Source organism: Eptesicus fuscus, chromosome 3 (genome assembly GCF_027574615.1).
Source record: "Eptesicus fuscus isolate TK198812 chromosome 3, DD_ASM_mEF_20220401, whole genome shotgun sequence".
Classification (NCBI taxonomy): Eukaryota; Metazoa; Chordata; class Mammalia; order Chiroptera; family Vespertilionidae; genus Eptesicus; species Eptesicus fuscus.
Window position 1 is genome coordinate 41,874,982 of NC_072475.1, and position 72,089 is coordinate 41,947,070.

Genomic DNA, 72,089 nt, shown 5'->3' on the forward strand with positions numbered 1-72,089 from the left:
TGTTCCTTCTTCTCTCTAAAATCAGTCAAAGCATACCTTTGGATATAGGATAAAGAAGAAGAAGAAGAAGAAGAAGAAGAAGAAGAAGAAGAAGAAGAAGAAGAAGAAGAAGAAGAAGAAGAAGAAGAAGAAGAAGAAGAGAAGGAGGAGGAGGAGCTGGTGATTCCTGATTCTGCAGTGGCCAGCAGTCTATTAGGATATTCACACCTTTTTAAAACAGAGCTCTGAGTCTCTGGGAACCTCTTTTCTCCATGGCAATACAACAGCTAGACATTAAGGGGCCAGGGCACTGGACTGTGCTGAAGGTACAATTCTGTCTGGTGATGACAGTTCTAGTCCAAAATGGGCCTCCTATGATCATAAAAAAAATAGAGGCTCTTGATGGGAGAACAGAACACAATTTTTTTTTATATATCTTTCAAAGCAAACAGGCCTTCCCAGACCCACCTCCCCAGACCTGTCAGATGAAACAGCCTCTGAGATGCTCCTGACAAGGAGCCCAAGGCTCCCACGCCTGCGTCAGTCGGGGAGGGGGCGGGGAGAAGCGGGAGAAAATAAAAGGAAAGGAAAAGAAAAGAGAAATACCCTTATTTCCCTGCCTTGATTAGTGAATCCTTTTGCAAACTTGTCAGAACAAAAAAAACGAGCCGGTTTGGGGCACCTTGTTTTTGTGTCTGGTTTCCTGCTCTGAGAGAGCCAGCATGGCAGAAAGGGCACTGACTTTGACACTGAAAGACCTGGGTTTAGACTCCTGGTTTTGCTACTTGCAGTTTGAGTGATCTGGGGCAAGTCACTTCGCCTCCCTGAAACTCGGTTTCCTCGCTTGTAAAACAGTGATAAAGACAAAACAAAACAAAACAGCCACCAGGTCTGTATGATGGTTCAGTGACTTCATCTACAAAAGCGCCCGGCTCAGACCCTGGCCCGGGCAGGTGTGTCCTGAATGTCACATATGGATGGCTCTTCTGCTCTCCTGAGGTAGGTCACGCAAACACTCCTGGCTGCTCTCAAGGGTCCCAAAGCTGTGACTTCCAAGGAGCCCCCAGGGGGAGCCACGGGGATTCCCTGAGGTCTGACTGAAAACGCAAGCCCCGCCTACTGTCTGAGGTGGGCGGGGCCTGGGGGAGGGGTGCGGAGGGTCTTCAGGAGGCGCCGCCCAGCTCCAGGGGTGACTCCGCCTCCCGCAGTCAGACCGACACCGCGCCGGGCACGATCCTCCGGATGTGGGTGTAGGACTTCCTGATGGTGACGCTGCCGTGGTGCGACACCCCCCGGGGCAGGACGCACTCCTCGGTTAGCTTCTGGGCCTCGGGGTCCCAGCACAGCACCGTGGCGATGACCTCGTTCTTCTCGTCGCGCCCCCCTGTGATGTAGAGCCGGTTGTTGCAGGGCGCGATGCCGCAGCTGGCCCGCTCGTGGCTGAGCTGGGTCACCAGGCTCCAGGTGTCCTCCAGGGGGCTGTAGGCGTACAGCGCTCTCATGGCCCCACCTGCAGACCAAGGGAGACACGGTGGGCCTCGCGCCATTGGTTCTGGGTTTCTCCTCCTTCGAACCACAAACACCATCCTTCCGATTAGGTAAGTCTACCATCTTGCCTAGAGAAAGGAGCTGGACGGCTTTCTAAACACTTCCTACGTGCTGGAGACTGACACTTCCCCACCGTCCTTTAAATTCTGCAGCCAGTGCTAATCGGGTCCCCAGGGGCACCTGGCTCCACCGAGCGGCCAAAATGCACCCCGAGACTGCTCCCTGGAAGAAATACCACGTGGTGCGTCAGGCAGACTCTGCTCACAATTCCAGCTCTGCCCCTTTTGATCTGTAACCACGAGCACGTGATAGTAAGTCGTCAGAAGGACCGTGAGCACGAAGTAACTGGCAGAAGGCCTGGTGCGTAGAAGCCGTCGATACGTGACAGTAACCACAGGCGGTGGCCCCTCTTTAAACCGAGCACGGCCTGGGACACCGTTCAAGGTACTCGTCTCCAGATTAGACCTTGAAGCAGTCATGAGCCTGACCATAAACACACATGAAACCTCAACCAAGGAAGAGAGAGGTTTTTCCTTCATCTCTTTCCATATTTACTTGTCTGATTATCTCTTATTTGCTTACGTTATTTATTTTTGGCATCCCCTTTATCAGTAGTTCTCAATCCTTGCTGCACATTAAAGTCACTGTACGTTAAAAACAATTGCAACTGCCCTATCCGGTTTGGCTGAGTGGATAGAGCATCGGCCTGGGAACTGAAAGGTCCCAGGTTTGATTCCGGTCAAGGGCACATGCCTGGGTTGTGGGCTCGATCCCCAGTGGGGGACTTGCAGGAGGCAGCCAATCCACGATTCTCTCTCATTGTGGATGTTTCTCTCTCTCTCTCTCTCTCTCCCTCTTCCTTCCTCTTTGAAATCAATAAAAATATATTTAAAAAAAAAAACAAAACACTTGCAACTGTTGGCCAGCATCCTCTTTCCCATTCTGATTTCATTGGTCCGAAGTGAAGCCCAGCTGCCCATACTTTTGTAATAAGCTCCAAGGTGATTCTAATGAGTAGTCAAGATTGAGATCCATCATCCTTAACATTACATGCCAACTGTGGTCTGGCTGGCCAGGCTTTCCTTCGAGCAAACTGCAACTTTTCAGAACCCCCAAAGCAAGTAGGGAGAGTAAAATTCCAATGAACACAAAAGAAGAAATAATGATAGCGACTACTTATTGGGCAGTTATCATACTGTGCACATTTCAATATCTGCACATGTTCCTGCAGCAACTTCTAACTCCTCCCTGAGTCCCAGGGATGATTTGCTTTGTATGTCTCCTAAATGTGGGCAGTTTTCTGCCTCGAGGACTTCAAGGGAAATCCCACCAAAGCCTGGTCCAATCCCATCTTCTCTTCCTTTTCAACCAGGAATTTGTGAGTTCCCAGGAGGGCTTCGTCTGATCTACCTGCATGGCTTCATGGGTGGGGAACCTTGGATACATAAGAAGCCATTTGCTCACTTACCAACGACATAGATGCGGTCCCGGAAACTCACTGCATTGATGCATTTAGCCTCCACTGGCATGGGCGACTTTAAACTCCACTTATTGGTTGAAGGGTCGTAACACTGAGTCTTGTCCGTGGCCAGTTTTCCATTGGGCCCTCCCCCAATCACATAGAGCTTCTTCTTATGGCTGGTGGCTGCGAAGGAACTGACATGGACGAGGAGGGGCGCGGCCTGTAGAGACGCAGGCCCAGGAGAAGCTGTCAGTCACATTGCCCAGCTATCTGCAGTGGCTCACAGGACACAGGCCCGGAGCCAGGGCACACAAGCCTGGGCATCCTTTGCCTGAAGTCACAAGGCCTGTAGCCTTGACTCCCCTTGAAACACAGAGAGGATCAAAGCACATATATCCCACCCTCCCTCCAGATTCTAGCAGGCGTTGGGTGTTTCCAGCCTGTTTCTCCCAGAGTTCAGTTCTCAGGTGAGGAGGGGTTGTGACAGGCATAAATGTTTCCACTCAAAAGTATTGGAGAGAAATGCTTTTTCAAACGTGCATAGTCCTATTCATTCATGTGTTTATTCACTTAGAATTATTCGTGATATGCCAGGCATTGTCCTTAGTGTTTATAATATCCAGGAAGAAGAAATGGTAAATGGGTTTCAGGTGGCCACAGGTAAACAGACTCTCCCATTCTGGGGCAACATGCAGATTTGGGGATTAAGCCAGACTTGTGCTTCCACGCTGTGAACCCCAGGGCACGAAAGGGGTCCTCCAAGAGCTTCTTGCTCACTGACATGATCCTCTTGGGCCATGGACCAACCCACAAGTGCCAAGTAATGGGGCTTACCAGACTGAGATCTTAGTACACCCCCTCCCCCATTAACATTAAGGGCTCCCCATTTGGCACTCTTCAGGCTGGCAGGTCTGGATGCCAGGAGGACCTGGCTACCTGTGCTGTGCCTACAATGACCACGCTTTACACGCTCCAAAACTGAAACATGCTCTGACGTATGATATGACAAGGAGAGAAAGAAAATATGAAAGTGGGAATAACCTGGAAATACCAGGAAGTGAGATCACTTGACTTTTTTTTTTTTTTTAAATTATTGTGGTAAGAACACTTAACATGAGGTCTACCCTCTCTTAACACATTTTTGAGAGTACAATAAGTATTGTTATCTACAGCACAGTGTCGTACAGCGGATCTCCAGAGCGTATCCTTTGCACCCATTGATTAGCAATGCCTTACCTTGGCCTGAGTGTGATCTATACCTGAGTTTGCATTGTGAAACTTGTTAAACTCTTGCATGCAGGTATATAAAAGATGATTCACTCATAAGCAAATAAACAAGGGCTGATTTCCAAGCACTACCGAATGGCTCTGCATTCAACAAACACTGTGTTAAAGGGACCCTTGGGTGTCCCGTGTGGAGAAGACAAGGATAGGTGGCATCTGAGGACACGGAGACTATGGGCCAAGATATGCACCCCGAGTAGGATCCAGCGCCCCCTCTCCCCCCCCACATCTGGGGTTCTGGCCAGGATAGGGCAGGTGTACACAAAGCTGTGACCTGATCAGCAATGCTAAAGCAATGATTGCTATGATGAGGGAAGCTCTCAGCCACCAAAAATGTTCTCCGTGGGAGCCGAGTGATCAGAAAGCCATATCCCAACATTGCCATAAACCCATTTTTAGGCTTTGAAGTAATAATGCAAACAGAGTCACCCATAGGAATAATCTCCGATACCTCTGACCAGCAGTTGTGGAAGGGGTCGTAGGTCTCCACGTTGTTGATCCTCTGCAAGCCATCAAAACCTCCGATCACATAGACCTTGCCACCCAACACCACCATCTTATGCCTCCAGCGGCCTATGTTCAAATACTCTATTTGGATCCATTTGTTGATTGAAGAATTATATTTCCAAACATCGTGCTGTGTTTCTTTGCCACCTAGAAGAGATGCAGAGCGTTTCAGAAACCACCAGATGTGTCAGAAATACAGCTTCTCCCATAATTTCCCACAGATCCATAAGTGCTGAATCCCCAGGCCAGCCCTCCGAAGAAAAAAAGAAATCCTGAAGGGGTGTGTGGCCTATTTGGGGAGACAGAACCAACACAGAGGAACAAAAAGAGACAGTGTGAGGCTGGGGTGAGTAATTCCAGACGTGTCATGTGGCATCTCTGTGCCGTGAGAGCTCGGGGAAGAGGTGGGCTTCAGGGAGGCAGGATCACGTCCTCCTCCACCCACAGCAGGAGCCAGGACTCCATGTTTGTGAAGCTAAGAAGCAAGCTGTAAGGCAGGACAGATAAGGCTGGACTGTGCAGGGCCTTCCTTGACCAGCAGGCAAATTAAAAAGCAGCTTATGTTCTGTTTGCTTATTTATTTTTTAAAATGCAAACCAATAAATATTTTAAAGTCCCCGGAGTTGCCTAGCTGGTTGGCTCGGTGGTTGACCATCGACCGATGAACCAAGAAGTCACTGGTTGATTCCTGGTCAGGGCACACGCCTGGGTTGCAGTCTCGACCCCTAGTAAGGTGCATGCAGGAGGCAGCCTCCTGGACACACAGTTAAACTGCATTTCCCAGCCCACCTGCAATGTTTCTCTCTCATCCATTGATGTTTCTATCTCTCAATCCCTCTCCCTCCCTCTCTCTCTAAACAAATCAATAAAAACATATTTTTAAAAATTATCTGGGTTTATAACTGTACAAAAAAATATAAGTGGGTTTGTCCTGTTTTTAAACAATTTTCACTATAAAAGAATGAGATGCTCCCAATAGAAAATGTGAGAGTGAGCTGGTAAATAATTTTTTCAAAGCAACTCTCTTATTAAACAGAAAATACATAATTTAATTAGGAAGAGAGAACAAAACAGAGGAGAACTGTCCTTTTTGGTGACTTTAATCAAATATTTTAACAAATTTGTATTTCCAATTCCCCATCAGCACACAGTCCCAACTCAACTACTTAACGAAAAATATGTACTTTTCAGACTTGTTAACCTGCCCTACTGCCCTAGTGCGGCAATGAATGTCACTGATGATGCTCCGTGTCATGGGTAAGTGTTTCTCTAGGATGGAGCCCAAAAGTGGGTTTCCTAGGTCAAGGGTGTACATACCTTGAATTTTTATAGGTGCTGCCAAAGAGCCCTCTAAAGCTGCTGTCCTTTCCCCATGCCCCACCCACAGTGGATGTAAGGAGGGGGTTGGGGGGCTGTTTTGGGGTGTTTTCTTTGTTGTTGTTTTATAGCCCAATGGAGAAAAATAATGCCAGTTTGGTTCTCCCTGGCTATTAGGGAGACTGAGCTTCTTCCTCTTTGGTGAATTTTTAGTTCACTCAGTTTAATCATTTTTCTTTTGGTTGTGTACCTTTTAGAGATCTCTGTTTACTTAAAACTCTGTGATATTGGTTCCATGTAGGTAGTGTCAAAACTTACTAAATAACTATAAACTTTTAAAGAAATGCATGCAAATTTTATTTAAAAAGAAAAAGAACTCTATGAATTTTACTTCATAAAAGAAGACCCGATTAACTGGGCAGGCGTATCGTGTGCATAGATAAGAAGACATCAACCTTCTCCAGATAAATCCACTTATCCAGCGCCTTCAGGAATTTTCAGGGAACTTGAAAAGATCATTCTAAATTTCACTTGGAAGAGTAAATTTGGAAAGATTTCTAAGGAACTTGTGACAAAGAAAAATGAAGAGGGGGCTTTCCACAGCAAACATCAAGCTATACTACACAGCTATTATACAAACAATGTGGTGCTGCATCAGACCACACACACTGATGAATAACAGCCAGAGTACAGAACAGACTAAAAGATGTAGAGATCATTCAATAAATGGTCTTAGAACACTTTTAGAGAAAAATTAAGATAGATCCCTATTCCACATTACCCTTAAAATAAACCTCAAATGTAAATGCCTTAAAAGTAACTAAAGAAAATATAGAAGATGTTAAGGATCTTCAGGTGGGATTTGAAACCCAGAATCATATAAGAAAGTTACTATATAAAATCTAAATCAATGTTAGAAAACAACACAGCCTGGGAGAAAGTACTTGCAATACAAATAGCAAAAGATATATGATAAGAACTCCAAAAACTTAATTTAAAAAAAAAAGACAAACCACCAATAGAAAAACAGTGTGAACAGATAATTTGTAAAATAAATATAGTTACCTATTAAATATACAGAAATATACTCGACCTCATTAATGATCCAAGTGTATAAATTTAAGCATTCTAGACTATTAAAAGTATAATTGACTGATAATAAAAAATAACATAAAATGGATGTTGAAAATGGCCACTGTTATTCATCATTGGTTGAACTGTAAATTGGTACAAACTTTCTGGAGGACAATTTAGCAATATCTACAAGAATTCTAAATTCTCACATCTTATGACCACTTCTAGGAATCTCTCCAAATAGCAGCACAAGTTCATAAACATATGCGCAATATTTTTTTAGTGGAAAAATAAAAGCTGAAAAACAATCATGGTTCATTTATTCAATAAACTGTCCTGCAGCTGGTAAAAGGAATAATGATAATGAAATAACGCTAATGATGGCTAACACTGTTGAGGTCTCACCATGTGCTTGGGATTGTGCTGTGCTTTACATGAATTATATCACTTAAAACATATGATAGATCCATTACACCAACTGCAATGAGGTGGAAAATGTATTGTGAATTGAAGTGAAATTTCTGTTGATTTTATTGTGTACTAGAGGCCCGGTGCATGAAATTTGTGCACAGGGTGGGGGGTCCCCTCAGCCCAGCCTGCACACTCTCCAATCCGGGACCCCTGGGGGATGTCTGACTGCTGGTTTGGTCGTCCCTCATCAGCAGTCAGACATCCCTCTCACAATCCAGGACCGCTGGCTCCTAACTGCTCACCTGCCTGCCTGCCTGCCCGATCGCCCCTAATTGCCCCCCTGCCAGCCTGATCACCCCTAACCGCCTCTGCCTGCCGGCCTGATGACCCCTAACTGCCCCCCCTGCTGACCTGGTCACCCCCAATTGCCCCCCCCCCCCTTGCTGGCCTGGTTGCCCCCAACCGCCCCCCCCTGCTGGCCTGGTTGCTCCACGCAGCCTGCTTGTTCAGTCGTTTGGTCATCCCTCACTAACCCCCCTGCCAGCTTGGTCGCCCCATGCAGCCTGCTGTTCAGTCGTTTGGTCGTCCCTCACTAATCCCCCTGCCGGCCTTGTCACCCCACACAGCCTGCTGTTCAGTCATTTGTCCAGTTGTTTCGGTCATGACGGCCCCTGGCTTTTTATATATTAGGATAACAAGCATGCTTTCATGTATTGCTTGTATCATTTTTTAAAAAGACAATGACACATTTAAGAGAAGAGTAGAATAACATTTAAGAGAAGAGTAGAATAATATTTTTTCAAAAGACAACGACACATTTAGGACAAGTTGTAGAATAACATACAGTGGATGTGGCAAAGACTGACTATAATTACAAACCCTGTCTTTTCCTCCTGGACACACAGTTAAATGGCATTTCCCAGCCCACCTGCAGTGGGTAGGGGGGCAGGGAGGGCATGTGGCTCATTCTTGCCAATAGACTGTGAGTAGAATTGTGAATCCAGACTAAGGCTGTTCTCAACTCGTTCACACTCAACTCATTCATTTTCTCTCTCCTCTCAAAATGAAGACCACATATACAAAACAGCAGCATCACAAGATGGAAGGAGCCTAGGTCCCTGAGTGACTGAGCAGAGCAACCCCATATACTGCTATGGTAATTCACTGAGATTTAGAATTAGATACTGAAACTGGCATTATTTACTCTAAAGCAATATAAAACTATTTTTAATTTAAAATATAGGATTATAATGACACAGAGAAACTGACATATTTTACTTCATCCTCTATATTATTTGAATCTTCTACAACAATTAAAACATATTTCTACAAGATAAAAGAAAGCTATAACCTCATCTATGATATTAATATAGCCCAAGAAGAACTGACCTGACCTTGATTTTGGAGGAAGCCAGCTCTGGGAAGCAGCTTTTCTCCAAATAAGCATAGATTAGAGAGAACCTTCTAGAGAAGAGAAGGGATACTTGTCTCCTCCCTTGGGGCCCCAAGAAGAGCTGGGTCGCTTTTGGGGAAAGCATGGGACTCAGAGAACCTGGGTTGGAATCCTGCCTGACATTTACCAGTGTGTGGCCTTAGGTGCATTCCATAACCTTTCTGAGCTTCCGTTTTCTCCATCTGTAACCTGGAGATTTAAGTCACCTATCTTATAGAGTTGATGTGAGAGGCATATGATTAAATGCTACCAAATTATAAATTCATCTACTATGCTGCAAAGATGGTAGAAAATATGTCTTTCAATAAATATTCTTTGAGCATTTACTATGGTGGCCAGGCACAGTGCTAGGTGTTGGGAATAGTGCTGACTGTCAGATAATTTAAGGATTAATGGTTGATAGGCAGAAATCATTGTAAATAATTGATCAAACTACTTAGAAGTAAGAAATGAAAAAAATACTGGATGCTTTGGGAGTGTCTAAAAGAATGACCTAATAAATTTGAAGGATCAGGTCTTGGAGAAGAGCAGACATTTTTATTCATTACTGTATTCCCAGTGCCAAGCTTATTGTACTATGCCTATAGCAGATACCGAATAAATTCTAGTAGCACTTTTCTGTTTCTCTTCCTGTTCCCCAGATCCTAGCATAATATTGCTCACAGGTTAGTGCTCATCAAGTAAAAATGTGCTTTCCAAGATAAGACCACCTGAGCTTCTGGTTGCCATATCCTGACCCAGTCAGAGCTAGATTGTTGCCATTTACAATAATTCTTCTAGGATGGCTGCCTGCCCTCACTCAGGAAAAATATGTAGTGCCAATGCGGACTTGCTTTGGCATCACGTGGCTCCTGCTTACCTGAGATGTAGACCTCATTTTTTAATGTCACGCATGCAAACTCCACCCACTTCTTATTCTCACTCTCCAGCTCATGCTCCGTCATCGGGAGCTTGGCCACCTCCAGGCGGCTGCGCCTCAGGGGGTCCAGGCAGGTTACCTCCGCCACAAACCGTTCATCCTTCGTGCAGCCACCGATGATCATAAACACCTCAGACTGGAACTCATGCATCCTGGGCTTGGTGCGCTCTGATATTATCTGGAAAACCAATGGGAGTACAGGATGACACAGGGTTTCAGAGCTCAGGTTATGGAGCCAGCAGAGCAGGGCCCAGTTCCCAACTCTGCCATTGTGTGACCAGGTGACATCACCTCCCTGAGCCTCAGTTTTATCATCTGTATATTGGAGATTATAGTGGTAACTACCTCACAGGTTTGCTGTGAGGATTCATTGAGATCATATACATAGTGTGTTTGGCCCAGAGCCTGGTATATAATAAGTACTCAATAAAGGTTATCTGTTATTGCTTTTGCTGCCATTTTAAGGACTCCAAGTCTACCATCAAATGCACTTCTTGCTTCTCCCTTCCTACCTGATATGAAGCCTTGAATCCTAGAATTCCATTTTTGGCCACCTTCCACTCCTGCCTTGTTCCAATATCTTGATGACATCCCAGACTTTTGTTCACTACCACACTTCTTCTGAAAGAGAGGTCCTGACAGTGGGAGCAGGGTATGGCCAAGCAGGTTGAGGGACTGGGTCTCAACCTCAAGCATATGACCCTTCAGAGCCATTAACAAGCAAAGAGAGCCACACCATGGATATTTGAACCCAGCTGAAAGAGCAGACGTCTGGAGTCAAATACACCAGAGTTTGGGTCCACCACCTATGGCCTTGTGACCATGGAGAAGCAAACACAACCTCTGTAAATGCCTATAATCATTTCTATGCCATTAGACCTTGGTATAGATCAAGGTGGAAATTTAGGAGGAAGTGAAACAGAGGGACAACTTTTCTGTCCCAAAAGACCTCTCCCAATGAAGGTACCAGCTACCATTTCTAAGTTAAATACAGATTGACATTTGCTTTTAGGGTTTTAAAATGACCCACTGTCATCACCTTCATGAACTTGGAGGAGGGACAAGATTAAGAAGGAGAGATAGTGATAGGACAAGAAGGGTTAAAGTTTGGGAAAGGAAGGTGAAGTAAGTTCCAGGAGTAGCCTAGACGCTTACACTACTGTCACCAGGAACAAACCCAAGATCATTCAAGCAGTGAGCAGACAGGGAGTTTCAGGAATCAAGTAGCAATGAGACCGCAAGCCGGGGATCACAGTGGTGGGTTGGTTCAGTTACCCAGCCTGCAATGGAAATGAGAAAGTGCTTTGAGCTGGATTAGGGGCAATAAAGGCAGCAAAAACCTAGGACACAGTGAAAAGAGAGATTTTAGCCTAAGACAAAGAAAATGTCTGATTGTGGGAGATAGGGCACCATAAACAAACTGAGTGAGAATAAGAACAGTCTTCATTTGTGGGGCATTTTCCATGTGCCAGACACTGTGCTAAGCACATCTAATTCATTATCTAATTATATCTCAAAACAATTCTAGCAGCTGGTAGGCATTATTATCTCCATGTTACAGGTTGGGTCTGAGCTCTAGAGCAGTTAAGTAGCCCAAGGTCTCACTGTAGGTAAATTGTGCAAAGTTAAAGCCAAGATTCTCCTGACTGCAAGCCCAAATTTCTGCCACTGGAGACTTTTCCAGATATCAGAATTCTCTCTCCTCCTAAATCCAAAGTTTAAGCTCCCACTCCCCACCCCCCAACCCCATTTCAAATACAAAAGGCAGAGCAGATGTTTTATAGCAGCAATTTTGCAGAAGACACAGTAGAGATATTTTATATCAAAAGAATGCCTTCATCACCTGCATTTCAGAGACTAAACAAATGGGAAGCAGAAACAGAAATAGCCAGAATTTTGGAAATACAGTTGATCAAGACTCTGAACTTTAAATGCTTCACTGAATACAGCTGCAGAAACTGACACTTGTCCAAGTGTATGAGGGTTTTGATTCCCAGTGCTGAGCCACCTGCCCAGCACGGGATATGACCCATGTGATTGCCTACACTCCCTCCATCAGTCTACTCACAACCCTTTATTTTCTTACTGTCCTCTATTCTCTGAAAGACAGACATTTAGCAAGGCAGAGATTTTTTTTTTTTTTTGTAGTGACTGGTGCCATTTCTGGCATATTGTTACTGTTGAGGATTTATTTGTAAAAAAAATGAAGGCATAGCATATTAACCCTTTGCACTCGCTTGCTTTGCTTTTCTTTTTTCTCGATTCCTTTATTCTAATGCTAACCGTGTCGAGTCACACTCGACATCCAAGTGCAAAAGGTTAAAATATATGGGATGCTGTTAAAGTAGTACTTGGGGGAAAATTTATAGTACTGATGACAATATTAGGGGGGAAAGGTCTCAAATCAATGACTTCCAAATCTACCAAAGGGACTAAAAAAAGAAGAGAAAATTAAACCCAAAGGAAGCAGAAGACATGAAATAATCAAGGTTAGATTATAAATAAGTTAAATAGAAAACATAAAAGCAATAGAGAAAAATAAAATTAAACCAGAAGCTTGTTCTTTGAGAAAATCAATACAATTGACAAACCTCAAGCCAAACTGATTATAAAAGAAAGAGGAGACACAAATCACCACTATCTGGAATGGGAGATGTGAGTGACATCACTACAGATTCTACAAATAATAAGGGAATATTGTGAACAACATTAAACCAACATATTCAGTAACTTCTATGAAATGGGAAAGTTCTTTGAAAAATACAAACTATTAAAGCTCATTCTAGAAGAAATAGATAACCTGAATAGCCCTACATCTATTAAAGAAATACAATTTATAATTAAAGACCACACACACACACACACACACACACACACACACACACACACAAAACCCCTCCTGGTTCTAATAACATCACTGGAAAAACTACCAAACATTTAAAGTTATATTTGCAGAGTGAGTGAGTGACAAAGAATCTGAGGACAACACAGAACTAGAAAGGACACGTGGGGAAAGGAGGAGGCTCCTGGGGGGCTTCACGCAGATCATTCCTAAGCCACTCTTTACTCAGATATCTACCAATGGCCTAATGAAGAAGGCTTGGTAGCCAAACCCAGAAGTATTGTATAGTGGGATATATGTGTGGGTTTCATGTATATAAACTTAACAGTCCCTATTTCATTACTTCCTGACCGCTGATCCACCTCCACTAAACCTAGTATTGTCTTTATACAGTAATGAATAAAATACTTCTTCAATTGTTAAGGAGAACCAGGTAGATTCAAATGATATGCACATTCACCGTTTTGGTCTCCGTTTATTCATTCAACAAACCTTTATCAATCACTTACTATATACCAGGGAATCTCCTAAAGTCTGGAGATGAAAATTCCAATACAGCATACTGTCTACCATAACAAGCTCCCAACCTGGAGATATTTACAGATGAGGAATTCAATGGTTAACATGGAGCAGTCGGTGTTAGAATACTGCAATGCATCAGGGGCTGAGAATGAGAGAAGCCTCTGGAGAAGATGATGCGTGAACCGAATTTTGAAGCAGGAGCAGAAGCTGACTAGAAGCAGAAGAGGGAAAAGGCATCTGAACAGCACCTGCATCGGCTGGAGGCGGAAAAAGCAGGTCCGCTTTGGGGAACTAGAAGCAGTGTCTTGGGGCTGTAGCAGAAGAAAGGGGCTGGAGATGGCACTAGAGAAGCAGGCAGGGGGTGCAGGGGGCAGGGCCAGGCTCTGGGAGCTCGGGCGGGAAGTGTGGGCTTTATCCCCGAAAGGGGCGAGGAACCAGTGAAGAGGGTAAGCCTAGGAGAGAAAGGATTAGGCTCCCGTTTTAGATCATCCGGCTGATGAATGCACTGGAGAGAGGCCACACTGGAGCAGGAAGGTGCGTTTTGAGGAACTTTCAGAGATTCGGGAAGGAAACAATGAGAGTCTGGACTAAGGGAGCATCAGGTTCCCCAGAGTGGGCAGGGAGAAAGCAGCACCCCGTGGAAGGGCGACTGGACAGGGCACACTCTGTCCATGTGTGTGTCACCCCCACTACCCTCCCACCCTTCCTCAGCTGGGAAGAGAAGGGACGTGCCAGGCTTGGTGCTGGGTGATCTCTGTATCTCACCTAATCCTCTCAGAAGCTGCCCATGAGGCATTACCATCCCCATGTTACACATCAGAGAGCCAGGGCTTCTGGAACTGCCTGACTCAGACTGTCATGGAGCATCTTCTTGCTCTAAGGATCTGCCAGCCGGCCTCCCCTGATCTCTGTGAGGCCCGCTAACTCCTTTACTTAGCTGGTTAGCGGCAGCACCTCTCATCTCACCTCATTGCCGGAAAGGTGGTACATCCTGGCTTCCTGGAGCAGCGGGAAGACCTCCGGGCACTGCCTGATGAGAGGGTCTGCCTCCACCGTCTCCACAAAGTACCACGGGTCCAGAAGCGGCAGGCGCACGTACTCCAGGATGTAGGGGAGCAAGCAGAGCCGCTCCGACTGCTTGTGCCTGACCCAGCTCATCACCGTCTCAAACACCTGCGCCTCCTCCGTCACATAAAGGTCATCACTCTTCAAGATGTGATACAGAGTGTCCACAGGAAGTTCAAGGAACTCCTCGGCGTTCAGAATCTGCACAAAGTTTTGGATGATGTAACTTTGAACCTGCTTCTTTAGACTGTCCAAGGAGTGCGTGTCTGCCAGCCTCAGTATCCCAACACAGTTTTCTGGGTTCAAGGCTTCGGTGAGGAAGCTGGCGCAGGCATCCACCATCCGCAGGAACTAAGAGAACAATAAGGGACTAGCTAAATAGATAAGAATACATTCCTATTTTTTTAAATATATTTTATTGATTTTTTACAGAGAGGAAGTGAGAGGGGTAGAGTTAGAAACATCGATCAGCTGCCTCTTGCACACCCCCTACTGGGGATGTGCCCGCAACCAAGGTACATGCCCTTGACTGGAATCGAACTTGGGACCCTTCAGTCCAAAGGCCCACGCTCTATCCACTGAGCCAAACCAGTCAGGGCAAGAATACATTCCTATTTTTGACAGCTCTATAATAGTCATTAAGAAAACATGTTGTAGAAGAATATTAAATGGCGTAGAACATTTTTATAGTGCTCTAAGTTCTAAAATCTGTTCATGGAATCTGATTGAACCTCTAGTTTTAATCAGCAACTACAGGAAATAGAGTGGAGCCCTGGCCGGTGTGGCCCAGTTGGTTGAGGATCGCCCTGTGCACCTAAAGGTCACTGGTTGGTTTCGGGTTAGGGCACATGCCCATGTTGCAGTTTTGGTCCTGGTCCCGGTGTGTGCAAGAGGCAACTGCTTAATGTTTCTTTCTCTCTATCTCCCTCTCCCTTCCTCTTTCTCTAAAATCAAATGGAAGAATATACCCTGTTCATGAATTCAACATCATTAAAATCAGCATCATTAAAATGTTCATACTACCCAAAGCAATACAATCCCTATTAAAATGCCAACAGCATATTTCACAGACCTAGGACAAACTCTCCAAAAATTTACATGGAATTTAAAAAAAAAAAGACCCCGAATAGCTGCAGCAATCCTGAGAAAGAAGAACAATGTTGGAGGGATCACAATACCAGATATCAAGCTATATTACAAAGCCACTGTTCTCAAAACTGCCATAAGAACACACATATAGACCAATAGAACAGAACAAAGAACCCAGAAATCGACCCACGCCATTATGCTCAATTAATATTTGACAAAGGAGGCAAGAGAATACAATGAGTCAAGACAGTCTCTTCAATAAATGGTGCTGGGAAAATTGGACAGATATATGCAAAAAAATGAAACTAGACCACCATTCACAAAAATAAACTAAAAATGGATAAAGGACTTAAACGTAAGACAGGAAACCATAAAAATCTTAGAAAATCCATAGGCAGCAAAATATCAGACATATGTCATAGCAATATCTTTACTGATACATTTCCTAGGTTAATGGAAACTAAGGGGAAAATAAACAAATGGGACTACATCAAAATAAAAAGCTTCTGCACAGTGAAAGAAACCATCAACAAAACAATAAGAAAGCCCACTGCATGGGAGAACGTATTTGCCAATGTTACATCCAATAAGGGTTTAATCTCCAAAATTGATAAGGAACTCATACAACTTAACAAAAGGAAGATAAACAATCCAATCAAAAAAAATGGGCAAAGGACCTAAATAGACACTTTTGAAAGTGGACATACAGAAGGCCAAGAGGCATATGAAAAAATGCTTAAAGTCGTTAATTATCCAAGAGATGCAAATCAAAACAACAATGCGGTACCATCTCATACCTGTCAGAATGGCTAACATCAACAAATCAACAAACGACAAGTGCTGGCGAGGATGTGGAGAAAAAGGGACCCTCGTGCACTGCTGGTGGGAATGCAGACTGGTGCAGCCACTGTGGAGAACAGTATGGAGTTTCCTCAAAAAATTAAAAATGGAACTCCCATTTGACCCAGTAATCCCACTTCTAGGAATATATCCCAAGAAATCAAAACACCAATCAGAAAGGATATATGCAACCCTATGTTCATAGCAGCACAATTTTCAATAGCAAAGATTTGGAAACAGCCTAAATGCCCACCAGCAGATGAGTGGATTAAAAAACAGTGGTACATCTACACAATGGAATACTACACTGCTGTAAAAAAAGAAAGAACTCTTACCATTTACAACAGCATGGATGGACCTGGAGAGCATTATGCTAAGCAAGCTAAGCCAGTCGGAGAAAGATAAATATCACATGGTCTCACTCATTTGTGGAATATATTGAACGACATAAACTGATGAACAAAAATAGATCCAGAGACATAGAAGCATTGAACAGACCGCCAAACCTCAGAGGGAAGGCAGGGGAGGGTGGAAGTGGGGAGGGTAAGTAATCAACCAAAGAACTTGTATGCATCCAGATAAGCATAACCAATGGACACAGACACTAAGGAGGCGAGGGCATGTGTTGTGGGGTGGGAGTGGCCAGGGAGAGGTCAATGGGAGAAAAAGGAGCCATATATAATACTTTCAACAATAAAGACTTTAAATTTAAAAAAAAAAAAAAAGGAATACTGCCTGGCCGGGGTGGCTCAGTGGTTGAGCATCGACCTATGGACCAGGAGGTTACCATTCGATTCCCAGTAAGGGCTCATGCCTGGGTTGTGGGCTTGATCCTTAGTTGGGGTTGTGCAGGTGACAGCCAATCAGTGATTCTTTCTCTTCATTGATGTTTCTCTCTCTCTCTCTCTCCCTCTCCCTTCCTCTCTGAAATCAATAAAAAATATATTTTTAAAAAAGGAAATACAGCCCTGGCCGGTTTGGCTCGATGGATGGAGTGTCGGCCTGTGGACTGGGGGGTGGGGGGGGGGGGGGGTCCCCAAGATCGATTCCGGTCAAGGGCACATGCCCCGGTAGTGGGCTTGGTCCCCAGTGGGGGGCGTGCAGGAGACAGCCAGTTGATGATTCTCTCTCATCATTGATGTTTCCATCTCTCTCTCCCTCTTCCTTCTTCTCTGAAATCAATAAAAATAAATTAAAAAAAAAAAAAAAGGAAATACAGTTGACCCTTGAACAATGCAGGGAGGTGGGGTGCTGACCTCCCACATAAATGAAAATCCATATACAACTAACATACAGGGGAAAGAGGAACATGTCAGATGACACCATGGGAAGATCAGCAAAATCCAGACCGTGGGAAACTCTACAGTTTCTTCATCAAATATATCACAAGGGGAAAGTGGGGAGGGGAGGAAGAGCCTAAGGATGAAAAGAGATCTAAGAAACACATCAAACTTTGGCAAAGTAGGGACCTTATTTGGACCCTGATTTTAAACAAAATAATCTTAAAAGTCAGAAATTGTGCAGTGACTAATATTTGGTGATATGAAGCAATTATTATAATTTTAAGTGTGATAATGGTATGGCTATGTTTAAAGAAGCATCTTTCCTTTTAGAGACAATTACTGAAATTCTTGCAGATAAAATAAAAAAGCACTTCACAAAAATCACATGTACATTATGATCCTAACTCTGATCAAGAAAAGATGTATAGAATATAGGCCTAGAAATAAAGACTGAAAGATAATATTAACGGTTGTCAATGTCTCTGTGTATCAGATATTATGCTGCAGTAACAAATGACCCCCAAATATCAGGGACTTACAACAATACATGTTATTTCTCATTCATATTACATGTCCTTCACTGGGCTCTTCATTCCAAGACCCAGGACTTTGCAAAAGTCCTTAACTTAAGTATGCCAGTCTTGTGACAGGAGAAAAAGGATGGCTCTTAGCACTTTTGCTCAGAGGTGGTGCATGCCACTCATACCCACTCACACTGAGCTGACCAGGGTAAGTCTTGTGGCAAAATTTGTTGTCAAGGAAACAGTAATCCTCCCACAGAAACTGGTCCCATAGCAATGGACAGCGAATGTGCTATATAAATAATATAGGGCACCCTGCTTGCTAATAAGACTATGATAATTTTTAAATTTTGTTTATTTATATACTTTTTATTTTATTTTTTTAATCCTCGCCCAAAAAGTGAGGATATTTTTTCCATTTATTTTTAGAGTGAAGGGGGACGGGGGAGAGAGAGAGAGAGAGAGAGAGAGAGAGAGAGAGAGAGAGAGAAACATCGATGTGTGAGAGACACATCAATTGGTTGCCTCCCACACTCACCCCGACTCGGGGCAGGGATTGAACCTGCAACCCAGGTACGTGCCCTTAATTAGGAATTGAACCCTCAACCCTCTGGTGTGCAAGCCAGCACTCTAACCACTAAGCAATGCTGGCCAGGGCTATTTATGTACTTTTGAAATCTTCCAACATGAATAAGTAACACCATTGCAATGAAATTTAATTTGTAAAATTGATTGGGTTTTGTGTCTTATTTTTCAATTATCGTCATCCTCATAATATGAGCCCCATGTGTATATATAGCCTTTTACAGCTTACAGAGCACTGTCATATGCGTTGTTATTTTAATATTCATTTTACAAATGAGGTGTCTCAAATGCACCAGTTCATTCCTATTCATTGCTCTCTGTAGCTTACTTTGAACAAGTCCAATCTCCTATCTCCCCTCCTGTCCACTGGGCCCCTTATAAGGTCAAGTTCTCAATGTTCTTGAGTTGATCAAGTAGCAGAAGATTGGAAAAAGGGAGGCACCCAGGGAGGGCTGGTCTGAAGACAGGTGAGAGTATAGACGGGCAGGCCTGCTGAGAAGAAGCTCTAGTGGCAGGACCTGGGGGTGGCAGGGTTGTGGGCCAGAAGGGTGGGGGTGGGCACAGGACTTAGAGTGGGCCATGTTGACTTAGGTTTTGCCCTTCACGCCAGAGCAATCTAAGGATACACATCCCTGGTTGTTTGGATCATTTCCAATTACAAAATATTGTCTTTCCACATCACATCACACTTTCCAATTGTCAGTTTAGAAAGCACTGACTGAGGGTCAATGCAACGTTGAAGAAGGCCTGAATTCTGCTTCAAACCACCCTGTCTGCTGGTCCCAACCACCTGCAGATCTGCTCCTCGCATGAGCAACTGTGGAAACGGTTGAGACTGAGAATTCTAACACCTGTTCAGTTGTTCGCAGATTTTCAGTTCAAAGAGTAAAAATACACAACTGAGACCAAGCCTCACTGAGCCCTCAGAACATGTAACCAGAGCGCTTTGTGGCCCTGCCCACAGAGACGTCGCTGGGGGCTGAAAGGGAACTCACTTATGTGGTAGCCTCCAGAGCAAGACAGCAGGTACGCCATGCCAGAGTTTGCGTGAGAAGAAGATGATGTGAAAACCAAATCGATTTTCTAAATATGTAGACTGTCTCTGAGAGGCCACCTAAGAACCTGGTAACAGCGATTGCCTCTGGGGAGGGGACCTGGTGGCTGGGTTCAGGGTAAAGAGGAAGAATTACTTTTCACTGTTTACCTTTCTGTACCCCCTCGAATTATGTGCCATGAGGAGGAGTTCGCTATTTAAAATAAAGTAACTTTCTCATGAGTAGAGGAAACACTACAAGGGAACACATCCAAATGCTAACCGTGGTTACTGCAAATGCAGCTTTGGGAAGTTACCAATTTGTTTTTTAGACTTTTCTGTATAGACCATGTTTTCTACATTGAGCATGAAGTTGCTTTTAAAATCAGAAATAAATACTGTCTTGCAATCCTCAAGTACACATTGAGATAATAAAATCTAAAAAAAACAACAAAAAAAAACACACACACACAACAAAAAACATAAAGAGAACCTACAATGTGCCAACCCCTTTATAGTAACTAGATCATTCACCCTCACAACAACACTATAAAGTAGATAGTTATTACCATTCCTGTTTTATAGATGAGGAAAACAGACTCAGAGAAGTTAAGTCATTTCCTGAGAGATTTGTAAATAATAACAAGTAGAGCTAAAATTTGAAACTGTCTTACCTGGTTCCAGAAATGCATGTTTTTACATTATTTCAAGCTGCCTCCAGTCAACTAATGTGTGCACAGGACGGCAGCTTTGCAGATGCCAAACATCATCAATTTGCACACCTCTCCGGAGAGCTAAGCTGATCTAATCTGCCCAGATTCGGGAAGGGCTGGCCAACAAGATGCCAATTCCTGCCCCTGCCTGATGACTATTGATGAGCAAAGAAGGAGACCAGGAAGGAGAATCGAATCAAGTACCAAAGTTCACATTTGTAAGAAGCTTTGATCTAAATGTGTCTCCCCCCACTCAGAACCATGCATGCATCATTCATCCACGTGTCCATTTCCCAAATGTGTACTGAGCATCTATGTGCTAGGCTCTCAGCTAGTGCTGGGGGTACAGCGGTGAGCGGAAAGAGACACCAGTGCTCACCAAAGCTGTCAAACCAGTGGGAGACGTGAGCAGTAATCAAATAATCACACAGGTGCAAAGTTACTGCTGTGATAAATGTCCAGTGATCCCACTGCCTGAAACTGAAGCAAGTCCTACTTCTACCTCTCCAGCCGTACACACTCTAAGCTGTCAACCAGGCTCTCCCTGCTGGAACCCCTCCACACTCAGACCTGTCTACTCACTTCTCCAAACATCCCTAAGCTTACCTATCCCAGTGCCTTTGCCATTCGTTTGGCCCCAACCAGCTTCTCCCTCATCACTAGTTGCTAAAATCCTGTTCTCCTCAACTGGACAAGTTTGATTCCAGAGTCACACACACACACAAAAAAAAGGGACTCAGACTAGCTTCTCTCTTAAAAGGAAGGAACCTTTAAGATTACCTCAAGAAGGAGGAAGAAGTGAGTAGCATAACCATCACCTTATCTACACAGCGTGTTTTCTTCATTCAGGGTTAAATCCAGGACCAGTGGGTGGGCTCCAGCGAGTCTCTGAACCCCTCACAAACATTTGTTTGCACATGTGCCATTTTTCTGGGAACTGAGTTTGCAAGAGACACTGTGAGTTGCTCTCTAGTATCCATCCACCTGAGCACAAAGCCGACACAAGAGGGAGAGACAGGCTGAGAGAGGACCAGAGAGTCTTACACAGACTGTACTTGAAGCCTTCCCTGCCTCTGGACATTTTTAATGCTGGTCCAATACTTGTTTAAGAAGAAAGAAGGAAAATAGAAGGAAAGGGAAGTGGGGGGGAGGTGAGGAGAAATCCCACCTATTCATGAAGTTCCTTCTCAGAAGCCACTCTTCCTTCATCGTCTCTCCCAACCTGGAGTCAATTCCTCCCTCCTCTGTGCCTCACTGGGCACTCACCTACCCTCTTGTGGAGCACCAATTACATTTCTGCCTGTACTGTGGTCAAGCATCTCAAGGGAAGGTACTAGGCTATACTTATGTTTTTACTTCCAGCATCATCTAGCACAAACTCTGGCAAAAGAAGGGAAAGGATGGAAGGAGAGAGAGAGAGAGAAAGAAAATATTTTGCAGATGCCTAATATGTACAAACATTTGTGGTAGAGACTTTCCCACCCATTATTTTACTTAATGAAGAAATTGTATTTCTTACCTAATATATTTTAGCAAGTAATAATGAGATAGATATTAGTATCACCATTTGTACAGAGACTGAAATAGAGGATTCAGAGTTAAGTGTGTTGCCCAAGTTCACACAGCTGGTGGGTGGTAGAGATGATACTGAGATCAGCTAGCTAACTTCACACAGGGCATTACACTGCCTGTGACTGTTGCATTGTTGAGCTAACACAATTCCAGGAGAGTCTGAAGAGGCCTTATGAGGACAAGGATGAGTGGGGATCTCCAAGTTGCCTACATCCCCCCCCCAAAAAAAATATGCCTCCATAAGCACTTTTAAATGTTCGGGGTGTAAGGCTGGGAAGCTGCTGATGCACAGGGCAGTCAAGGGGACAAGAAATTGGTTTGTTTAAAATATATATATATACATATTATTTTTTTTTTGCTTCTTCATATTCAAGATTGTTTAAGACTTTAGGGTATATTTTCTGTCTCAGCCTGTCCCAGTGGCACATGAACTTGTTTATTAAAGCTGAGCAATGACAGCTAATGGCAACAGACAACCAACTTCCTGTTTGGGGAACATGTGAGCATAAGCTTACAGCCAGGCACCTGACCCTCAAACAAGGAGACTAAAAATACAATCAAAGAAAACCACTTGAGACATGGCTGCAGTTCCCATGAGAAGTGTCTGCCTCAAAGAGAATGCACCCCTGCCCTCTTCACCACCCCTCCTCTGCTTCCCTTCATGCTCTCCACAAAGGGGATCCTCGGGGTTCAGCAATGGAATTCCACATCTCCCCAGAGGTTCCTTCACATCCACTCCCGAATAACTGAAGTCCTCTTCTGGTCCAAAGGATGTGTAAAGACATTGATATTCTTACCCTTAAGCCCCAACAAATCAGTGTATGTGAAGACTTTATAAGCTGAATTTTAATAAAATTCAAATGTACTTGAAAGTGTTTCTGAATTCATTGTAAATTTTTTGTCACCATTTTTCTTCTCAGACAACAGATACTAAAAGTAAAGCTACTCTCCTGTCAGTTCTGTGTTGGTGTTAAAGAGGGATCTTCATATTTAAAAACTATAAATTACCACTTATCCTATCTTCCATCCTTTATCCTTGCCTCTCCCTCTCTTCTCAGGTGGTGCACCCACCTCAGCCTCTGTCAGAAAGTGCTCCCCAACACCATAGATGCCCTCTGCTCCCTTAAGACTTTCAATCCTTGGTCTAGACTTGGCTGAGAGGTCTGTGGTTCCTGGAAGCTGTATAGGGTAGGTAGGAAAGGCAGAAGCTAAGACTTGCAAATGGTCCACTCACTAAAGTGGGGCTGGTGCCAAGGGACTGAGGCAACTACAGAGGTGACTTGACCCAGAATAGGAATTAGAGAAAAAGAAAAGGGGGCGGTGCCCAAGGTTGTAGCAACATGGATTTTCATTACAACTAAAACTCCCCCATCCCACTTTCTGAATTCCACAACCAATGGGCAGCAACCAGGCATCCCAGGCTTACTTACCCGGGACGGATGGTAGGGTAGACAACAGAAGACAACTTCAACTTTGAGTTTCTAATACACTTTCAGAACTTACACTATAAAAATAGTTTGAAACATCAATTAGTGGTAACATCTGGGCCCTTTGAGTTTCAAAAGCCAGAATCCTAAGTTATAAAGTTTATGCCAAAACAGTAGAAGTAGAAGTGTGGAAGATAATGTAAGTCAGCTTTTCCCACATGGGAGGAGTTAACAATTCCCAGACCCGGATGAGAGGGGAGAAAGAGTCTAGTGACAGAGTGAGAAACAGGTGTGGGTCCCTGACATGATGTCCTGTCTCCCAACTCAGGCCAAAATTCCAGAGTTAGGGGGATACTGAAAGCCCCCTAAATGTTGTGGATCTTAGGATAAAAGAATGTACATCTCCACTGCTGAGATGAAATCAGAAATGCAGCAGTACCACATGGCTGCAGCAGAAGAGAAACTGGAGTGTGCTGTTTCTAGACGAAGGAGGCCTATGGTAGTCGCTCCAGATTAGCACAGGAGAGTAGATGGAAGTTCCTTGGGGGTCCCTGAGAGGGGCTCAGAAGTAGCTGAGAGGATGGGCAGACCCAGAGAAGCCTTACAAAAGGACAAAGAGAATACCAAGTGATCAATAAAGACTGATGGCCAGAACCAGGTGGGACTAAAGACTTTCCGTTGATGCCAATGGAGAAGGGGTCAATGACCAGAGACTGATGGGAACACAGATACTCCAGCATGGACCAATAATAGAAATGACCATGGTAAGCCTGGGCCAAATGCCTCTTTCTATGCTGTCCTGGCACTATGTAAATGCCCCCGGAAATATAGAAGCGACCCGAATCCTGAACTGATTGAGTTTTCCAGAAGTGAGATGTCATTAAGTTAACTACAATTTCTGCTGCTGGTACAAGGGGAAGCTCAGGATAAAGATTAAATTTTAATGTTAGAAAAATAATAGGTTAAATCACACATTTTTTTTTGCATACCTGAGTTTTGTAGCCTAAGAGTTGGACCCTCTGTACTAATTAGAACTCAAGAACAATATGAAATTCGAAAAGAGGCTAAGCTCATCCATGGTGACAGAGGCTAGAGCAGTAGTTCCTCTTGGGGAGTCCTGCTTGGGGGAAGGAACAAGAAAGCAATCTGGGAGGCCAGAATGTTCTAGATCGGGGTGGGGGCTGGTGGTTACATGATTGTACACACATGTAAAAAAGTCATCAAACTGTACACTTAGATGTCTGTATTTTATTTAATGTAAGTTATACCTAAAAATAAAAAGAAGCAAACATTGAGATCAAACACAGAAATGTAAAGTTAACAGAGACATCGTGGGCAGCAGCAGGCTCTCTGTGGGGACACCTGGTCATCCCGAGTGCCCAAGGTTCCCCAGAGGGAATCGGGCCTGAAGGGTAGCAGCTGTGCCAGTCGTGCCTCCTGACACACTCCCATCGAGCACCACTGGTTCCCATTGGGCAGCCCTCTCTGAAGGCCCCACTGCTTTCAGGATGGCGGCTTGTCTCAGGCCTCGCCCTGAGGGGTGATTTGCGTAATGGAGAACACACAGGCTATCCACATCAGCAGACAGGAGTTCACTCAAGCTCTTATCTCACTGGCCATGAAACCTGGAGCATTTACTTAATATTGCTGAATTTTATTTCCCTCCTCCATAGATTTGAGGTAAAAATACTTACCTCGGGTTAAATAAGATAGTATAAGCAAAATAGTTGTCACATAGTGAATGCTCTAAAAAGGGCAACTGTCTGCCCAGGACCACCATTTGTCCACCATCCAGAACTGAAATATCATTGCTGACATGTACACATAAGGAACTGTTTGACATTGAAATTGGGACTCAAAAGAACTGTTGGCCCAGAAAGAAACTCACTACAGACTGATTCATTTGCCTCTCAGCATAACCATTATGGCTTGTCTCATTTTCGGTTCTTACAAGTGTATTCTGGTATCACATGATCTCACACATCTAGGGGAAATAATGAACAACATAAACTGATGAACAAAAACAGACTCGGAGACAGGGAAGCATCGATCAGACTGTCAAACCTCAGAGGGAAGGTAGGAGAGGGTGGGGGAAAGGGGGAGAGATCAACCAAAGGACTTGTATGCATGCATATAAGCATAACCAGTGGTCACGGACAACAGGGGGGTGGGGGCATACGTGGGGAGAGGTTTGGGATGGGAATGGGAGGATGAGGACAATTATGTGATACCATAATCAATAAAGTAATTTAAAAAATAAAAAGGGAAACTGTCACTGCTATGTGGACTGAAGAGATTAACCCTGATTGCTCAACACTCACAGTAGCCACATGGCAACAACATTGGTTGACAAAGTGTGTGTGGGAGAGGGTGTATCAGATAGGCAACAGGTTAATTCTAGCTTGATGATGGCTAGGAAATAGTTGGGCTGGTTTCTTGCCTAAATTAACTGGCTATTCCAATGTTAATAAATCTAGGTGTCCCTGTCAATGACAAGAGAAGTTCATCTGTATCTTACAGTAATGGGACCTACTTTTTGCTAGGTGCTTGGCACTTAGTTGGTACTTTAAAATGAAGCAATTATTAGTATTAGCCTGTGGACTACTTCCTTCTCTACTCACCCATGACATTTCTAAGAGCCAGGACTGGCTTCTTAGTGTCCTCTTAAAGGAGGCAAGGTAATTTTTGTTGGGGTCTTGATTAGTTTCTGAGGTCACCTTCAGCTAGTAATGAATAAGAGCAACACATGTATACATTGACTCAACAAATATTTATGTACTGTATTCTCGGTATCGATGAAGCCAAGAAGCCAACACAAGCCATTGGCCACTGACCACATGGCTTCCTCATCCATATAGGTTTCACCATCATTCATCCTGTCATCAGCAAAAGAAATATGAAAATAAGCAATGCCAGGACCTTCACCAAAGTCTCCACAAACTGCTACCATGATGAAAATTATGTCCCCACTTCAGAGGGCGTTGTGGAGGCACTGCATGGGGCTTCTCAGGCCCAGGCCAGGTGACCAGGCTCCCACTCCAGCATCCCTCTTTCTTTTCTCATGGCCCTTGGGACTCAGCCTGATCTCCTTTTGCCTTCTAAGCTCCTTCTTCCTACCAGCTGCTCTGTATCTTAGGAATCCTTCTACCCAAGACTAAATGTAAGCTGAGTATGGTCTCCCTGACATCACATCTTCTTGCTGCCCTGCAAATAAGCTCAAATGCCCTTATTATTTAATGAGTGTTTTTATAATATTTTTAATTGATTTTAGAGAGAGGAAGGCAGGGAGAGAGAGAGAAACATCGTTGTGAGAGAGAAACATGGATCGGCTGCCTCCCACATGTGCCCCAACCAGGGATCAAGCCCGAAACCCTGGTAAGTGCCCTAACCTGGAATTGAACCCACAGCCCTTTGGTGTATGGGACAGACATTCCAACCAACTGAGCTACACCAGCCAGGGCTCTTTTTTTTTTTTTTTTTACGAGTTTTTAATAGTAAACTTGGCAAAATTCCCCAAGATTGAAAATGTTTTTACCAAGTTCTTATACTGATAGTCATTGTCCCAGGTCTATAGTTTCTGACTACCTTGCTTATTTGGGACTCATAAGCCTGAAGGTCCAGTTAAGGCAAGGAGGCCCTTTGCCTCTCTGAAGCCTTGTTGGGTGACATTTATCTCACAATTCCTGGCTCAAATGTGAACAGGGCACTTTGCCCTTTCCCTTTAGGGCTTCTCTTACTTTTACCTTTCCAAAAGCTACTTAGAGAAAATCCATTTCTCCCCATAGTTGGCCAATACATTATGGCCAGATTACTGAAAAATTCCTCTAGTGGGCAGATCATTCAGTACCTGCCACACTCAAAGATTCCTCCTAAAAGAAAGATACTATCCCACCCCTGCCATAGCTGATTGGACCAATGGGCCCCTGACCCAAGGACCATCAGTCTGTTAACAGGCCAGCAACTCATGAAGTTGTCTCGTATGAAAAGCTCTTTTTCAAACAGCAAAAGTGGTGATCGTCTGGGTCAACGACCTCTCTTTCTGGATGGGAAAGAAGCAATCAATGCGTAACAGAAAGAGGCCTGAAAAGAGAAGCAGAAAATGAGGGAGAGGCTGAGTCACATCAAAGGTACAAAGTTAAGAAACCTTTACTACTGGATGGGTGGAGAACACCAAGATAATTGGACTCCCACTGATTTCAGCTTCGGTGGATGTTCTAAAATGACAAGATAAAATGCCAACTCTAACACACTTTCTCTATCTGTAATTCTGAGTTACTGAAACTACAGCACAGTCCAGTTCATTGTACTATTCATGTATCATATGAATGTGATAAAATAAAACTTTAAATAATGGTTTCTTATCACCCTAATTCAGGAAAGAAAAAAAAAAGATCTAGGAATGGCTTAGGGAAATGTTTCCATAGTTCAGTGTCAGCTTATTTTATCCAAAGCAAAAGAACTGTCCAAAGTAAGGTAAAAATTAACTCACAAATGATGGGAATAAACCTCTATTTAATATCTATTACATATCAGGTACTTTACAAATATCACCTCATTTAATCCTCATAATAAGTCTCCCTGATAAGGCAGCTATTCTTATCATCCTAATTTTACAAATGAGAAAAAGAGGCTTAAAAAATCTAAGTAACTTGTCTACAGCCACACAGCAAATAAGTGACTAAATAGGAATTTAAACCCAGGTTCTTATCACTGAAACCCATGTTCTTTCCACTCTACCACTCTTTCTTATAAGAAACCATTACAGGTAATAGCATATTTCATGTCTAAAGAGACCCCAGCAACATTATACAGCCATTGCAAGAACAGGCAGCTCTACACCTACTGACCTGTAACAATCTCCAAAATATACTGTGACACAAAAAGAAAGAAAGAAAAAACCAAGATGCAAAACCAAGTATATAGTCTGCTAACATTTGTATTTCAAAAATGGAGGCCATGAGTGAGAGTGATCCGCACATATACACTGGTATGTGCGTGGAATAAAAAGGACAGTGAGACTGCAAACAGCGAAGAAATGTTTCACTGTCTCCCCTTTTGTGTTTCTGAACTTGGAACAGAGATGTGTTTTATCCATCCAAAAATTAATAAATTTTTAAAACCACAAAGTGATTTCAACAACCTAGGAACTTCTATCCCTTATGGTATCTTCAAGTATGAAAATATTCCCAGTTTTCTATGGCTGAGACTTCAAACAAAAGTCTAGAAGCAAGAGAAATCAGAAAATGGGTTAACTAGATATCCAGAAGCCCACAGCATTCTTCTTGTATTTTCATAAAAATTAACAGTTATAGGAAAATGAATAAAATGGCCGCAGAGAGAAATTTATCATTTTTTTGCCTGAAAAGTGAACAAGATTTGGAAAGATCTGAGTGAAGGATTACCAGAAAAGGGGAATCAACAATAAACAGAGCTTGCTCTATCTCTCATTTGTCTCTGTCCTCCTCTCCCACCTTGCTCATTAAATCTAAACTCTCCACTGAAGCTCACCACTTGGGAGAAAATGAAAAGAAAAGGAAGAAGACAAAGAAGAAAAAACAACTTAATACCAAAATAATTTCCAGATATATAAAAGATTTAAATATCAAAGGTGTAAATGAAACAAAAGTAAATGAAATTATAAGTGATTAAATATATAATCATGCAACGGGGAAGATCTTTTTAAACATGCATACCAATGGCACAAATCATCAAGTAAATGATCAATAGATTCAACTCAACACCAGTTTTAAACTTTTCTACATAAAAAGCTATAACTAAAATTATGAGTTAAATGACCAATGGAAAATATTTGCAATGTTATTATGAAAGATTACAGTGTTTACTACCTAAAAAGTTCTCATAGCCTCTTGAAAAACTATTCAAAACTGAAAGGAGAACAAGAAACAGAAGCATAAACTCCATCCTCAATGAAACCAGGAGACACAGTAACCCCAAACCACAGACTATGAAGACTGGTGAGTGACTTTGCTGAGAGGGCCGATGAGGAACCAATTTGTCCCTCAGAACCCAAAAAAGCAGGAATATTAAAGTCCCAAGGAGCCAGAAATGTTATGTGGGGGCTGATAAAATGGTGTCAGTTTAAGAAGTTAAGCCTTCTGCTTTTTCTCCTCACCTAACAACTCCCACTCTCACTCCCCCTGGACAAGAAGACTTATCCTCAGGAGAAACCACATCAGAGAGGTTCTAGACTCAGGAATACCAGAAACATGACTTAACATAAGGAGGTTAAGTAAAGATTTGCACATACAGCCACACTTACACACCCAGTCAAGAACACATGTAGCTATCATATATCCCCTAGGCAGGAGAATGAAGAACCTTATCTGGGGAAAATGGACAATCCTAGGAACAGTCCAACAGATATCGACATTTAGGGATCTCCAATTTAAAAAACTGGCAGGTCACCTGATAACCCTGGTAAAACTCTTTAGTCTACTAGCCTCCTATCCTGCTTCATGTGCACTAAGCTTCAAACCAGCATGTTAAGGCTTCAGTCTTAAAGATGAACAGCCAAGGATCAAATCATCAAAAGGATATTTGAAGAAACCCTCTCTAGTGGTTGAATGGTGCCGCCCCCCCCCCCCCAAAAAAAAAAAAGATGTGTGCATGTCATAATCCCCAAAACCTATAAATATTGCCTTATATGACAAAATAGTATGATTAAGTTGAAGAACTTAGGAGGAGCTTATCTGGTGGCTTCTAAATGCAATCACGTGTATCTTCATAAAATACAGACACACGAAAGAGAAGACACACAGAAGAGGAGAAGGCAATGGGACCAGGAATGCAGAGATTAGAGTGGTGTGGCCACAATGAAGGGATGCCAGCAGCCAGCAGAAACTGGAAGAGGCAAAGAACAGATTCTTCCCCTAGAGACTCCAAAAGGAGTATAGCCCTGCTGACCCTTTGATTTTGAAAGTCTGGCCTCCAGAACTGTGAGAGAATAAATTTCTATTGTTTCAAGACACCCAGTTTGTGGTAATTTGTTATGGTAGCAACATAACAGAAAATTGATATGCACTCTAAGATAAAAGTAGAGACCTAAGCAAGCAAGCTGCCATAGTGTCTCAAAATAGAAGGGGGTTGTAGGTAATTTTACATTCCTTTTGTTTATATGCACTTCTGATTTTTCTGAACTGAGTTTTAATGTTATTGCAATTTAAAATTATTAAAAACCGCATTTGAGAAAAATAAAATCTATCTCCTTAGCCTATCATCATACAGGAACTCCCTTCAACCAGTGGGAAAACAGGGGACGTGATTACTAGCTTCAACTTTGTCACTCAAGGCACATAGTAAGTGCTCAAAAAAATTGTATTCATTGAGCATCTATTTTGGTGTCAGATGCTATACTTGAAGCCATGAATGCTATTACTATTATTATTGTCAGTGTTACCTGTCCATCTTTAGATGTCAGCAATCCTCTCTGGGCCCTAGGAAAGGAGATTAGCATGAAGATGGCAATGGCAGCTGTGGCTGGATTGAATAATGGTGAATGGGGTGATTCTGCTCAAGGTTATGTGGCCATTTGGGGGGAAGTGCTGCAGAGGGGGAGTGTGTTACCTTTTAATAGAAGGCTCAGAAAAAGCATAAAAGCTGTACTAGATAGAGGCCTCTTCCTGACATGGGAAGAACTTCCCCCCAAGTCAGATTTTTGGAGTGTTGGGTGGAGGCGATGAGGTGAGGGTGCTGAGCGTCAAGTTGCTGAACTCCTCCTCCACACAACGAGGGGTGTTTTCCTAACAATCAGAAGCCTGAGTGTGTAAGCAGGTAAGGACAGAGAGCAGGTGAGGGACTTGGGGTGTGGGTAGTAACTAACTTGGAGATACCACCAGGAAAGGTGTGACCAGCCTTGTTGGAAGTATTTTTCTCTGTATCTTTAAAGTTCCCTGAGGTAAATGAGACAATAAAATTGGCTGCACTGCAATAAGCCATTCCTCAGAATTCATCAGTGCTGTTTTATGGCTGATTTTGCTCCCTCTTTTCTCTCTTTCTTCCTTGCTGGTTTCATAAACACTGCACAGTCCCCAGCCTCAGCCAAGATAATCCCACTGCCCCTGGTCTTGACCCTGGACTCCTCATTCCTTCCCTTCCTAGACTTGGTTTTCTGTTCACCTCAATTGCTGACCTAGTGATGATCCAAGAGGGTGTCACTACCTAAAGTCCCAAACCATGGACAAGGTCTGACCTGGCCTGTCCCTGGATTTATCATAAAAATCATCTTCAGCCCTAGCCGGTTTGGCTCAGTGGATAGAGCGTCGACCTGCGGGCCAAAGGATCCCGGGTTTGATTCCAGTCAAGGGCATGTACCATGGTTGTAGGCTCCTCCCCTGCCCAGGCCCTGGGTGCAGGAGGCAACCAATCAATGTGTTTCTCTCACATCAGTGTTTCTCTCTGTCTTTCCCTCTCTCTTCCATTCTCTCTAAAAATCAATGGAAAAATATCCTTGGGTGAGGATTAAAAAAAAGAAAAAAAAATCATCTTCAGTGAGATTAACTCTGTTGTAATCCAATGGAACCAAGTTCAAAGTGTAATCTTAGACCTAGGCAAAGTTGGTTACCTGGGGATAGGAACCCTGTGATAACTGTGGATACAATTGACATCGTCTATAGGTCTAATTATTCTATGAATTAAATATAGTTATTATAATTGGATTGAAACAAACATAGCCAAATGCCAACAATGAAACTTAATTCTGAGGGTTCTCTATCTCATCTTCTTTTATAGCCCTCAGGAGAGGCGCTCTTCTTTCACACCCACCACAAAGTGCCGACCAGTCAAGGTTCTGCTTTCCCCAGAATCTACACACTCCTCCTCAAGAGGCTGCATGGTGTGGTGGCAAGCATGTGGCCTATGGACCCAGAGAGCCCAGGGCTCAAATCCCAGCCTTGTCGCTTATCCGCAATTTGCCTTTGCTAAGGCTTAGAAGTTAAGTATATGAACTGGTGACTTCAGGCCCTGGCTCCAACTGGGCTTCTGTAAATTATAGTCATTGATCCTGGAGTCAGGAACCAAGTGTAGGTATTAGGCACCAAGCTCCCCTGGTTTCATCGCATTGAGGAGTCACTGCCTCATCTCACCAAAGAAGCATCTTCTGACTTTCAAGTAAGCACAGGCCCAGCTAATTATGCGTGTGTGTCCCAGGTACAGGCCTGGGAGCCAGTCCAGGCAGGTCTCTGGGGAACCATGCAGAAGAGAGCACTGAGCCTGTTTGTTCACTCACCTGGAAGAGGTTAGCAGCTTCCAGGACCCGCTGGACATTCTGCTTGGTGATCAGCGCCTTGCTGGTGTAGGTGTAGTCCAGGAGAGTGTGCATGGTCTCAGCATCGACTCCTTTGATAATGATCCTCTTCTCGTACTTTTCCTTTAAGTCATTGCAGAACATGGCCCTGAAGGAGGGACATGAGAATGTGAGTCCCACGGTGACCCTTGGTTCCAGGACTTTAAAGACCCCCTTCAGACCTGTCTGCCCCATGGAACAGGTAAACGAAGTCATTCGGATGGGATCCTAATCTAATAGGATTGGTGTCATTATCAAAAGAGGAAGAGAGACCAAAACTCTCTCTCTCTGCCATGTGAGCACACAGTGGGCATCCATAAGCCAGGATGGGAGTCTTCACAGAAACAGACCATGCTGGCTGGCACCATGATCTTGGACTCCTAGCCTCTAAAATTATGAGAACAGGTGCCACTATCTTCCAGCCACATCACTGAAATGGGAAGGTCCCAAAGTGGAGCCCTGGTGATGGAATGTGCATCCCAAAACTGGAAATCACTCATCAGTTCAAATTACTTGACTAGCCTACTTTTGAACCTTTTATTTTAGTTAATGAGATATTCTCCCACGGGTTCCCTCTGTCCTTCTTCCTCCATTCTTATCAATAATAATCCCCTACCCTTCTCTCCTCCCTCCTCTTCTCTCTTTCCTTCCCTCTTTCTTTCTTTTCCCCCCTTTATTATTTTTTATTTTTTTGTTTATCCTCACCCAAGGATTTTTCCATTGATTTTTAGAGAAAGTAGAAGAGAGAGGGAAAGACAGAGAGAAACATTGATGTGAGAGAAACACATTGGTTAGTTGCCTCCTGCTCGAATCCCGACCAGGGCCCGGGCCAGGGAGGATCCTACAACCGAGGTACGTGCCCTTAATGGGAATCGAACCAAGGACCCTTTGGTCCGCAGGTGGATGCTCTATCCACTGAGCCAAAGCAGCTAGGGCTTTCCTTCCCTCTTTCTCCTCACAGAATATGATCATATGAAAAAAAAGAGCAGATATGAATTCTGAAATGTTAACAAACCCCAGCCTGGAACCAGAGGTGCAGCGATGTCATTTGGACTGATGGCCACTCTCTTCAGCCATAAATCCTCTTGGCCAGAGGGGCACAGAGCTGTCTACAGAAGCACACACCTTTTAAAGTGATGACACGTAGGACTTACCTTGCTGCCTCCAGATTCCATAGAGAACCCTGCCATCAAAGCAACCACACAATTCCTTCCCAGCTCAGCCTGTCTTCCCGGGAGGCGTTGGACAAGCTCACTCCCCAAGCCTCCTCTGTTTGAGTTTGTAGAGCAGCAAAGCCCAATAGAAACATAATGAGAGCCATATGTGCCATTTTAAATTTTCCAGTAACTTTATTTTTTTTAAGTAAAAAGAAGTAAAATTAATTTTAATACCCTTTATTTAATATACCTCAAATATTATCATTTCAACATGCAATAAATATTTTTAAATTATTAATGAGATAATTTACATTCTTTTTTTTTCATACTAAGTCTTCAAAATCCTTCCTGTGTATTTTATACTTAAAACACATCTCAGTTCAGATGAGCCATGATACACATGCTTAGTGGCCACATGTGACTAGTGGCTACAGTATTAGATGGTGCAGCTATAGAGCATCAGTCATGAACTCTGGGGTTGAGACACCCAGATCTGCAATCATGTCAGAGGGCAAAGTGAGTGTCACCCGCGTGAGTGCCACGTACATGAATATGTGAGAAACAGGACATTCAGCGGGAAAGGGTGGGCAGTGATGATGAGGTCAGATGAAGGGTCTTATCACAGAGTCCCACCAAGGTGAAATTTAGAAATGCTACCTCACCTAGAATGTGGTTTTAAGATTAGTGAAAGTTGAATTTCATTGAATCTGTATAATCTTAAAAATTCCAATGAAAACTGGAAAAGTCTAATAGGTATATGTTTTAATATTAAATGAGGTAGATATGAAAGTTGTCTAATTCAGTGCCTTGCACTCTGAAGGGCTCTTAAAGGAAGCCTTTCCCATGTGACACAATTAATGGGGTCATCTGGACTCTTGATCGGTCTGTCACCCAGACCCAGCTTCTGAATTCTCTCTTGGACTCAGTCACTAAATAATATTTTGTCCCAGCTCAGCCCATACCTAACTGGGTCCCCCAGGAGCCAACCTTTGTGAGCTAGTGATGTTTTAGGAGCATGAGGGGAGTAGGACTGGGGAGAGGAGGAGAACAAGCAAGACAAACGTTGTATAGAAAGTCATCTTATTTTTTAATACATTTTTATTGATTTTAGAGAGAGTGGGAGAGGGATAGAGAGGTAGAAACATCAATGAGAGAGAGGTGTCGATCAGCTGCTTCCTGCAAGCTCCCCTACCCCCCAATTACAGATTGAGCCCGAAACCTGGGCATGTGCCCTGACTGGGAATCGAACTGGGGACCTCTTGGTTCATGGGTCGACACTCAACCACTGAGCCACACCAGCTGGGCTAGAAAGTCATTTTATTCTACAGGGAACCACTGAAGAATACTCTCCAGAGCTGTTAAGCTGGATGGACTGTGCTATACCAGCACCTGCTGGCATTCTCAGTTGAGGAGGTAAATTCTCAGCACTTCTGGTTTTCAGTGGGTGAGTGTTCATGTGCACAAGCAAAGGGGCTCTGGGAGCCTCGGGAGGGTGGAGAGAAGACTGCAGTAGTGGCTGTTAGCAGGTGGAGAGGGGGCTGTGGTCTGGTCTAGGCTCTAATGCTAGCTCACTGTGTGACTTTGTACAAGTGAGCAAACCTGTTTCCTCCTCTGTGACACAGTTTAATAATAGCCCCTATGTCAGAGAGTTGTTAGAAAGAATAAGTGAGATAATGTACACAAAGTACCCAACACTAAGGGAAAGCACTTTGGACCTAAGGGAAAGCACTTTGGACCAGGTGAGAGGATTCTTGGCAGGCTGGTGAGGGATTCTTGGGGTCGGTGGGTCAATCATATTCTGGCTTGCAACCCTCGATGCCCAAGTCCAGGCCAGTAAGTGGGTGTCAGTCATTGCACTGCTGCCCACCACCCATCCAGAGTAGAGTTAGGTACAGGCTGCACACAAACTGGTCTAGAAACATTAGCTTGGTGCCAGGCTCATAGAATCTCAATAGATGTTCCTGGCAGAGAGAGGAAGGAAGTGCCCTAAAGACAGTCCCTCTTGCCTGCTTTAGCTCCCAAAGAGCATTTCTCTGCTCTCCTCTGAGACTTTTTCACTGATTTTTCTGCCACTTAAATACACTCTCCTGGGCCACAAGCATCAGGCCGAACATAGATAAGGCGAAACTAAGGAGAAATTTATGTATTTCTCGTGGACCAAACTCTGTGGCCTCTGCCGCTCTCCCAGGAGATCCATGGAAACACTGGGGCAAAGTTGGGACCCCATGGAATGTGCATAACCTGGGCAAGGTGGGCCACCCCTAAGTTTCCCTTTAATAACAATAATCTTTTACATTTACGTTTATAGCACTTTGTAGGGCAAACAACATTATTTTCTTTGAATATTACACCCATTTTATAGGTGATAGACTGAGGTAGAAGTTAAGTAAATTGCCCAAGACTTTACAGGTTGTCAGCAATAAAATGGGGGCCAGAACCTAGGACTCTGGGCTCTTCGTCTGGAGCTCAACAGGGCATGAAACCTATAAAATCAGCAGGAGTTCAAGGTCATCTTTAGGGGTCAACTGAGTTTCAGCACTGAGTGAACCAGACCAAGCTTTGCTCTCTGAGAACACAGCTGAGTTAGTTGCTGACCATTTTCCCTTTAGCTTATACAGGATATAAATTAAAAATGTGTGCAATAAAAATACTTTCTAGCCAGACACTGACCAATTCTCATGAGACTCTTGTAAAATAGAGGTAGCTATTAAAATCCTCATTTTACAGTAGAAACAGTCTTGTAGTAGGAAGCCAGTTGCCCAATACTTGAGTCAGCTCGGACCCCAAAATAGAGCTTGGGTGAGTGAGCTTATCTCCCACAACAGCCATGAAGGCATCCCCGGGCCCCAAACACTGCCTGGGTCACACCCCACTCTGAGCTCTGCAGGCCTCACTTCCTATCTCATCCAGATATCGCCTCCTCAGAGTATCCCTCACTGACACTGCCCCCTTCTAAACAGTCACTCCCTAACATCTTTATCTCCTTTGCTTTTCTTCGTAACCTCGTCATAACTTGAAGTTATATTACATATCTGTTTGTTAACTAGTTTAATTATTGTCTCCCACTAGAATGTAAGCTGAGTGAAGACATGGGTGCCATGCTCACTACTGTATCCCTAGGGTTAGAACAGTGCCTGTAACCTAGTAGAAATTCAGTAAATATTCAGGGGGAAAATGAATAACTGAATAAATAAACTAATAAGTGAATGAATAGCCCTAGCTGGTTTGGCTCAGTGGATAGAGCATCAGCCTGCAGACTGAAGGGTCCCGGGTTCGATTCCGGTCAAGGGCACGTGCTGGGGTTGCAAGCTCGATCGCCAGTATGGGGCGTGCAGGAGGCAGCCGATCAATGATTCTCTCTCATCATTGATGTTTCTATCTCTCTCTTCCTCTCCCTTCCTCTCTGGAATCAATAAAAATCTTTTTTTTTTAAGTGAATGATTAAATGAATGAACTTGTCTTTCCTAGCCCCTGGTGTTTGATTGTGCCAGGAATCTGCACCTCCAAAAATGAGCAAACACCCTTTGAAGGATGAGACTGAGGGGGCCTGCCTCCTGTGCTCTCCACCCCCACAGAGAACTTGCATCATACCCTCAGGTCCAAAGCCTGGATCTTGAAGAAGACACGCCCACACTGGAACATTCCACTTACAACTTTGATGAGCTCTCCATGCTCCTGCAGTTCCTAAATGTCACCAGTTCAGAATTTTTCACCCAGCCCAAATGCCCTTTGGCTCACCCTCCCCAGGCCTCCACACCTGCCTCTGAACTCTCTGCCTCCTGTACCTCTAACCCCACCACAGTCCTAAAAACCAATACCCACCTCCTCCCCCCACCCCCCACTATCTCATTCCTAGACTGGCTCCACCTGCATTGCCCCCTGCTCTGTTCTTCCTCCAAGCCCTTTACCATCCCAGGGAAACTAACTCCTCTGCATCAGGGACATATTCTGGGTTGGAGTGGCTGTAACATTGTTTGCAAACTGAGTCAAATTCTACTTAAGAATATGTGTCCTTATGTATACAAAAGGTTAAAAATTTTTAATTAATGTGCTGCTTAATGAACACTATTGTTAAGAAAGGATTATTGGATATTAACCTAATGTGAAAAACCGATCGAAAGGGTTCTCAATGCAAAGAAAGCAAGGAGTCAGCAGATGCAAGGGTGACCTACCATGGACTGACATCATTGTCTATGATCCCAGCACCTCTAATTTAAGAACCATTACCCTACAGAGAGATCACCTCACTTCACAACACAAGGGCCCCTTAGCTCACCCTGAGAATGAGGGTATTAGACAAAGGTCCAGGTTCAAGGGAACAAAGGACAGGGAACAGACATGCCCTTGAAAGCCCTGCCGCCCTGTGGATTGTCCCTTTTGTCTTCTGAGATTCACTCCTAAAATTTCACCAGGCCTAGGGCTGCATCACAAATTGTAGAGAGGGGTGCCCTAACCGGTTTGGCTCAGTGGATAGAGCGTAGGCCTGCGGACTGAAAGGTCCCAGGTTCGATTCCAGTCAAGGGCATGTACCTGGGTTGTGGGTACATCTCCAGTGGGGGGTGGTGCAGGAGGCAGCTGATCGATGTTTCTCTCTCATCAATGTTTCTAACTCTATCCCTCTCCCTTCCTCTCTGTAAAAAAATCAATAAAATATATATATTTTTAAAAATTATAGAGAGGGGGGAGCAAGGAGGTTCAGATGGAAGCAGACCTTGTCCTGGCCCCTTAAGTCTTTCTCTAGTTTGGCTGCATAGACAGAACCCCTGCAGCTTATATTCAAGTAACATAGTTCATTAGAGCTAGTTCTGAAACAGGATGACATGCCAAAGCCTTGTTAGTAATAATGTGCAATTCTCTGTTCTGACTGCCTGTGCACATGCAAATTCCACACCCTTGGAGGGTGCCTTCAGAAAAGCACTTAGGGGTTCATGGCCATCTCTCTTTCCTACACCAGAGACATGACTAACAGCACTCTGCCATCTCTCTCCAGGGCCTGGAGGCAGCTCCTTGGACCCCTGCTGCCGGCTGAGTCTTTGCTCCAAACTGAGAGAGGAGCTGGAACTCCAGAGCTGCCCCCACCTGACTCTAAACACCATCAGACCTCTAAAGAACTGCCTTCTGCCAAGCTCCTTGCCCAACTTCACCATCCTTTAAGGACACTGCTCATGCACCTTGTGTGGACCAGAACTCCAGCCATGTTCCTATAGAACCAGAGTCCCTCTCACCCACTGGCGCATTGCTGAAGCTTCAGCATGCCATGTAACTCAGCCCAACCAAGTTTATGAGAGAAAGCAGGGCTTGTTCTATCCTGCAAGCCCAGGATAGAACATCAATCACAACAAAGCTTGTGGTTAGGATTCCACAATGATTCAGCCACAAGGATAAATGGGCACCTCTTGTTTTGCCTGCCCAACGTTTTTCCTCATTGTTTAGAAGGAGCACTCAGATTTTCCTTTGGGAACTATCCCTCCTCCAATATCAGTCTGGGGCGTTTAGATGGAGGTGGCCCCATTTCTTAGACCATGGATGAGCATGGTCCAAGTCACATATTATGCCTCCCGAGCCAAAGTGATTGAGTCATGTTTTGGCACAGGAAAAAGCTGGTCCAAGTGAGGCCACTTTTAGAACTTCCTCTGGAATTATTGGGAAAGAGAAGGTCTCTTCCCACTGGAATCGCTGAGCTGGGAGAAATAAAAGTCTAGAGCTGCTGAATCTCTTCCTGCCTCCATGTGTGAGGACCCTCCCTGGGAGAGAAATCAACACAGAGGAAAGTAGAGCCAAGATATGGAGAGACAAACTGAGTCCTGGTGACATTATTTGAATACAAGGATCCAGTTAGGCCTGAAACCAATACTCCTGGACATTTAAATTAAGTGAGCAAATAATTGTTTTAATTCTTAAACCAGTTTGATCTGAGTATCTGACATTTGTAATGCAGAATCCTGACTGGCACACCTGACAAGAGAAACCCTGAACAACAAATGGGCCTAAATGTCAAAGAAAAAGAAATGTTAAATGCCAGGAAAAGAAATGTTAAAATACTCTCAGTGTTGGCATATAAGGCCCTTCACAGTCTTGTCTGTCCCCTTCCCCTCCCATGAGTAGCTACACTGAACGACTAGCAATTTCCATCATGTGCCTCTGTTTACATCAACACCATTGGGCTCCAGATAGGTTTTTCTATGTATATTCTCTTGAGTCTATTTTTTAATGTGTCTCCTCTTATATTAGATTATAAAGCATCTGAAGGCAAGGGTTGTATTTTATTTCTCTCTTAATTCTTATTTACTGGACCACAGTACACACTTAATGTTTGTTGGATGGATGGATGGATGGATGGATGGATGGATGGATGAATGAATGGATAGATGGATGGATAGGTAACTACACATGCAGTGCAGTCCTGTACTTCAAGTAGGCCAAGCGGATTTGTTTATTTTACCCCACACTCTCCAATCACACATTTCTCCTCTAACTACCATGAGAATAAGTCATGAGGAGCTCCAAGACTGAGTGACCTGGAGCGAAGCATATGTTTATCCCAAGCCCTCCTGCCTGAGATTTTACATTATAAAACATGGGGTTGTTCTATACCTTAATTTGCTTTTGTGCATCTTCCACCTCCTTGCTGGAGATGAAACCTGGCTTCCCCTAACAAAACGCCACTTCCCTCACAGCCTCTTCAGTGATGTCTGGTCTGATTCTCACTTCCCACTAGGCAGGGAGCTGGGTCAGCATTGTGCTTACTGTCCACTCCCACATCCTGGCCAGGTTGTTGCCCCGGAAGCTCCTTATCACCGTCTTTTTCACCCCAGCCACGCCCCCAGGGTGGCTTCCTTATGACCTCCTGGTCATTCATTATCCAGAAGTCAAAGACCAGCCTCTGCTTAAAGATTTTTATGAGCATTCCCTGATTCTGACCACTTAGGAACGCGTGAACCTGCACAAGTCCCAATCCTCTCCCCCAAGTATTCAAATGTTGACACTTCCTCAGGCATAGATGTTATCCGTATTGTGATACATGTGTTCCAGACTTATCCCTCTGCCAGCTGCCACAGAGGAGTCTGGACTGGCAGGCCTGTTTTTTCATCCAGAGAAAAAGGGGAGGAAGACAGGAGATCCTCCAGCCAGGGAGGAATTTTAAAGCCAGAGGTGAAGAAGCAGCCACCAAGGTTGGCCTACATTCAGAGCTGCCCAGGCCAGGGCCTGCTACACTCACTAAGCCTTGCACCATAATGTCTCTATTTCTAATTGGTCCTATCAGACAGAACTTTTAATAATTTTAACCAAGATCTCAGATCACTTTCCTGCTTATAAACTCTTCCATGGCTTCCCACTGCCTATAAGATACATTTCAAACACTTCATCTTGACCCAACAAAATCTTTCAAGGTCTGACCCTACCCATTCCTCAGCTTTATTGGTCCAGACATATCCTTTACTCCAACCCTATTCTTCTGCTTCTGGTTCCCATGCTTACGTTGCATGATACCTTCCCAGATGTGTATTCTTTTGCCTGGAAAGCTGCCTGCCTTCTCTACCTCATTTGGTCTCTCCTGGCCAATGCCTATTCATCCCTTAAAACTCCACTCAGCTATTACCTCTTTCAGGAAGCCTTCTCTGACTGCTTTCTCCCCAGTCTGATTTAATAAGCAAAGCTCCATCGTAGCACTTATCACCTTTGACTGAAACACTGACTTATACCTGTCCTTCTCCACTAAGTGTCTGTGATTTCAAGGTCAAGCAGAAACCATAACTCATTCATCTTTGTAGACTCGGTACCTGGCATAGAGTAGGCACTTAATAAATTCATGTCAATGGAATGAGTACATGAATGGATAGATAAATGGAATTTCACTACCCCCACTCTACACTACAGTACTGAAAGCTTAATATTTTGTGTCACCCCCTCCATCCAGACATTTGCCCCTTAAGAGAGGTTATATATATGGCCCATTATTCCTCAATTAAAGGCCAAATCACTGGTGGTATTCTAAAGAAGTGTGTAAAGAGTGTAGGTTTTCATAGCAATTACTAAGAATCCTCTTCCTCTCCATCTCCAGTTAATTTGTTAATGAGATAGACATCTTCTGCCAACCCAGCCTGCTATCCTGAGCTTTGAGGATACTGCCAGTCACCTAGAACTTTGCTAAATTTCCTAATCTCCATTATCTTTGTCGTGTGTGTGTGTGTGTGTGTGTGTGTTATTCATTAACCACACCTTCCAGGAACCAGGAATTATTCATTGGACATCTGTCCTTCCCTTAATTCCCTAACACCAAAATGCCCTTGATATCCAGCTCCTTATAAGCCTGAACTTACTCTACATAAAACACATCATGATCTCTTTAAAAAAAACAAACATATTTTTATTGATTTCAGAGAGGAAGGGAGAAAGAGATAGAAACATCAATGATGAGGGTGAATCATGGATCGGCTGCCTCCTGCACGCACCCTACTGGGAATCGAGCCCACAACCCAAGCATGTGCCCTTGACCAGAATCGAACCCAGGACCCTTCAGTCCGCAGGCCAACGCTCTATCCACTGAGCCAAACCAGCTAGGGCCATCATGATCTCTTGAATGCCAGTCAGCTCTTACTCGTCCCTGGACCTAAATCATTATATGTAAACCTGCTGGTAGTTAATCTTATAGCCCATCAGAAAGAGCTATGATGCAATTTTTAGGTTGATTATGGGTTTTTTAAAATATATTTTTATTGTTGATAGTATTACAGATGTCTCCCATTTCCCCCTTTACCCCAACGCCTCCCAGTCCATGCCCACCCACCTCCCCAGATCTTCACTAGGGTTGATTGTGTTTTAAAGTCACAGAGTATCAACACTCCTTTAATTATTGTGGCTTTAAAGGTTTCCATAAAAAAGTTTAATGTAATAAAAGAATGCTTACCCTTAGCTGGCATAGAACATATAGGTTGCCTAAATAATATTCCTTCAAAGTAAAGGAGACTTATCTGTATACAGAAATAGCTTCTCCAAAAGAACTTAAGATGGCTTATACTAAAGCAGCAGAGGTATGATAAAATACAAAACAATAAGGTAAGAAATCAGTCCCAGCCCTCACCGGTTTGGCTCAGTAGATAGAGTGTCAGCCTGCGGACTAAAGGGTTTCAGGTTCGATTCCGGTTAAGGGCATGTACCTTGGTTGTGGGCACATCCCCAGTAGGTGTGCAAGAGGCAGCTGATCGATGTTGCTCTCTCATCGATGTTTTTAACTCTCTATCCCTCTCCCTTCCTCTCTGTAAAAAAATCAATAAAATATATTTTAGAAAAAAAAGAAATAAGGCCCAGCCATGGTGGCTTAGTGGTCGAGCATTGACCTATGAACCAGGAGGTCACAGTTCAGTTCCCAGCCAGAGCATTTGCCCAGGTTGCAGGCCCGATCCCCAGTCATGCAGGAGGCAGCCAATCAATGATTTTCTCTCATCATTGATGTTTCTATCTCTCTCTCCCTCTCCCTTCCTCTCTGAAATCAATAAAGATATTTTTTTAAAGATAAGAAATAAGTAATTAAAGTAGGAGGAGAATATAACACTGAAACCTAGGCTTAAAAAAAAAAAAAAAGCCAATACAATGAGCTTCCTGATAGCCAAAGCAAAACAGAAGTACAATAACTTGACTAATAAAAGAAAATAAACCAGGATTTGCTATCCCTCTTTAAAGATCATTTGTTTTCCTTTTGTCCAGTGCCTTCCCCTTCTGGGTAATATTCTGGTTCAAATGGCATACACACATACCCTCAAGTCTTTGGCCAAAGGTGAACTCTTGAATCAAGCTGGGCTGATCATTGTGCCCCACCTTCCTGGCACAATGATTGGTCTAGGATTGGGTAATTGAATGGAGCTGGGCCAATCGGAGTCTTTCCCAGGGGTTTCAAACTGAAGCTAGCCCTCCAGTTTCTCTCTGGAATCAAAGTCTCAGAGCTGCCAACAGGCAAACTCCCAAACATGTGGCAGATCCATCTGAGAAATGCCACCTGAAAGAGAAGCTGAGTGAAGGTGGAGAGAAAGCCCCTTACTGCATTCAAGGCCCTGGTTCCTCTTCCCCCTGGGCTCTGCTGCATCCTGGCCCTTCCTATGATTTGGTTATGTGGCCAGATATCTTCCTCTTTTGCCTGAGCTGATTTAAGTTGAGTTCCTATCCCTTACAACCAAAAGAATGCTGACTAATATAGAGTATTGGACAATGTGATCCTGGTGAGCTCCAAGGCAGTTTTACCAAAAGCACAGATGTTCTGCATTGGGCCAGCTTTTCCCAGGGACTGTTTGATGTTTACTATATTAGAATCTAGTTCTGTAAAGGCATTTTCATGTAGGGACGGTACATATCCATGCCCTTGATGCAGGGATAAAGCTCAGAACTTGATATATTAATGACAAAAGTATTTATCTGTTGTGTTTTAGTTGAGAGCTGCATGGAACATTATTCAAAAGAGGAGAAGACTGCCCTGGCTGGTTTTGTTCAGTAGGTAGAGCATCGGCTTGCATACTGAAGGGTCCCGGGTTCAATTCTGGTCAAGGGCACATGCCTGGGTTGTGGGCTCCATCCCCAGTGGGGAGTGTACAGGAGGCGGCTGATCAATGATACTCTCTCATCATTGATGTTTCTATCTCTCTCTCCCTCTTCCTTCCTCTCTGAAATCAATAAAAAAAAATTGAGAGAAAAAAAAGAGAAGACTAGATTTTCTGGTCTTAATTGAAAGAAGATTCACATGCCCTAGACACCAGGGATGCAGATGACAGAGATGACATTTTATTGAAAATTCGAAGGACCTGATTGCACTTCTACCCTGGGGCTGCGACCCCCACTGAGAATACCTTTTTTAGGATTGGAAGGCAGATCAAGGATCATAGATCTATAGTACTTACATATAACCACCTTAGTAGTTCTGCCAAAATGAAAATATTAAAATTATAAAATACAGAGCCCAATGCTAGAAGTACAAACAATAGTTCACTGGAGTTTGCCAGGCATACCAATTGTGGCAGTAGCAATTCTCAATACTTTTGCCATTATTGAGGTTTTTAATCCAGACCCAGATGGCCTTAACCCATTCTTGTTTTCCTTTACATTAATTCTATCACTTACACTTGCTGGCTCCTTTTTAGACACCTTACATATTATGGAGGAAAAACCCAAGGATTACAACATCTAAACACAGCTTAAGAATAACCTCTCACCCACATTACTGCCATCCAGTAATTGGTTAATCCTATCTAATAAAAGAGTAATATGCAAATTGACTGTACCCCTGCTATATCCACAAGCCATGCCAACCAGCCAATCAGGAGCGAGTATGCAAATTAACCCAACCAAGATGGCTACAGCCACACAGAGAGCAGGAGGGAGGCTTGGGTTGCCCCCGGCGATGGAGGAAGCCAAACTTTCCACACACCCTGGCTGGCCCAGGCCTCTGCTTAAGGCTACAAAGTTTCAATTATAGAAGATAAATAAATCCCAACAGAAATGGCTGCCACCACGGATCAAGCAGAAGGCTTAGCCCCTCTTCAGGCTACAAAGATTCAATTATAGAAGATAAATAAATTCCAGATACCGTATTTTCCGGCATATAAGACGACTGGGCATATAGAAGATTTTCCTGGGTTAAAAAGTCGTCTTATACACCGGAAAATACGGTACCAGGCCTCCGCTTGGGTCGCCGGGGGGCATGGCTGGCCTGCAAACCACCACAGGCCCCTAGCGCAAACCGCCCCATGCCCCCAGAGAACCCCCACCCTGATCCAGGACACCCTTCAGGGCAAACTAGCTGGCCCCCACCCATGTACCAGGCCTCTATCCTATCTAATAAAAGAGTAATATGTAGATTGACCATCACTCCAACACACAAGATGGCTGCCCCATATGGTCAAAGATCCTGCCCCCATGTGGACACAAGATGGCCCACAAGATGGCCAGCAGGAGAGGGCAGTTGGGAGGGACCAGGCCTGCAAGGGAGGGCAGTTGGGGGGGGAACCAGGCCTGCAGGGGAGGGCAGTTAAGGGTGACCAGGCCTGCAGGGGAGGGCAGTTAGGGGCAAACAGGCTGGCAGGGGAGCAGTTAGGCATCAATCAGACTGGCAGGGGAGTGGTTAGAAGGTGATCAGGCTGGCAGGCAAAATCGGTTAGGGGCAATCAGGAAGGCAGGCAGGCGAGCAGTTGGGAGCCAGCAGTCCTGGATTAATAGATTGTGTCCACAATACCCTCCCCATTCCTAGCCTCATGTTTTATTTTTGTAGCAAGTAATCAAAGTCCCCTCATCATATCCTCAGGGAACCAGACCCAGAGACAGGTACTGAGGTACACGGCAGGGACCAAGCCCAGGCAGGGATTTCAACATTGGCCGCAACAAAGGAGCTTACTATTGACTCAGACTCAGCCTAGAAGCTTTTATATTTATGTAAGAGAAGCCAGTCTTCAGTAAGACTGAGAGAAGCCTAAGGACCCCTCTTTTTATCACCAGGACTCCCCTCCCTCTGTCCACTCTGGGAATCATAACATGGTTGCTCTCACAGGTCAACATCATTTATGGAGTGTGTCATAGTCATCAGTGAGTTGCTGCCCCACCAAATGGAGAGAACCACTGGTTTAAACGGAGATCCTTTGGAAGGTGGCGCCCTCCAATGACTTTGATGTGGGGACCTGTTCAACATAGCACAAATGACAGCTTTATTAGTGGTTTTATAAAACATTTTTAAAACATTAATGAGTGATAAATCTATGCTTCCCTCAATTTTTCTGCCATGAACATATTTGGACTCCTTGGCATTTGGCTCTTTGAGATTTAAGGTATGTTATGAGCTACTTTCGAAGCTTTATTCACCCTCACCCTTTTCTCAGTCTCAACTCTACATATTTTCCCAACTTCCTCATTCCACTTGAAACTTTTAAATGAGCTCTCAAAGGGAACTACATCGTCTTTGTTTACTGCCACCATGGTTTTCATATGCAGCTAGATAATAGTTGGGCAGCAGGCCCAGAGAACATGTATAGGATGATGGAAGTGAGGAAGATTCTGGAGGGAAATGGAACTGGTGGATTTTCTGGTGCATTGGACCACGTGAAAGATTATTATGGAGAGGCTGTGAACAAATGACATCCCCAAAGCAAATGGAAAAAGTGAATTGTTAATTTCAGGAAAAGCAAAAGATTTACAAGAAGGGAAATGTAATCATATCACACAATTTGGCTCAACAGGAAACAATGTTTTTAAGGACATAATGTAAACTCTTAATACAAATTTATCAAAAAAGGTGATAACATTATATTGAGAGATTATAGAGAAGAAAAGTATATGGTAAAAGAATTAAGTGTAAGTGCTAAGTCCTTATTAGACATACTAGGAATTCATAAACATCTAACACTGAGAAATCAAGAAAGAGCAATATAAGCATATTTGGTAGAAATGTAAATTTAATATCAAAATAAACAGATAAATGTTGAAAATGGTAGGGTGTGGTGGGCAAGACTGGAGTAGAGGAGGTGAAGATAAATTTTTGTTTTTTATTATAAGCCTTTAAATACTATTTGACTCTGATAACTATTTGCATGTAATACTTTGATAAAAATAAATTTTAATTTTAAAAAATATGTGAATATTTGAAAGGCTACGAAGAGATAATTCACAGAAAAAGAACTTCTTTAAAATAAGAGAAATGCAAATTAAAACTAAATTGAAGTATTGTTTCTCATCAACTAAACTGGGGAAAAAATCCAAGTTTGAGGCCATCCTCTTTCGGCAAGGCTGTGGGGAGTATAAAATGATAGAACCGCGCAATAGCCACTAAGAATGCAAATGCATTTCTCTTTGATTCAGCAAACCCTCTTCTAGAAATGTACCCCAGACACTCTTGCGTGCCTATGAAATGACATGTGTAGAAGGTTATTCATTACAACACTGTTTGTAAAAGCAAAGGATTGAAAACAACCCAAGCGCCTGTCAGTAGGTGACTGGCTAAATAAAGTATGGTTCCATCACTTAGTGGGACATATTTATGTTCTCAATGAATAAAGATTTATTTTAAAAACCTACATAATTTTACAAGCAGCTTCCAGGCCCACCTCAGCTCCGAGGGCTGTCAGTCAGTGCCTCTCAGAAAAAGCAAACGCTCTGCCCTTTCAAAGGCTGAGCATAAAGGGAACTTGGCTCTCAACCCCTTTCAAAATCTTAGAAACAAAGCAAAACGGGCAGTGAGGCAATGTCAGAGTTAACGTCGGTCCAGGTTCAGATCCCTCTTGGCCCTTTGTTAACGGAGACACTCGGGCCTTGGTTCCTCATCTGTAAACGAGGGTGACATTCCCTCCCTCCCAGGGTTGTTGTGGGACAGTGTAGGGGGCCCCCGGGGGCCTGGCCCTCAATGAGTGCTCAACAACAGAAGTTGTTATTAATAGTAGTACCAGCAAAAGGAGTCCTGTCTCCAGGATTAATGTGTTCAGGAGAAGAGGACAATCATTTTGGAAATACCAAGATAAGAATCAAGGCACTGCGCTGAAGAAAAGAAGAGAAGGAATTTCCCTTCATGACCAGGCAGTTTTGGAAGAGACTCTTCAACCACAGAAAGAAACATGCGCCATGTGGGCACCTCCAGCTTCTCGTTGCCTCCACCTCCTCAGGGGACTGGCAGAGTCTTTCCTTCCCTAAGCAGCCTACACAGCAGGATGGGGAGGACTCACACACACACACCCTCTGTTTAGGATGAGAATCCCAAGGCTCAGAGAAGCCACTGATGTACTCGAGAGCACACAGCCAGCAGTCCTGTTCCACAGCCGGGAGGAACCGCTAATCGGGTACACATTTTAGGATAGCGTTTTCCAGCGATTCAAAAGAGAAAGCATAATTCTAAAAGTGAGTACTCGGGCCACAGAGCTAAGTTAACTCTCATTCACTTCTCAACAATGAGATCAATGTGAAAGCATATGGTCAATATTGGTGGTGGAGTAAGGAATGTGTTTATCATGTCAACCAATCGTTATAGCTGGGCCTATGCTTTACCTTTTATATGCTTCCTGTGGAATGAAGCCCAAAATTTAGTAGCAGTTTGTACTGGAGTAAAAACAAGTATTTCCAGAATGTGCCCAATCCCTGCTCCAACAACGACCAGACATGTAATACTGGGTTGCCATTTCCTCCTGGGTAAAAGGGCATATCAGCCACCTTCATCGTGCTGTTGCCAAAATAAAATCAGGTAACTGTCTGTCTGGCACTTAGCAAGCACCACTTCCCACAAGCCCAGCCCTCCACTTGCCTTGTCTACATATGGGGTTTAATCAGTTCCACAATAACCTCCTGACCCTGTTCTTTGAATTCCAAAGAAAAATATTCCCATAAGCATCTCAAAAAAAATATTTTTAAGAAAACACTTTGATGATATGTACAAAGGTAAATAGTTTTTCATTTCCTCAGCCAGAAACAAGAGTTAAGAACAATCTCTCTGAGAAGAATTATAAGGGTATTTCTTTTTCAAATTCCCCAAATATCTCTTCATCCATATTTCCTTTGGGGACCAGTTCCCACCATGTCTACATTAATCTGGATCTAGCTGTATCCACTGGGTTCCTGATTCTCCCCCATTCCTACCCTAGGCATTTGCTCATGGTAACCACTCAATAATTGGTTCTTGTTTCACCAAGCAGAATGAGGTGACAAATTTCCACAGAGTTACAGAGATAGTATATTGGTGCTATATACTAGGTGTGTGTGTCTCAGATTTCATTACCACAACAATCCCATCTTACAGACAACAAAACAGAAACTTAGAGCATTGAGTGACTTGCATCAAGTCCCATGGTCAGGAAGGAGCAGAGTGGCATGCAGCCCAGGCCTCCGAGTTTGTTGTAACTAGGAGCCTCTCTCTTCTAAAGCACCTTTTTAACAGCTTTCCCTTCTCACCCACCCCCTCAGCACAAACAGAAATCCCTAATTTTCAGCGAGTCATTTGAAAACTGCAAAGGAGGGGCCATATCCTTATCTCTACCTCTATTGGTGAAAAATACAACATTATGTTTCCAACATACTAGTCAGACCAAAGCGGGGAAAATCCCCATGACTTCAGTAATTTTCCATCCTTTGGAACAAGGACACATCACACAGAAGATTTACCAAAATATATAAACATTGCTTTTAAGTAATACTAATCTCTTAACATGGCTTAAATTCTAAAATCTAAGGTTGAATAGCTTTCTTTCTTGTATCTTGAATAGACACACAAGCCTAAATAGACATACAAACCATAAATTCAACAGCCAACTCGTTAGATTGGGCTCTCACATAAATACAGAGATTCCTGATAACTTGCACCCCAATTTAACCCTGGTCTGAGGCGTGCTGACCTGAAATAGTTGCTGGCCGCAGCAAGCACCACGCGGTGGCAGGAGAATTCCTGAATGTCCACACACAAGATGACATCTGTCAGAGCATTTTCCACTCGGAGGGTCTCCAGGCCATTCTGCAGAATTAAGGAGAGTCCCGTGTCGTCAAATTTTGCCTTATCACCATTTAAGATTTCTACCAGGTCTCCCCTTTTCTGGGAGGGTTCGTCTGCAGGAGGTGCCAGTGGCTCTTCCAAACTTTTCTCTACCACGTCGCCCATAGTCCAGATGCCCCTTTGTCCTGCCATCAACATCCAGACTGGAGAAGCGCCCAAGTTTCAGGCAGGTCACATTGCAGAAGCTGAGCGGATTTCCTGTGTAGGGCCCTGCACTTATCACCAGCTGTCACACATGCATAACAGGAAGTCTCGCACTTTCTCATCCTGTTACTACAAACGCCAATAATGTCTATTCTTCTTCCTTCTGTGAATATTCACAATTGTAGACGTTACTTAGGACGGGGTGTGTAGGAAGGGGCTCCGGGAGGGGAGGGGTGGCTTCTTAGAGTCAGCTTAGTGTTGTGCAGTTATTTTGGTCCACCTCCCCCCTCATATCCGTAAGCAGGAAGCCTCTGGTTCTGGTTATTACATTTGTGCTCCTGGTGCTTCTGTAACTCAAGCTGTCCATGAGGAGATGGGCAGGGGGCGCTCTACAGTTCTCCCCCACCATCCTCCCAGGCGTCTAAGGCCCCACGGTGAGCCCCACAGGGTCTCTTGGGAACCTTGGAAAACATGCTTATCTCTGGCATTCTCGTTTCTATCAGCACTGTACCTCTTCAGTCTTTGCCTTCCTCCCTGCTCAGGGGAAAACAATGTCACAGCAAATATCAACATTCCCCACCCCGCTTTCCAAAATGTCTGTTGTTTCAGATATGCGGGGCAGAGGAGTAGTCTCCAGAAACTCCATCCCCAGGGTCTTCTCTCACAGAAGACCAATCAGGATAAGTCTTCGGATTGCCTTAGCAAGTCTCTAACCAGCCTGATCTCACCCAGCATCTATTGGCCATGCATCTAGCAGTGGATCATGAAGCATTTCCATTACCTCTGCAGGTCTCCACTGAATAGTAATACTATCTTTTATTATTCAGCTTCCACTATATCCTAGGACAGTTTTAGAAGTTAGTGTATGTTAATCTTTGTAACAACCCACTGGGGGTAGATATGACTTTCCTCATTTTACAGCTAAGGAAACTGAAGCTCTGCTCCAGTGAGTGGCAGGGCCCCGTTTCATTGGGCTCCAAGGCCACTCTTTTCTCCGCCACCATCAGGCTCTCAGAGCTGCAACATCATGTTGACCCTAACTCCTGAGTCTCCCACGGAGAGAACTGCAAGGCCTGCCTGCCATGGCTGCACTATCCTGGTGCCTTGCTAAAGTGGCCTTACTGTCTCACTCCTGCTCTCACTCGCCTTCTAGATGTGGGGAGCACTACCAGGCCTCCTGATCCACAGGAGTTCGATCCTCTCACTGTCCTGCTCAGTGGTGACTGAGCCCGCTCCAGGAGTCCTGATTGTGCCTCAGCTCTTCTTCTCTCCCATAGATAGTTACTCTTAAAATCAGGATCTTTGGCCCTACCTGGTTTGGCTCAGTGAATAGAGCATTGGCCTGTGGACTGAAGGGTCCTGGGTTCAATTCTGGTCAAGGGCAATGCCCGGGTTGCGGGCTTAATCCCCAGTAGGGGGCGTTCAGGAGGCAACAGATCAATGATTCTCTCTCATCATTGATATTTCCATCTCTCTCTCCCTCTTCCTTCCTTTCTGAAATCAATAAAAATATATTTTTTAAAGGCACACATTCCCATTAATATATATTTTTTAAAAATCAGGGTCTTTGATATTCCCCCAAACTTGCTCTTTATTTAGAGCTCTGTCAATCAAGATGATTTGGGCTTCAATAACAGAGTATCCCATCAAAAGTGGGTCTCATGCCCGGCCAGCATGGCTCAATAGTTGAGCATCAACCTATCAACAGGAGGTCACAGTTTGATTCCAGGTCAGGGCATATGCCCGGGTTGCAGGCTCGATCCCCAGTGTGGGTCATGCAGGAAGCAGCCAATCAATGATTCTCTCTCATCATTGATGTTTCTCTCTTTCTTTCCCTCTCCCTTCCTCTCTGAAATCAATTATATATATACTCGAGGCCCGGTGCATGAAATTCGTGCACGGGGAGGGGGGGGCGGGTCCCTCAGCCTGGCCTGCACCCTCTCCAATCCATGACCCCTTGGGGGATGTCCGACTGCCTATTTAGGCCCGATCCTGGGATCGGGCCTAAACCGACAGTTGGACATCCCTCTTGCAATCCGGGACCGCTGGCTCCTTACCACTCACCTGCCTGCCTGCCTGATCATCCCTAACCACTCTGCCTGCCTGCCTGATCGCCCCTAACTGCTCTCCCCTGCCGACCTGATTGCCCCTGACTACCTCTGCCTCAGCCCCGCCAATGTGGCTTTGTCCAGAAGGATGTCCGGTCTAATTAGCATATTACCCTTTTATTAGTATAGATATTTTTTAAGTGGGTCTCACATTACAGGAAGCCAGACGTTTGGAGTCCCAAGTTGATCCAGAAGCCTAGTAATGCATCAAGGACACAATATTTTTTTTATCTTTCCATTCTATCACCCTCAATGTGATCCACTACTAGATGTATGACCAATAGGTGCTGGGTGAGATCAGTACCAAACACCATGTTTTCATACAACTAATCCAATCCAATATCAAGAAGTAAAAGAGCAGGTCTCTTCTCCTCCATCACTCTCTTTTTACCAGAGAGAAAATATTTCCTTAAATCCTCATCAGATTTCTAGGCTACTTGTCCACCTCACACCAAACACCTGGAAATATAAATGCAATACCATGATTGGCTTGAACCAAACTTGATTTGTCCACTGAGACTAGCCCACCTTCCCTAAGATCTAATAGCTGAATAAAATCAGGGTCTGTTAGCACAGAAGAGGGAAAAAGGCTGGTGTACAGTTAACCTCCTGTGCCTGCCACAAAGACATGCATAACCTTAACTCTCCCTGCAGGTCTTGGCTGGGAGGAACTCAAATTGTAAACAACATTGGCCATATTCAGCTCCACCCCAATCACCCAAAATAAAGCAAATTTTAAAATAAAACTTCAATTCTTTATTCATGATGAATCCGTTCCCTTCTTATTTTCCATATACTTTCCAAGCCCACCCATCCCATCCCCTGATACAAACAGATAACTGTTACCCTCCTCACAACCTCTCATTTCCTAGTAAGCAAGCACACACCTGTGGTATAAGATATTCACAATTACATTTTAGTGCAAAGGTAAAAAACACAATTGGATGGGCATTTATGTCAACCTGGATATGCTCTAAGATTCAGCATGACCTGGTAAATATTCTCTATAGCTACAGGCAAAATAATTGCTCTGTGAAAACTTTATTTTCCCTGCTAGGCAACAAAATGTACAAGCCATTGGCAAAAAGCTTTATTAATGAGAAAACTATTTAATTATATCTTACTAAGTTAGTTGGCTTTATGATGCTTATAAGCTGTAGATTCTGTCCCCATACAAGTGGATAGCTTTACTCAAGGAAAATCTTAATTCCTAAGGCCACGGATTGCCCCCTCTAACTCCAGTCAACTGTCTTCTCTAATACAAATTATAATGATAGAAACAAGCCTTAAGTCAGCCACAGAGGAAGAGCCACTGTTCCCTCATGTTAACTTATTGCTACAATGATCATCTATTGAGCATCAGCTGTGTTCCAGGAACTATGAGAGTCACTTTAGGAACACCAGTGCACTTAATCTTCCCACTAATCCAGTGCAATTGAGTGCTGTGATCTCTATTTCAGAGACAGGAAAGCAGATCAAATCACATAATTGTAGCACAAAATATCAGTGTCACATCCATATCCCCTTAGCCCACCCTGGAATTCAAAAGCATACAGTCCAAAAGCATCACTCTGCCTGAGAGCTTTCTCTGGCTATAAGAAAATGTCAGTTCACCAGAAGTGCTGAAGAGTTAATGCCCAACAGTGACCTTCAACTGTGGGCCAGGAGTTGGTAGATAAGTAGGCTAGCTTCCTTGTCTCTAGGTGGGACAATGAAGTGTGTTCTACACGGTCTGTCAGAGGACTCCCAGAATGCTGAACTCCAGTTGCCCATAGTAGTGACCCACTCATCCTCTCAGGGCTTCCCAACCTTTCCATCTCACTTCCCCACCCCATCACTGTGCTTCCCAAATAAACTACTTGCATCCAATTCTTGTCTTAAGGCCTGCTTGGGGGTGGGAGGTGGAGGTGCAAATTAAGGCACATAGCTACTCAGTGGCAGAATCAAGATTTGAACTCAGATCTGGCTAATTCTAAAACCCATGCTTTTCAGACCCCAACAGAATCCCAGTCCCAAGGAGGGACTTTCCCAGAAACACTCCAAGGCAACTGTGACTTTGATCCATCACAGTCAAGGGATTTATCTCTTTCCACCAACCTAGCAATGTCCAGTCAGCTCTGGCTACTGCTCTTTGCTGCACACCGTGATGCTCAAGGGGCTAATTCATCACTGACATAAGGACTTCACAAAGCCAACTAGACCATTGCCTGCCCTTCTAGTCACAATTTCAGTGGCACCAACGCATCACTAGCTGCCCCTGCAGTGCCTCTGGGCCTCTGCCTGCCACATTTGCCAGGGCACTCTGCCCTAAGCACCACCATTGCCTCTCTCCCAGAGAAGCAGAGGAACTCCCTTTTCCTTTTCTGATGTTAGTAGAAAGGTCAAAGGGGCTCATCTTGACATCCTTTATTTTCTGCTTCTCAGAATCTTTGAGTTGCTGCTCTTCCACACCCCCATATGGGGGCTATCACTACATATGGAATTAACACACTGTATGGGAGCCATCTATTGCCCTATACAAGCCAAACAAGTCCTCTATTCCCCTACACAGAAACCTCTCTTTCCTGATTCACAGTCTGTGAATAAGGGGGCAGTGAGAGATACTTCTGAAAGATTTATAAAATAATTCAGGAAGGTGGCTGGAAACAAGAATATTAATAAGTGTTTCCCAGTATACCAACAATAGCCAGTTAAAAATGTAATGGAAAAATAATGCTATTCACAATGGTAATAAAGCATATACAAATGCCTAGGAATAGCCTCAACAAGGAATGTAAGATAAAACTAACAAACTTTACTAAGAGATTTAAAACAAAAATTAAATAAATATACCAAATGGGAATATGCCAAATGGAAACAAAAGAACAAAACCTCGACTGTGACACACTTTCTCTCCATCCCAAACTATCACCAGTCTTTCACCAAATATATTTAAAATGAAAGTGTAGTATACATTACATGCATGAGTTAAGCTGTATGGTGTTTATAAGGGTATGTGTGCCTTATAATAATTCATTAAGCTATAGATTTTTATTTGTCATTTCCTATATCTATACTTTCACACAAAAAAAGGTAACAGTAATAATAGTAACAATAGTCACCATTTATTGAACATCTACCAGAAGCAAGAAGCAATGGCTTTGCCAACCATTAGCTCTTTTAATGCTTACAATAATCCTTTGAAGTAGGTATCACTGTTCTTCAACTTAAGCCTAAGGGGAACTGAGGCTAATACAGGGCTCATGGCTTGTTAAGGTCACACAGCTCACATATGGTCTTTCCTCTGCTCTTACTCAGCTCCTTCATCCAATGAGATGAAGTAGGATTCAAATCCCATTTGCTCTCTCCAAAGCCTGGTTCTTAACTGCAATGTTGTATTCTGTCACCGTGATGTTATAACTACATATTTTGTCTCTAAATACGCTCCAAGTGTTCTTGTCTTTGAGATGTGTTTATTCCCTTTGCCTACTGTCTGTCCCCTTCTCGCCTGATTACAGAACAATACATAGGTGTGGTACCACTTCAGTAAATTTGATGGGCACTACTAACATTTTGGACAAAATAATTCTTTGTTGGGGAAGAGGGGGCTGTCCTGTACATTGTAGGATGTTTAGCAGCATCTTTAGCCATTATCCACCAGATACAAGTAGCATCTTCCCTCAGTTGTGTTCATCAAAAATGTCACCAGACATTGCCAAATGCCCCCCAGGTGGCAAAATCATCCTGGTTGAGAAACACTGTCCTAGATATATATCTATGAAAATTGTTAAATTGTAGTTATCTCTTGGTAGGAACATTAGCAATGCTCTTATATCCTTTTTGCTTTAATGTATATTTTGAAGTCCATTTAAATTGTTTGTGGTGGGGATGGTGGGTAATGTTATGTTTTTCTTATTACAGAAGCAATGATGCTTACTGAAGATTTAGAAAATACTAAGCAAAAAGGAGAGTCCAGACTGCCATCTCCCAGAAATACCTAGTGTTGGGATTTATAAAAACAATATTAGTCATCTTCAATGGCACTAATGCCATGAAACTTTTCCTGACATCCCAGCTGTATATTCTCTCTCGTTTCCCTATATTCTCACCTTTCTTAAGGCATGAATGAATATTTCTTGATGGTGGAGCTGATTTCTTTAGAGAAGGAAGGTGCCTCCCATGTGCAGGGTGACCAACCATCCTGGTTTGCCCAGATTGGGGGGTTTCCCGGGATGCTGAACTTTCTGGGCTAAAACTGGGATTCAGACAATTTGGCCACCCTATTTCTATGTCCTCCATGTGCCAAACACCTTGCCTATCATAGGTATTAAATAACATTTGCCCAATTAGTGTTAGAAAAGAGAAATTAATAACAATGTCCTTTGATGGGAAGGAATAGTCCTGTCTTCCCCTCATCTCATTCCCACCCCATCTTTTCACACCTACATTTCCATTTCTTGAGTACTTACTCAGCATCCTCTGAGCTAAATTCTATGTATATTGGGAGCTATGAACAAGTCACATGTTGACACTTGTGGTTTCAACCCTCGCAGTTCTTTGGAAGATAATTACCCATGAATGTTTTCATGTTTCTGCATGTTTTGGGGTTTTCTGAGCAAAGAGCACTGGCACACTTGGCTAAAGGGAGAGTAAATAAATAAATAAATAAAAAACATGCCTCAGAGGTCAGAGATAGTGTATTGCTCCAATGACATTTAGGAACTTACTTCTCCCTGAAGCTATTTGCTTGCATTGCATGGTAATAAAGGAAAAGTAGAGATTAAAGATTGTCCACTCCTTTCCCTAGTAAGGATTTGTTTACATTCCAGAATAAAGGTGTGCCTCTCTCTCTCTTTCACTCTCTCTCTCTCTAAAGAAAAAAAAAAAAAAATCAACGGAAAAAATATCCTCAAGTGAGGATTTTATAAAGGAGCACATGCTGATTTAAGTGGGGAGGCCAGACACCAAAACCTGAGTGCAGGGCCAAATCAAGGCCACCCATTTCATTAGTTAATGTAGAGGCTATTAATTTTAAAAGATCTGTGTCAAGGCTTTGTTTTCTCTAATAAATTCCACATACAACACACTCTTTTCATTTTTAGTCCACATAACAAAAGGCTTGTCATACATGGGTTATAGTTTTTCAAAACTTTCTATTCAGGGCCAGCTAGCCTGGTCCCTGAGCACCCCCTGGAATGTCCTCTACAGATCTGAATTTAAGGGAAGCCAGGTGTTCCCAGATCTCCACCAGATGGTTCTGAGCAATCGCTCTCTGAAATAACGTCCACAAAACAGGGAGTCAAAATTTGGAAGTGCCTTCTGGGAGGCAGCCAACCAAACCTGATGCAAGCCCTCAGGTGGTCCCAGGGGCCAATGGAGATAACCACTAACAAAAGCTAAAACTGACCCCCAACAAATGAAGAAATCAGGGAATCTCGTCCTTAATGCACTACACCTCACCCATATATTTATTTACATTTCCTTTTTAAAATAACTTTTGTTATGTTTCTATGATTATAAACAACTAGAGGCCCAATGAATGAATTCATGCACATTTAAAAGAAATTAATTAGAAGAAATATTTTAATATCACTATTCATCCTTTCTCTATAATAGAAGTGTCAACCAAATTCACAATCAACAATGACAGATGGAAAGACACACGTGCAATTGGCGCCAGTGAGAGCTTTATATATATAGATAAACTTGCTTAATTAGACCTGCTTTCTGATTTAGCTAAACTTTTTCCAGCCCAGTGAAGCACCCCAACTTCTCTTTCAGGTAATTGTCAGCAACACAGCAGTAAATATCAACACGAAGCAGATTATTATTGTAGATCACTCAGGGAAAACAAAGGGTGAAATATTTAACTGTAGCAGTGTTTGACTGTTCTGTGCAATGAGAAAACCTGAAGTCATTTTCAAGTTTTACCATTTCTTCTTTTCAGTCAGGTCAAGTTTCTAAACTTTCTAAATCTCCGTTTTCCGGCTAATGAAAAGAAAATAGGATTCTACCAAGTCTCCTATATACCTACTCCAGGACTTCTTGTGAGGATCAAATGAGATGAGGCACGTGAAAACGCGTCACAGACATTTGGTTAAACTGTAAACTGTTTGCACCTGGCTATTAAGGGCTCTGGTGGCAGCCCTCAGGTTTGGCCTTCAGAGAAGAATGTTAGTGTGGGAAGAAGTTGGAGGTGCAAGGCAAAATTCCAAGTCTAGAAGAACAGTAATATCAACCATGGTACCCAGAGGACTAAGGACCAGAGATGGGCATACGGTTAGTTGATTGTGGTTTATTGAAAGGATTTTACAAACAGGTCAATGCCTCAGTTTCTTTATCTGTAAATTAGAATGTAATAATACTATCTACCTCAATCTATTGTAAAGAGGGGGGAAATGAGTGAATATATGTGAAGCCTCTGGGACAATGCTTGGCATATATTAAGCCCTATGTAAGCATTAGCTATTATTATTCAAACCTTTCTGTAAAAAAGAAAGTATGTGTATTTCAGTCTAAATCTGGCTTCTGGCTTCAGACCCAAAACTCCTTCATTACAATGGCCTTTGTTAGTATCTACAAGCTGTCAATTGTTCCATGTTATCTTGAATCCTTTCAAAATAGTTAGTGTAGAGGGGCCCACAGACCACCGTGTCCCCAGAGAAATGAACATTCCCATCACCCCACCCTGTGTATCAGAAATATTATTCTACTCAGAGTCACAGCAGTTCATAGAAGAATTTATCTATCTGAGAAAATCTTCCCAAAAGTAACCTAGATTAGAGAGGCAATTTGAAAGATATATTAATATGTTGTGTATATATATATGATTAGTATAAAGAGTATCATTAAATGCTATGTGCTCTATCCCATCCTATTTCCTTTTATCCTGATAACTTGGAAAATGGATTACTTTTCTCTTTTTACAATTGAGGAAACCAAGACTCAAAGCTGAAGTTGGGTGCTTTGTGCCAGGTCACACTAGCTGTATTGGATACGTCAGTGATAGTATCTGATTTGCCCATGCCCTATTCTAATGATAAGTTCCCAGCCCACATCCCCTATCCTTCAGGGAACCATGTTTGGTACTTCATGACTCTGCTGCTCCCCTTGTTAAATGGACTAGAATGAGTGCTCCCAGCCAAGGACAGTCAAGCAGAGAGAGAGAGATTAACTCAAGGACACATACAGCTGGCTCAAAAGATCACATGGGACAGTTAGCCATTTGAGAGCATAAGTAGGAGGCAAAAGGATGCATCAAGAGACACCATGAAATAGAGTCAGAACCAGAAAATAAAAATTGTGCCCTAGCTGGCTTGGCTTAGCAGATATAGCCCGTCCGCCTGTGGACTGAAGGGTTCCAGGTTTGATTCCAGTCAAGGGCACATGCCTGGGTTGCTGGCTCGATCCCCAGTAGGGGGCGTGCAGAAGGCAGCCAATCAATGATTCTTATCATTGATGTTTCTATCTCCCTTCCTCTCTGAAATCAATAAAAACATTAAAAATAATTATTATTATAAAAGTAAAAAGCAAAAATTGTAAGTGAGCAGAGGGACCTGGAAGGTAAAAAGAAGGCTGAAGCCAACATGTAGACAGGTCACCCTGAGACTGGATGGAGAACCAGGGGCTCCTGTTGCTGAAGATTTGTGGCCCCTCTGAATCTGGACCCACTCTCTAGCTCTAGTTAGGGCTCTGTTCTTGGGTTTCAGAGAGATGACTGCCTAGATCCCACTTTTCTTCAAGTGGCTTGATTGAGACTTTCTTACATCTAAATGGGCCTCACTGGAATAGAAGTAGCGCAGTATCATAAAGCTCATCTGTCTGACCCCACATATTAACCACGGTACTGCCCTTCCTCCACAGACCAGGCATGTAACCAGGTGCAGAGATGGGTCCTGAAAAAGGATCAGATACCATAGCTTCAGGCATTGCTAAGTCGGGTCTGCTATCCATATCCAATTCTAAAATGAACCTTCAAAATGAAGAGTCAGAGAGTAAGTTGGAAACGGCAACAATTCTAAAGAGTGGGTTTTGTTAAGAAGAACAGCCCCCAAATGTTCACTTATTGCTAAGTGAGGGGGAAATGCTGTAACATGGTAGGTACAGAATGCTCCCGTTTTTGCAAATATGAGTGTATATAAACAACCAGAAAGAAAGGCACTCACTCACTCATCAAATGTCTAATGAGTATGTTCTAGGTGCTCAGGGTATAATGGAAAGTAAAAAGTGACACAGTTACTCCCATCAGGAGTTTTCGGTCTAGTGAGGAGACCAACATTAATAGACAGCCTGTGATTGCAAACCAGGGCCTTTGTGCTGAAGGAGTTTTTGGTCTGAAACCAGAAGCCAGATTTAGACTGCAACACCCATACTTTCTTTTTTATAGAAAGGCTTGGATAATCATCGCTAATCTTACCTTGCTGTCACTCTAAATGCTATGGGGGAGAGGCACCTGGGGGAGAACCTTTACCAGGGGCAATTTTCCTTGGCTGGGAAAGTCGGCAAAGGCTTCTCTGATGACAGAGCTGTAATGGATGAGGATGTAGTACCTGCATGAAGACATCCCGGCAGAGGCTGCAGCAGGGGCAAAGCCCAGTGTAGGAGGGACCACCGCACGTATAAGGAATTGAAAGAAGGCCATGTGGTTGGAGTAAAGAAAGTTGGGCAGAGATTGGTGTGGGTTGGGGCTGGAGAGGTAGGCAGGGCCAGATCACCCAGGGCCTTACAGACCAGGTTAAGGAGTTTTGTCTTTACCACTGAGAGGCCGGGGGAGCAAGTGAGGGTGGGGTTTGGAAGATATAAATAGATTTGCACTTTGAACATATCTGTCTCTGCATGCAGAACAGATCACTAAGGGACCAGCACACAAGAGCTAGAAGAGAAGGGGGCCAGTGTGGAATCTGTCACAGTGATCCAGATGGCATATGGTGGCAGCATGGACTAGGGAGCAGTGCTGGGGACAGAATCAAGCAGATGAATTTGAAGCATATGTGAAAGTTAAAATCAATAGGATTTGGTGATGGGTTGCACATTCCCTTTCTTCATAAAGGAAAAGGAATTTTCAAGAATGGTCTAGGTTTCTAGTGTGAACAGCTGGATGAATGGAGGTATCAACATGCTAATATAGGGAACACTAGGAAGGAAGCAGGTTAGGGGGAGAAGAGGATGAGTTTAATCTTGGTCATGCTGAGTCTGGAGTCTGAAACATTCAAGATATAGGTGCTCGCAGGTGAGATATTTGTACACAGTCTGGAGCTCAAAGAAGTTTGTGTTGGGGATATTAATTCTTTAAATATGTTTTCATTTATATTTACAAAGAGAGCAAGGGAGAGGGGTAGAGAGATAGAAACATCAATGAGAGAGAAACATTGATCGGCTGACCACTGCATGCCCCCTATTGGGGATGGAGCCTGCAACCCAGGCATTTGCCCTGACTGGAATCGAACCCGGTGACCTCTTGGTTCCTGGGTCGTCGCTTAAACTCTGAGCCACACAGGCAGGACTGGAAATAGTAATTGATATACATAGCAAAATTTTAAAAGTGGTTATTTCAAGCTTTTGTAAAGTTTTCAGCAATGAACAATATTTTTTACCAAATAGAGTTATTCAAAAAAGTAAAATGTCCCTGTGTTTGTAACAAGGGAGAGTACTCTATTTACCATAGCCCGCATTAGTAACCTCACAGGAATTTTCCTAGAGTAGGGGAAAGCCCAATTAGTTTAATGCTAATATCTCTTTGGCAACACCATGCTTCTTTCACACGGGACTACACAGATCCAGACATCTTCCAAATTGTAACCTGGTGTCCTGAGCAGACAAATGCAACAGGAGAGGGTCCACTGTGCGTGTGGATGGACAAGTTTGGATCCAGGTGTCTCCCTGATAATTGAGGTGTTTTAAGGAGCCCAACAAACAGCAAATCTTGGAGATGAACCAGTTGAGAATAGAAAGAATTAGGAGATGAGGACCTAATGATGAGGACCTAAATTGGAGAGTCTAACTGTTTAATCAACGTATTACCCACCCAGTCATGGCAACCCTGTGAACCAGGGCTGGCCCCCACCTCCACCTCATGTTCAGAGGAGCAAAGCAGAGAGCACTGGAGCCATACACACACAGTTTCAATTTCCTAATTCACCATTTTCCCTGGGGCAGAATGAGGAGGGATGTAAGGATAGAGAAAGACCAGGAGAGTAGGGCTAATGCAAGAAAACATCGAAAGTAGGAGGCAGCATTCACACTCACCAATGCTCACTGTGAGTTCATGCATTTAGCATCAGGTTTATAAATCAAGCTCTCTCACATGCAAGAAAACTATGCTGTCCCCTGTACATTTGGACAGAGTCTGAGTCCCTAGTGACTAGCAACAAGTCAACACTAGCTGGTTTTTGCAGAAACTGAATTTATTAGCACAATACAGGGTTTGTAATTCTTATTTGGGTCCCGGATTTAAAAAGAAAAACAACACCCATATTTATATTCATAGCAGCCTTATTCACAATAGTCAAAAGGTGAAAGCAACCTAAGAGTCCATTGACAGATGAATGAATAAACGAAATGAGGTTTGTACATAGAATAGAACATTAATCTGCCTTAAAAATGAAGGAAATCCTGCCATGTGCTACAACATGGGTGAATTTAAATACAACATGGATGAGGAAATTAAGCTAAGTGAAATAAGCCAGTCATTAAAAGATAAATGCTGTGTGGTTCTACTTGGAGGTACTTAGAAGAGTCAAATGCATAGAGACAGAAGTAGAATAGTGGTTGCCAGAGCCTGGGAAGAGGGGAAATGAGAAGTCACAGTTTAATGGGTAAAGATGAGAAGAGTTCTGGATATTGGTTGCACAACAATGTGAATATACTTAAAATTACTGAATTCTTCACTTAAAAATGCTTAGCATGGTTTAGCAAAAAGACAGCAACAACAACAAAAACAGCTAAAAATGGGGAGAGGGTTTTTCTTTTTAGTTTTAACACATTGGGAATATTGGGCACAGGGTATTCCAGAGTTCCAAAAGTATTAACATCAAATGTGACATGTTTCAAAATATCCTTAGATGAAATGGTATTAAATATGGACTGGGTTTGAAATAGAAAATTAATCAAAGTTCAGTCCTGGGATATTTAAAATAATCTAAGACATTTTCCATGTATGTGTGGATTAATCTAGCATGAAGTGAATTGGAAGGTTTAATTACATTGCCAAAAATGTGGCTATAAAAGACATTCTAAGGACTAACGTGTCAATATAAGAAGATTACATTTCTCCCATGTGATACTGGCATTGTGGTCGTGTAGGAGAGAGTTGTTCTCAAGGAACATGTGCTGTTTTAGGGGTGAAGCATCATTATACCTGCCACTTACTTTCAATGATTCAGCAAAGAAAAGTATCTATAAAAATAAAAGCATAATATACAAATCGATCAAATGGCCCAACAGCAGAATGACTATCCGGACGACCACACTATGACACCCACTCGCGACAGGCCAGTCAAGGCATGTGTGATGTGATTGTTCGGGGGCCCGGCCATTGCCCCATGATCGCCCCACAGAGGGAGACCCAGGCTACCTGGCTGGCAGCGCTGTGGTGGGTGGGCGGGGCCTCCCAATGTGGGGTGATGGATGGCGGGGCTCCCGGGCTGTGAGAGGGTGCGGGCCAGGCTGAGGGACACCCCCACTCCAGTGCACAAATTTTGTGCATCGGGCCTCTAGTTTTCTACAAAGAAAGAGGTAAAGCAAAGAGTATATGGGAGCTCACTATACTATTCTTTTATGTGTTGTTGTTTTTATATATACATATATTCTTTTTATTTCAGACAGGAAGGGAGAGGGAGAAAGAGATGGAAACATCAATGATGAGAGAGAATCATTGATCGGCTGCCTCCCGCGTGCCCCACATTGTGATTGAGCTCGCAACGTGCCCCGACGAGGAATCATACCATGACCTCCTGATTCATTGGTCGGCACTCAACCACTGAGCCACGCCAGCAAGGCATATTCTTTTACGTTTTAAATTTAAAATGCTGGGGGATTTATGGGGAGCACAAACTCTCTAGCTTGGACAGAGGCTTGGAAGATGAAGCCAAGAACAGGCTGAAAATCACTCTGAAGGATCAGCCTGGTCAGGACGCCACTTTCCTGAGTAGAAGAAGCTGCAGCTTGCACTGCTGGCATTGCTAGTACAGGCCACTGCAATACCCATGCCATTGCCGCCCCTCCCCGGGGCCTCAATCTTACAACAACCTCCAATTGAGTAAATAAATCCAATAGAGGTGGTCACCTCTGGGTGATCCATTAGAATTAAAGTGTAAAACTTCATCAGCTGAGAATAAGACCAAGACGGGGACTTCCAATCAATCTCATTCTGAAGCAGCCAGGTGGACCTTCTTACCCTTAAGACACTTCATCCAGAGTAAAGAGATGTGATCAAGTCTGTTTGAAATTTCAAGCTATAGAATTTCAATACACCTTTACTTTTTTAAATATATTTTTTATTGATTTCAGAGAGGAAGGGAGAGGCAGAGAGAGATAGAATCATCAATGATGAGAGAGAATCAGTGATCACCTGCTTCCTGCACACCCCATACTGGGGACCGAGCCCACAACCCAGGCTTATGCCCTGACCGGGAATCAAACTATGACCTCCTGGTTCATAGGTCAACCACTGAGCCATGCCAGCTGGGCATCAATACATCTTTAGATGAGAACTGAAAAACATAAAAACATTGGGTTAAAAAAAATCTATTTTTTCTTCATCACCATTTCCAGAGAAGCTTTTCTGTATATCCATGGGTGTATCGCCCAAATTATGCAGAGATTCCTAAATTAACCTGAGTTCTTCTAGACCAGTGGTTCTCAACCTTTCTAATGCCGCGATCCTTTAATACAGTTCCTCATGTTGTGGTGACCCCCAATCATAAAAATTATTTTCATTGCTACTTCATAACTGTAATTTTGCTACTGTTATGAATTGTAATGTAAATATCTGTGTTTTCCAATGGTCCTAGGCTCTACAGCAGCCCACAGGTTGAGAACCGCTAGCAGGGTTGCCTAAGACCATCGGAAAACACAGATATTTACATTATGATTCATTAACAGTAGCAAAATTAGTTATGAAGTAGCAACGAAAATAATTTTATGGTTGGGGTCACCACAACATGAGGAACTGTATTAAAGGGTCACGGCATTAGAAAGGTTGAGAATCACTGTTCTAGACTAACATGCTAGAAACTTGATACAATAAATATAATCCAATAGCTCTGATCGTTTATGAGTCCTTAAAAATATGTAGAAACATTTTGCACATTTCAAAGCCATTTAAGAAGGACTTTCAGATGATCTCTTGTTTGGGTTAACAGCACTGCTGCTCTGCATTGAGGATGTACATAAATGAAAAGAGAAAATAGTGTTAAGAGATACCCTATGTAACCAATAGTCTACCCATAACATAGTTCACCACATTAACCCTTCCAGGTCCAAATACGGCAAGAGATGTTGAAGGGGCCGGCACTTCAAAATAAAACTCCCTGCTTACTTCTGAATTGCATTGCCACTTTGCAAATTGTCTCCTTCAGCATGGTGTGTGAGAAGGTGAAGGTGTATTAGCTAATTCAAACTGGGAGCTGAAAACCTTAGCCATTGCTTTCTCAGAGGGATAATGGAGATTTTAATGCTTATACCTAGAGAATGGAGAGAGTCAGGAGGTCCATCACCCTATTCTCAGGGTCTAGGGCTCTGCTTGAGCAGGAAAGCAGAAGACCATCGGAAAGGGCCAAACTCCAGAGTCAGAGAGAGCTGAATTTTAACCCCAGTTATTGCAGTTCCCACAGTGTTGGGCAATTTGCTTAACTTTGCCGATCCTTAGTCTCTTCATCTACAAGATGGATTATCCATTTCATGGCATTGCTGCAGTTATTAAATGAGAACTCATTATGTAAAGTCCTTAGCACCACACCTGACATACAGAAGTGGAAAAAAATAAAAAAGCAACTATTATTAAATAACGAAAGTTTCAAACTCTACAGAAAAAAAAAAAAACACAACAGAGACATAAATTCCCTCTAGACGTGAGAACCATTTTGGCCACTGACTGACTGACTGACATGTAAATCATGTCTAACCCTCTCAAAATAACCCACCCTAATGGAAAGTCATTTCTATGTCTAAATTAGCCATAGTTCACCCTTTCATCAGGTTGCCCCTTTCTCTGCGAGCTCTGTCTTGGGCCATTGACTGGTTCAAGATGAAACTAATGATGGGGAATTGAAACAAAGCCCTTTTCCAAAATTTGTTTAAATTTAATGAGTATTATTAAATGCCAAGCATGGACCAGCCACAGTTCTGGACACTAGGAGATACAAGGTGACAAAATGCACTCCCAGCCCTGCCCTCAGGGAACTTTCGATGTAACGAGGCCAACAAGTGAACAGAAAAACTCTGAAAAGAATGTGGAGCATGCAGGCTATTATCTATATATATAAAAGCCTAAGCAACTGTTATGACTGGATGACCAGACTACCGTCTGGTAGCTATGACACACACTGACCACCAGGGGGCAGATGTTCAATGCAGGCGCTGCCCCCCTGGTGGTCAGTGCACTCCCACAGCCAACCTCCCATGGCCGACCACCTCTCACGGTCCCTCCCCCTGGCTGGCCAGCCCCAATTGGCCCCAATCGGAACTGGGCAAGAGGGCCCCAATTGGCCCTGATCACCTGCCAGGCCGAGGGACCCCACCCATTCATGAATTCATGCACTGGGTCTCTAGTGAGAAAATAAGGCTCCTGGAATTATATGGAGCCTTTTAGACCCACTCTTCATATGTTTTTAACATTTTATTCTGTTCTTCAGCTGAGTTATTTTCCTTAACAATTGAACAGTCAGCAAACAGGCTTAAGTCCAACATATAGCCAAGTGAGAAAACAAAATCCACCTCTCTCAGTTTTCTTACAAGTTGCCATCTTTGTCTCCATTGTGCTGAGTTTGGGATTTTGTGGTTCTTGTCCATCAGAGGAAGGATACCTAATACAGTCTGGACAAGGCTATGCTGGATAGGATCTCTCTGCCAAATTGGGGACTAAGGCCTTCAACAAATGAATTTTGTGAAGACACAATTCAGTCCATAGCATTCTGCCCCTGGCCCCCCAAAATCCATGTCCTTATTGCATATAAAATATATTCATTTCATCCCAACAGCCCCAAATCTTAACTCAAACAGCTCTAAAGTCTGAAGTCCAAACTGTCATCTAACATCTAAATCAGATGTAGGTGAGACTAGAAGTATGATTCATTCTGAGGCAAAATTCCTCTCTGGCTGTGAACTATGAAACCAGATAAGTCATATGTTGCTAAAATAGAATGGTAGGACAGGCATAGGAGGGACATCCCCATTCCACGAGGGGAAAAATGGAAAAGAAGGAAAGGGTGATAGGTCCCAAGCAAGTCCAAAACCTAGCAAGACAAACTCCAAAGATCTTAAGGTTTGAGAACAATCCTTTTTGGTTAATGCCCCACCTTCCAGACCCAGAGCTATCTCGTTGTGCAGCTCTGCCAGGCCAGGGTCAGCCCCAAGCCTCTGCAAGTGGCAAATCCGCCCCTAAGGCTCCAGTTATTTTAACAGAGAATTTAATATAGAGAATGTTTAACTAGATAATTTTAAAAAATGGTCAACTAAGTAACTCGAAAGGCAGAAAGGGCATTAAAGCTACCACAGAGGTGGCAAGAGCAGGAAGTGGTTCATAGGGCTGGGGGAACAGAGGGGAGAGGTTAGGATTATTAACTTTTAGAAGCTTGGAGGAGAGTCCCAATGGATTAGGACCCGGATTTCTGGAGAGGTGCCCACCAGCTGTGCCGGTGTCTCTGCCAGGATGCAATGAGGTTGGCTTTGCAAGTTGGTAAAACCTCGAACTGAATTGAACTGAATGTTATTTACTAGGGCTGCCATAACAAAGTACCACAGGCTGGGTACCCAAACAACAGAAATTTATTGTCTCACAGTTCTCCTGGCCAGAAGTCCAAAATCCAGATGTCAGCAGGATTGGTTCCTTCTGAAGGCTGCGAAGGAAGACTTTTTCCAGGCCTCTGTACTTGGCTTATAGATGGTTGTCTTCTCCCTACGTCTGTTCACCTTGTCTTCCCTCTGTGCGTATCTCAGTGCCCAAATCTCCTCTTCTTACAAGGACATCAGTCATAATGGATTAGGGCCCACCCTTAGGACCTCATGTTAAATTGATGACCTCTGTAAAGACCCTATCTCCAAAGACCCTGACTCTCACATTCTGAGGTACTAGGGGTTAGGATACAGTATATGAATTTTAGGGGGACACAATTTAACCCATAACAAGCTGCTTCTGGAATGTACTGGCTCTGCTGGAGTGAAGAAGCAACATTGCTGGGTCCTGAAGACAGGAGCAGGAAGCCAACCTGCTCCTCACCTAGCCCTGAGACCTCCCTCGAATGTCCCTTATAGACAGAGCCTAAACAGAAGCCGCTCGCAAAGGAAAAGTGTGGCTTGTAGAGTCCCAGCCCCTGCATCGCAAAGCAGAATATGTAAGAGTGGGTTTTGAAGCTGAGAGACAATAGTTTACTAACTGGCACGGTTCTGAATAATTGTTAGTTATTCTTATTAATCACCAGCTTTTATTTTCACTTTCCACACAGTTTTATAAATAATAAGGGAAAGTTGCATTAAAATGCCTAGTTGAACAAACACACTGGCTATGCTACTGAGGCTGTACGGACGGCTGGTGGGCTGGAACATCACCATGCCACAGCTCACGTTCACTTGTCCACTGATGCCCAGCAGTGTGCCTGGGGCCTTCAGAACTGACCTATGGGAGGCCAATGTGTGAAATGCATGGTGCATAAGAAAACTGAAAATTTGAAAGTCAAGTTGTCAGCAAGTGTTATCTCCATTTATAGCTCCAAAGATGAACATTCAAACGGAAAGGTTGTTTGCCCAAGATCACACAGCTAACAAGCGGCAGAGCCTGGATTTAAACTGAGGTCTGATTCTCTGTGCCTCAATTTCCTCATCTGCCAAATCAAGAATAAAGTACCAAAAAAAAAAAAAAAAGAATAAAGTACCTACCCAATAGAGCTGTTATGAGGATTAAATGAGTTAATATGTGTGCTCAGGATACAGCTTGGCTTGTAGTAAGAGCTCAACAAATGTTGACCAAGTCTGGGGCTTTTTCTCCCATAGCAGGCTGTCCCATTGTAGACACTGGTTGTCAAACTGAAGTGTATAGAGGATAGAACTGCAAAGAATGGAGATGGGGTTGGAAACAAAATTCCTTTAAATTTTATCATCATAATGTGTTTGCTATCAAATCTTTCTTATGGTGGTCATCTCTTTTGGACTCCCCAGGAACTACAGACAAGCATCTATTGAGCACCATCCACATGGTAATTTCTGAGACAGAGACCGTCCTATCTCAAGTGTGTCATCATCTCCTCGAGGACTTAGACAAACAAAGACAACCCCGAATAAAGGTTACGCTGGAGGACATCTAGTATGGGAGCCTATAACTCAGAAACCTGATGTGGACTTGAGAAAGTTAGAGAAAGCTTTCATGGAGAAAGTCACATTTAAGTCAAAATATGAAAGACAAGGAGGAGATTGGTAAGCATTTCAAACATAGGAAAGAACATGAGAAAAAGCCTAGAGGCAATGGGAAGCAAGGGGTATTCAAAGAATTGAATGAAGCTAATTGTGGCATGGAATTTGGGGTGGGCAACATACAAAGCAGGGGAGACACCCCACCAGGGCCTGTTCCTAAAAGGCTATGGGAGGCATAGGGCCCAGGACATTAACCTGCAAGCGTGTAGGAACACTGAAGGGTGTGAACAAGTGGGGGACAATTAGGTGTGCACTTTAAGATCAGCTCTGGATGCTGCATGGAGAATCACTTGGAGAGAAGGGATGTGGGGAAATCAAAATAAAAAAACTGCTGCCTGTGAACATGCCAGGTAAGAGAGGATGAAATTCTGAGATGGGCAAGTGGTCATGGGGATAGAGGAAAGTGAATGGATTCATGAAATATTTAAAAGGTAGAGCCAATAGGATTTGGTCAGTGATTAGAAATAAGGACTGACAGAGAAGAAAAGAGAGGAATAAAGTTTCTAATTTGGGCAGTTGGATAGATGGTGATATCCTTTACTAGTATAGGGGTCCAGGAGGCAGAGCAGGTTTAAGGAGGAAGATGATGGGTTTAGGTTTAGGTTTAGGTTTAGGGTTGACTTTGAAGTGTACAAAGCTCATCCAGATGGAGATGATCTGTAGGTAACCGGATTCTCTGCCAACCATCACATCTTACTTCCCCACTTCAACTGGCAACCACAGTCCTACCTCTCCAAGCAGCTAAGCTCTCTGTGAACCAACCAATAAGTGCCTTGAGTACCACCTGCTATCTAGAGTATTATTAGCCTCTCGTTTTAATAACCGATACATTTAAATATGCTCCCCTCAAAAATTCATCCTAAGCAAGAACAGGATGTGGGTATACCCAAGAGATAATTATATATGTACTGTGAACTCTATTTTAAATGAGACTATTGTTATTTAATTGACCGGTACTTTCTAAACCCGAATCAATTTTTTTTTACTCTTTATTTTGCTACCACCAACCAGGACAGCAGGTCCCACTTTTTGTAATGTCTTCCTGTCTTATAATTCTTCGCAAAATTAAACACTAAGGAATGGAACACAAATTATTTGAATTTTTTATCCTTGAAAGGAAAAGTCTACGTTTCACAACATCAAATCAGATTTCTTAATCTGAGAATGTGGCTGGTTTAGAACCAGAAAACATTAGAGCTAAAACATTTAAATAAATGGTTATTTTTAATTCAGAAATTCCTGCACACAAGGCTCCTTTCAACACATTTCAGCCTGTCTTAGGAGAAAGTTGTTAAGTGCAATTCTGCTCTCCTCCACAGTGGGTCAAGTAGCAGCTGCAGGGAGAAAGTGGTGAAGTTTCTTCAGGTGTAGGCTTCTCCCCAAAGGGAGCTGCTTTCCATTGGAAAGAGTGTGGCCAAGCCCAGGACAGAACCTCTAGTGAAACTCACACCTTTGAAAACTTGAAACAGGAAAGCCACAAACCACCGAATCCAAAGGAACCATATACTATATTGAGAGAGATTCAAAAAGGCCACCTCTGCCCTAGCTGATTTGGCTCAGTGGATAGAGCGTCTGCCTGCGGACTCAAGGTTCCCGGGTTCGATTCCAGTCAAGGGCACATGCCCGGGTTGTGGGCTTGATCTCCAGTCGGGGGTATGCAGGAGGCAGCTGATCAATGATTCTCTCTCATCATTGATGTTTCTATCTCTCTCTTTCTCTCCATTCCTCTCTGAAATCAATAAAAATATATTTTTTAAAAAGCCACCTCCTCCAAGAAGCCTTCTCTCATCCCACTCAGGCTGAGTTAGATGTGCCTCCCATTTGCTCACATAGA

At 43.4% G+C, this 72,089-nt stretch overlaps 1 protein-coding gene across 1 annotated transcript; it reads right to left on the reverse strand.

The window, feature by feature from the left end:
• Positions 1-1,187: 1,187 nt before the first annotated feature.
• KLHL6 (kelch like family member 6) lies at positions 1,188-50,540 on the reverse strand. Its single transcript, XM_008142351.3, has 7 exons — positions 50,248-50,540; positions 32,691-32,856; positions 14,285-14,734; positions 9,895-10,132; positions 4,725-4,927; positions 2,996-3,209; positions 1,188-1,489 (listed from the first exon to the last, which is right to left on the reverse strand). The coding sequence occupies exons 1-7, from the start codon at positions 50,538-50,540 to the stop codon at positions 1,188-1,190; spliced, it is 1,866 nt and encodes a 621-aa protein (XP_008140573.1).
• Positions 50,541-72,089: the final 21,549 nt, after the last annotated feature.

Coding starts and splice junctions, on each gene's coding strand:
- KLHL6 (XM_008142351.3), bottom strand. CDS start 50,540: ATGTTGATGGCAGGACAAAGGGGCATCTGGACTATGGGCGACGTGGTA. Junction 4,928..9,894: donor AAATGAGGTCTACATCTCAG/GTAAGCAGGAGC, acceptor CATCTCTTCTAG/GTGGCAAAGAAACACAGCAC. Junction 3,210..4,724: donor TCCACAACTGCTGGTCAGAG/GTATCGGAGATT, acceptor GCGTCTCTACAG/GCCGCGCCCCTCCTCGTCCA.